This window comes from Gastrolobium bilobum, unplaced genomic scaffold, assembly GCF_033153095.1.
Source record: "Gastrolobium bilobum isolate Gb01-03AN ecotype WA unplaced genomic scaffold, APGP_CSIRO_Gbil_v1 utg6923, whole genome shotgun sequence".
Classification (NCBI taxonomy): Eukaryota; Viridiplantae; Streptophyta; class Magnoliopsida; order Fabales; family Fabaceae; genus Gastrolobium; species Gastrolobium bilobum.
Genome location: NW_026896956.1, coordinates 170,372 through 241,505, shown reverse-complemented (window position 1 = coordinate 241,505; position 71,134 = coordinate 170,372). Strand labels below are relative to the sequence as shown.

Here is a 71,134-nt window from a genome sequence, read left to right as displayed (position 1 = left end):
AAGCTCTGGGAGGAGGAGGAGACACTATAAGTGCTAAGCGAAAGTATCTAAAAGAAGTGTTGTCGATCCGAAATTGTCCTAAATTTAATAAGGACCCCAGGAAACCAGGTCCTCCTCTGGTCTATTTCACAAAAGAAGATATGCAAGGTGTTTTTCCAAGGAATGTAGACAGTTTGGTCATCACTGGAACCCTAGTGAATTACCGGGTTAAAAAGATCTTCATAGATGCAGGAAGCAGTGCTGACATTATACTTTGGGGTGCCTTCAAAAAGATGAATCTTGATGAGGAAGACCTCAAACCCTGCAAGACAACCTTGATAGCTTTTAACGGAGAAAATACACCTCCTAAAGGCTATATAGATCTCAGGTTAACCCTGGGAACAAAGGAAGCGTTTAAATCAGAACGAGTAAGATTCATAGTGGTTGATTTCTCGTCAGAATACAATATCATTCTGGGGAGACCAACTATACACAAATGGGATATGCTGGTCTCCATAAAGCATCAAAAGATAAAGATGGTAAGCAGCAAGAATGAGATTATTACTATCAGTGGCGATAAAAAAGAATCCAGGGAATGCTACTTTGAAACAGTCAAAGGGAATTAAGGTGGACACTTGAGTCCACCCCGGATATGTCCGGAGATAAAGCCGACAAGAAGGCAATCCCTCATCATTCAGGAAAACCTGTCAATGTGGTTGAGCTAGATATGAGAGAAGAAGTGATCCCCAGTCCAGAACCAGATGGGGAAATAGAAGACCTTGTGCTAGGAAAAGAACCAGGCCAATTTACCCGAATTGGTAAGACCATAGATCCCCACATCAAGGAAGAGTTAGCCGGGTTTCTCAAAAACAACACAGATGTCTTTGCATGGAAATCATCAGAGATTCCCGGCATAGATCCAACATTTTGCTATCACAAGTTGGCAGTTTACCCCGGATTAGTACCAGTTTTGCAGAAGAAAAGGAAGCTGGGGCTAGAAAGAAAATAAATTATGGAGGAACATGTTAAGGAATTGTTGGATGCCGGGTTCATTCGTGAAATACAATATATAACCTGGCTTGCAAATGTTGTTATGGTAAAAAAAACCTAATGGCAAATGGAGAGTCTGTACTGCTTACACAGATCTGAATAAGGTATGCCCAAAGGATTCTTATCTTATGCCTAACATAGACCAGCTGGTGGATAACTCGGCTAGATTCCAATTTCTATCCTTCATGGATGCTTATTCGGGTTATAAATAGATCTCAATGTATCCTAAAGATCAAGAAAAAATTGTCTTTATTGCTGAAAAGGCCAATTACTGCTACAACGTGATGCCGTTTGGGCTCAAAAACTCTGGGGCTACGTACCAGAGGATGATGAATAAAGTGTTCGAGGATCAATTGGGAAAGAATGTAGAAGTGTACATTGATGATATGATCGTTAAGTCATTCGATATGACGAATCATGTCCGAGATTTGGAGCAGACATTCCAAAAGCTTAGGAAATACCGCATTCGGCTGAACCCGGTAAAATGTGCATTTGGAGTTTTAGCAGATAAATTTGTGGGTTTCATGCTAACCCATAACAGAATTGAAGCAAACCCCGACAAGTGCAAAGCAGTGTTTGATATGAAAGCTCCTCAAAGCAAAAATGAGGTTCATCAATTGTCTGGTAGGCTGGCTGTGCTAACCCGGTTCTTACCCAAGTCAGCTGAGAATACCCTCCCATTCTTTAAGTTATTAAAGAAAGAAGCTGTGCAAGGCTGGAACCCGGAATGTCAATCCGTGTTTGACAAGGTTAAGAAATGCTTGGCAACCCCACCAGTACTGTCTAAGCAGGAACCAAGAGATACTCTAATCTTGTACCTGACTGTGGGGGAAGAGGCAATAAGTGTTGTTCTGATCAAGGAAACCAACAAAGGTCAGGAGCCAATTTATTTTGTCAATATGGCCTTACAAGGTCCTGAGTTGAGGTACCAGAAGGTGGAAAAAGTGACTTTTGTCTTGCTGATTACGGCGAGGAGGTTGCGACCATACTTTCAGGGACACCAAATAATAGTTCGCTCTAATCAACCCATACGGCAGGTGTTGCATAAGCCAGATCTGACAGGAAGAATGACTAACTGGGCAATTGAACTCTTTGAATACCACATAACATATGAAAGTCAAAAAACATCAAATCACAAGCTTTGGCCGACTTCATAATGGAGCTTACCCCGGTTAGACCAGAATTGGGAGAAGCTGAAGATATTTGGAAGGTATATGTAGATGGATTCTCCAATAATAAAGGAAGTGGAGCTGGGATTATACTTGAAAATCCAGAAGGGGTGGCACTAGAACACTCCTTGAATTTGGGCTTCCCAACTTCCAACAACCAAGAAGAATATAAAGCCCTAATAGCCGGGTTGATGCAAGCTAGGGAACATGGGGCTAAAAGCGTTAAAGACTTCAGTGACTCCCAATTAGTGACTTCTTAGATAGAATGGAAGTATCAGGACAAAGGCCCTTTGCTGATGAAATACCTAAACAAGGTTCGAGAAATGATGGCCGATTTTGAAGAGGTGAAAGTCGCTCACATCCCTCGAGGGGAAAACAGTCGAGCTAACATCTTGTCTAATTTGGAAAGCACGAAAAATTCAGGAAACCACAAAATCGTGGTATAACAGAGCAGAACAGAGTCAAGTTGTGTGATGATAATCACCTCGACAAATGACTAGAGGCTACCCATAGTGGCATACCTTGAGAAATGAATGTTGCCTGAGGACCCATTGGAGTCCAGGAAGTTGGTTCGAGATGCAACGTAATATGCAATAGGGAAAGATCAGCTATATAGAAAGGGGTTACACATCCCTATGCTGAAATGCTTAAAATCAGAAGAAGCAAAATATGTGCTGGCCGAGATACATGAAGGAATCAATGGCCACCACATGGGGGAAAAAACTTTGGCTAGAAAAGTCCTCCGAGCTAGCTATTACTGGCCAACTATGGAAGCAGATTCCAAAGAACATGTCAAAAGATGCGACAGTTGTCAGAAGCATGCCAGACTGATTCTTTCACCACCAGAAGAGTTCAAATGGGGGATGGATTTGCTGGGACCCTTCAAAGCTGCAGAAGGACAGTTGAAGTGGCTAATTGTGGTTGTAGACTACTTCATCAAGTGGATAGAAGCAGAATCGGTTACCACAATAACCTCGGCTAGAGTACAAAGGTTCTTTGAAAGGAACATTCTCTCTAGGTTTGGAATATCAGCCGAGGTAGTGACTGATAATGGAACACAGTTTGCTGATAAACGGTTCTAGGAGTTGATGAAAGACTTGAGGGTCAAACACCTCTTTGCATATGTGGAACACCCACAGTCAAATGGGCAAGCTAAAGCTGCAAACAAGGTAATTGTTGACGAGCTCAAGAAACGAATGATGAATGCCAAAGAAAGCTGGGTTCATCAATTATACTTTGTTTTGTGGGCATACTGAACGAGTACCCAGACAGTAACGGGGGAAACCCCTTTCAGATTGACATATGGATGTGAAGCCATGATCCCGGTGGAGATTGGAGAACCCTCTTGGAGAAGAATGAATGTTATTAAGCAGAATGAACAAGAAAACAATAAACTGCTCGCTGTTGAGTTAGAACTCATTGATGAAGCCAGGGTCACAGCTGATAAACCCTTGGTTTACTATAGTTTTAGGCTTAATTATACAAGAAATATATCATAGATTGCATGGAAATTAGGGTTTTACATCATAATATCACAAAGATTGAATCTCTAGCTAACATCTTGTAATACTTCTTATTTTCAAGGTATTTTGACATCAATCAAGGCTTTATGGAGCCAAAGGAATGCAACAAGATGATTGAATGCCGAAGGAAGCCTCAAAGAAAACAAGTTACAAGTATTTGCAAGCTGAAGGAGAGCGTTTTAGCGTGCTACAATGCGTTAAAACGCTCTAATGAAGGAAAATAGAAGAAATCCACTGGAGGAGCGCGTTTTAGCACCCAACAGTGCGCTAAAACGCGCTAACAAACTCAAAATAACCTTCGAAGAAGGCGTTTTAGCGCCCAACAGCGCGCTAAAACACCCTAAGGCAGACAAGAATAAGCTAAGAGCACGTTTTAACGTCCTAAAAGACTCTAAAACGTGCTGCTTCGATCAACTTTGGGCCCATGGAAGATTTTATATCTTAATGAAGATGTGGAATAGATTTGAGGAAGATTTAAAGAGAAATTAAAAATATATATTCTCTTATATAAATAAAAGGTCTTGGGACCAATTGAATCATCATTCAATCATTCATTCAACAACGGAGAGGCGTCTGAATAAGCACAAGGAGGAATCTTGTTGCAGAGCGTTGCAGCCCTGAGGAACCAAGTCAACATCACACCAATAGAGGCTTTGGGAACTATTTTATTTTCTATTGCTTTTGAATTCAGTATGCTAGGCTAAATTTCTATGTAGTTAGGGGTAGATGGAATCCAATTTAATCTTTATGTTTTATGAATTAAATTGTTACTGAATTTTTTCTTTTAATATTGTTAATGTTTTATATGAGTTTGCTCCTTATAGAATGATTTAGGGGAATTGTATGACAATAGAAATGTTGGTGCATGAACCCTGACTTGATAGATTTATCACGATCCTTATGATCTAGGGATAAACATAGGATAATTGTGCAATCCTTTAATTCTTGATCTTAATGCATGCTTTATTGGGGAATAATCAGGAAACTAGAGTTCTTGCAAGATTACATAGATTTAGGGTAACAAGGAATTGAGCCCTAATTAGCTTAGAAAGAATTGATTGGCAATATTTTAAGAACAGATTCCTAACAGTTTAATTTATAGTATAAAGAGGATATTGGGGGAAGTCGAAATCGTAACTACGCTTGTTTTAATCTTTAAATCAATCATTTTCTTTTAATTCTGAATTTTAAAGAAAAGCTTGGAAGATGAGCCTATGTCCTGGAAACAACAGAAGGCAAAGGAATCAAGATTTGAAGTTTTTCAATTTATTTGAAATTTTTCTAGGCAAATTATTTTCCTTTTTTAGGGACTTGACTAAAGCCGAATATGCTGGCATAATTATGTAATCGACAAGTTGGATATCAATAAATGAGCAATTTTTCTTTTTAAGATTTATTCTTATTTAGTTTTGATGCATCAATACACATTCTGAGGTGCAAGTGCAGTTTGTCATACTGACTCTGATCAAGTCGAAATGCTCCTCTCCTCGGTCAAAGGACATAAGGGGGGCAAGTGACAATACTGCCTTTACCTTGGGTAAAGTCGGGTTACAAAACCCAGGTTATGATGAAAGGGTTCAGTCAGCAAAGAATATTACCACCATCAATGCAGGCTTGACAAAATGGTTAAGTCAAAATAAACATGCGTCATAGAAAATGACAGAAAACAGAATTCGTGTAATGCTTTTTGACCTCGGCTAGGTCAATATACAGGCACTCGTAAAATGCATGAGTTGCAAAAATGAAAGTATATTCGAGTTTTTAAGAATAACCCATGTCAGATGGGGAGCAACACGACTAAGGTATAAGAAGACTTGGAAAATTTTCTAAGTTATAAATCTACATAATGGATATGCAAATCTGTTTATCAAATAAAGGAAATGCTAAAACCTGAGAAGTATTTAATAAATACTTCAGGCAACCCAGAATGAAGATGAACCTTAAATACTTAGGCAGACACGTCTAAGTTATTAAAGGGATATGCAATGCAAAGTATAAAATGCGAAGGAAGATTACGAAGGAAAGTAAAATACTTCAAAAAAGTCAAAAAGTTAAAACCGGGATATAACCGGCAATAATCAAAGCAAATTAAAAAGGGGCTCAAAGAGCCCCGACTGAAAAGGAAATTACAAGGTTAACCGGCATCCCAGACCTTCATTCAGCTGGATTGGCAAGAGTCTCCTTTGGCGCTGCTGGAACCTCAGTGGGCTGAGTGGTTGCCTCCTCACCTCTTCAACAACATTCACTTCCCCATCAGTTTGAGTAACTGAGTCACCCACTGGAGATGCGGACGGAGGAGGAATGATTTGGCTATTGCTGACGTATGCCCGATAATTCAAGCCGGCCATGTTCAACTGCACATCAGGGTTGAGGATTTGAAGTTGGCTTAAGGCATTGTTGAAGGAACCGGTGCTGGATTTTTCGAGTTCACCCTGGTAGAGCTGAGCACTATTCTCAGCTTCCTTCAACTTCTCCTCCAATTTCTCATACATTATCCTGAAGTCCTTCATCCTCAGGAAGTCGCCGGCACGCAGGCTTTGAAGCTGATTGTTGTCCCGCTGAAGGTTGATTAAATCCTCCTTCACCTTGGCCAGATCAACAACAATCTGGTCATGTTCCTCTTTGAGAGAGGAGAAATCCTCCTTCACCTTCAGCAGTTCGGCAACCATCTTCCCTTTCTCCTCTCGAGATGCAGCAGCCTCATTAAGGGTGCAAAGATATTTGTGCTCGAGAGAAAGTAAAGGTCTTGCCATTCCAGCCATTTTTACGCAGCAGAGTTCCATCTCTTCCAGTTCCTTAATTTGAGCTGTGGTAAAAAGAGATGAGCTGAAGAATGGTTCAGGAGGGCAAATCGCATCCTGGAGAACACCACTCATCCTGGACTTCCATACAACATGTTTGGCTAACACAGGGGATGAAGGAGGGGGAGGAGTCTTTATCACTTGTTGAGAGGAGGTAGGGGCACCAGATCAGCAGGGGCCTCCTTATTCTTATTGCTGACAGCAGCAGCATGACCTTTCTCAGCCGGGATCCCCTTGGCCCTATCAGTGGCAGGCTTCTTGACCTTAAGGTCTGAAGCTTTCCTTTTTCTGCTTGTCGACTCCACAACAGCATCTTTCTTTCCTTGGCTCAAAACGGCCAGCTAGCTGGGTGGTTCGGTTTGCTGGTTTTCCATGTCGGGAACTGCAGGTCAAAGGAAAGGAAGTGGGTTATAAGATGCAGTATAACTAATGTACATATAAGTGTAAAAATAAAACATACTTATTTCAGCATCGAGTTCTTCTTGGGACTTATAGATAAGGGATGCAACACTAGCATGCTTGTGCGACTTGAGGTATGTACCCATGGCGATCACAGTATCGACATCAGTGCGATTCAACTCGGACTCTTTGAAACGATAACTTGAAGAAGGAAATTGATAGTGGCCGGTCAGATGACCAGTATAAAGGAAATTTTCCCTCCACATCCTCGGAGGCACAATTACTGAGAAACCATACCTCCTTACCGCGATGCGTGAAGACTTTAAAGAACTTGTCTTTAAAGTTTTGAAAGAATCAGTGTAAACTTGGAAAAGTATACGACCAGGGACACCCCGGATGGTGACCCAACCCATTCGTTCTAGAGGTTCACTTCCCTCCTACCAAACATGGGAAATTTATTTCTCCCACCTCACTTTCCCAAGATTTCCAAAATAATCCATATATCAAACACCCCCTGAAAGTAATATTATATAGAAGATGCTCACCAAAAAAACATTCCCGGGAAAGTGAAATGTATCCATCCTGAAGTTCTGACGGATAAGATTTAGGAAATGTGTCAGATAGCTCGGGGCCTATTCTAAGTGTGTTCCTTAGTCATCACATTAAATTAATATTTAGGAGTTATTTGGTATGGAGATTTTTGTTGAAATCCTAGAAAAGTGGAGGGGGAATTTTTTTTTTCCTATGTTTGATATGAAGAAAAGTGAAAATATTATTAGAAATTTTTTTCCCATCATTTATTTTTTAACTACAGATTCCTAATTCAGAATAACATCTCACACATGATATTTTTTTTCTCCGATCGTGGAAAACGATTAATGACTTCCTCAGACAAAAATACCCTCGAACACAAGTGAAAAAATCTTGCTCTGGAAATATTAGACTGAAATGCCACTTCGTGTCCTCGAAAATTTTGATTTGTTCTTCGTCTGCTCCATCTCCGCATGTGGCTGGTATGAGATTAAAACTCTCATTTTTGACTAGCACTGCGTTGTGAACATGGAAATTGAAAGGAAGTAAAAAAGAAAATGACACATTAACGTTGGAGAACGTGGAGGTTGTTGACGAGAAATATTCAATTTCCTCGAAAACAGACCGAGGAAATTGGAACTAAGAATTGAGATTACGTTTTAAAAATTAAAACAACACAGTAACGTAATAATTCAATAATGATGAAATGTATACTAAGAATTGAGAAAATAGTTAGATTTATTATATGTCATTGTTTATATTAGTTTTCAAAATATACAATTATTACGTAATTTTTTTGAATATGAATTACGTGGGTCGAATTAATTTTAGTACTATTAATTTAAAAACTGATTGAAACGACAAAATACATACTTTAAAATTTCTAAAATATATATTTTTTTTAACACTGATATAATCCAAGTAATTTTGTAACGTTAAAAAAGATTCAATATTCAAACACATGGGAAATTTTATAATTTTGGTTCACATTCTCTGCAATATTTTATCATCAATCAAACACTGTATCAGAAAAGTTAACACAATATTCCCGAAAAAGTTTTATCTTACCAAATAACCTTTTTAGTAACATTACCCAAAAAAAAAAAATTCACCATGTTCCCGGTAATTATGATTCCCGAATAAAAAAATTTCTCCTTTGTCAAATGCTTCCTTAGTATCACCTTTCACGTTTTATTTTTGCCCTTTTAGGAGTAGTGACTTAAATTTAGAACTTATATCCATTTCCGCTATAATGTGGACAAACGCATTTAACAGATAATTAATTGGAGTTCTTATTTTATTGAAAGCTCACTTGCGGGGAGGCATATCTGTAAGTTTATTTTCTTTGAATTTGCATGCTACTAATGAAATCAACAACTATGAAAGGGCGAACAGTATTGCACCCATTGATTAGTGGATTTCAGTATCAAGAATAAGAGCATTATACAAAATTAAAGTCAAAAGCACCTTAACCTGCTGGATCTTGAAAAACAGACTTCGTTAACTTCAAAATGGTGGGTTCTTCTTCCTTTTTTAGAGAGATAATGAGTGGGAGTCTAATTAAGATTCCTCTTTTACTGAATGTTGGTTATTTATTACTTTTAAAAATGATTTCATTACTTTTCCACTTTTTACCTGTTATTGATATAAATCAATTTTTAAATACAATGGACTCATTTAAAGTTGGAAAATAAATAAATAAACAATCTGCGATATTTCCTTATTCTTCTTTTTGATCCTTACATAAATCAGATATTTTAATAATAGAGATATTAATTGAGTTGTTCGTGCTTGAAACTTTGGATTTAAATAGTAGAGAGATAATATAAAATCAAGTGAAGGTAGAACCAAGATATCAGAGATAAGGTGATTATAAAGTCACGAGTTTGATCATCATTGTCCTATATTTTTCTAGTGGAATTAAATCAATATAAAGTACAAAAAAATAAATCTGTACAATATCTACATTTCAAGCCGAAAGGACTCTTATATGATATATAAAAGATGTGTTAGAAAAATGAAAAAAGTGTTGTTTGTCATTTTAAATGACATAAAGTTATGTCATTTTAAATGACATAAATTTACGTCATTTTAAGAGAGAGATAGACACAAAATAATTTTTTATTTTTAAAATTTAAATTAAAAAAATCACCCACTTTCTCTCTCCTATGATTTTCATTTTTTTGTGTCTATTCTCTCATAAAATGACATAACTTATGTTATTTAAAATGACAAACACCAAACCTTATTAAAGACCTTTCATTTAACAATTTAAACTTTTGGGTGAGATAATTATTTATCAATAAGCTTTGATTTTAATACCAAGCAATTGCAATATGATTTGCCCATAAGTGGGGCTCCCGACATCTAATTGATTAAAGTTGTCTTGCTAATGCTATATGGATAAATTCTTACGTTTTTTGTTGTTGGTAATTTATTCTTACATCCTTTTAAAGAGGAATATTTTTTCTTTTCTTCCTCCAAACGAATGTAAGAATTTCTCTACCAAATGTTCAAGTTATGCTATGTAAAGTTACCAAACTATATATGTTTGCAAGTCTTTCATACTGGAGATAGATGGATGTACATATTTTTTTTCACGTACCTTTATGACTTTTTGATAAAATTTTTGAATTTGATTTCTTTAAAGTGAGAGATGCACTCTTAAAGATAAAAGTTTAGAGTTAAAATTATGGATTAAAAAATCAATGAAGTTGATTTTAACAATTTTATAGATTATTTTATGTGTGCATGTATTTTGTTATAATCTCAATTATTAATTTTTTTTTTGTTTGGAGATCCAATTATTAATATTTCTATCAATAATTATAACTACTTATTAAATTTGTCCTAGTTATCCTTGTATCAGTTGTATGAGATATGTTAAGAGAAGCTATATATGGAAAGTCAGATAATGACTTGTGGAGTTATCTCATAAATGTGAGAGTGGGTCTCCCCTTGTCCCTTGACCACTAAAGATGAAACTCGCAACTTGGAAGTTGGAAGTTGGAACTGAGGCTCTCCTTTCGTTTAAAGCTAGGGAAGGAGACAGAATCATTGCCAATTTGAAAGCTAAGAAAGGAGAAAACATCATTACCAATTCAGCCTTATGAGGATAGTTCTATGTAAGAAACTATGATATGATCATATTCACCTATTAGGCTATTAGTGATTAAAAGTTGAATTGACCCCATCTAGTCCCACAAACTTATCGCAAATATCACATATCAAACAAATTTCATACTATCCCCACAATGTGTGGCATTATTGATTATTGTTTGTCCGTTTGAGGACCTGTCTCCATTGTGGTATTATCTAATATCTAACCGCATTTACAAATTACTATAGATTAATTAAGGAAAAAATATTTGTCATTTTAAATGACATAAAATTATGTCATTTGTAGAGAGAGATAGACACAAAATAATAATTTTTTATTTAAAATTTAAAAAAAATAATCACCCACTTTCTCTCCCATGATTTTCTTTTCTTGTGTCTATCTCTATCCTAAAATGACATAACTTGTGTTATTTAAATTGACAAACATCAAACCCATTTATTAATGTCGAAATTGTCAATTTGCGTGGGACAGACTATGGAGTAAATTCACATCAATTAGAAGGAAAAAATATTAATGATATTGGTGAGTGAAATTTTAAGAAGGTTAAAGTTTATCATGTGCTATTTACCAAAAAGAAAAAAAAATCATCATGTGATTTTCTTTAAATTTTTTTATTATTTATCTTCTTTGTGATTTTTTTTCTTATAAATAGTAATATATTAAAAATATCCTGCAATAATAATATATTCAATCATTTAATCTATTTTCAACAATTTTAAGCTTTATCTTTACACAAATAAACAATTTTTATTTTTTTTAAATGAGGCGCAATCAAGAAGTGAAGTAGAATATGCAATTAACAATTTATTGAACCAAAAAAATATATAAGAAGTAAGAAAAAAAATCAAGAAATACATTAGCAAATAAAAGGGATGACAATGACAAAAAGTGAATTGGGGCAGAAATATTATGATTATTATGGAATGCTATTGTTACTGTTAGTATTATGATTTTAACTGTAACTTATTTTTTTTGGATATACACGGTTATTTTTTACAGGAGACAATTTTGTTTGAGACGGGTCCAGGAATAACGCTTTAAACCCCTTTCAAAAATGATATTGGAAGGATTGAGCATATGTTCTCACATTTACTGCTTAGCTTTCATGTGCCAACTGAGTTATCATTATTTGTTACTGTAAATTATTTTAAAAGAATTATAGAATAATATTATGTGATCATTCAAAACAAGGAATATTATGGTAGCAGATATATGCTATGGATGTTATATATGTTCACAATCAAGAAATATTCTAAGGGAAATGTACTTCTCCTTTTAAAGGAGAACATATTTTTTTGTAGCACTCAAAAATAACTATGTCTTATCAATATGATATAGTTATAATTTTAAAAACAATTTTTTTTCTCTCCTCAAAGAATGTTGGCTGAAGTGGTGGATAAAAAAAATAACTTTAATATTATAACTATATCTTACCACTAACACAATTATTTTTTATTGCTGCAAAAAATGTCTTTTATTTTGAAAGGAGCAGTCGGGGACCCATATTCTAATAGTAATGGCTACCCGCAACAGCCACCACCACCGGGAATAGGGCACAAACGCACAGTCACCAGGGGCGGACCTAGAGGGGGGCTAGGGTGGGCCCCTGCCTGCCTAAAATTTGATAGAAAAATTATATATATATATATAGGTATTTTAATAATATTAGAAAATATGTGTGAGTGGGTAAATTACTGACATTAGTGAGCGTGAAAAGGAAGCACAAGATCTCAACGGCTCAAATCAAACTTCTGAAAATTGTTCAGCTTGTAATTGCAAGAGAAGACAACTAAAGTGGAAGCACAAGCATTTTCATTGAGGGGGGCGTGAGACTCAATCTTGAAACACTCTTCAAGTACCTGTTCACTCTTCAATAGTAATCTTCTCCAACTATTTTACATAAAAAAGCAAATGATAGAAAAAAAAATTTCTAGCCATATTTTTACTTCATCTCCTATCAAACATAGACAAATAATTTCCCAACCCCATTTTCTTAGGAAATTATTTTTGCACCTCCTACCAAACACGTGATTAGATTAAAAAATTGTAGTGTGTTCTTCTAAATTATTCTTAATCTCTTTAAATTTTCAACAATTATAACTATAAAAAGAATGAAAGGACACATATAACTTTGTGGGGATCTAATTTATTGATAATGGATAACATGATTTATTTATGGGTTCGTCTCTTCTGCAGCAATAGAATATGAATTTTTTTATGGCAAACATATTTACACATGCGGATTCTGACATTTAAAAAGAAAGAAAACAGTTAGGATCCGCATGCGTAAAATAAAATCAAGAACAAGCTTCGAAATAAAATAGAAGAACAATTTCTTGATGAGTCTTTGATTACATACATTAAAAAAAGAAATTATTTTGAGTTTTAACACGGATTCAATTATATATGAGTTTAACAATAAGAAAATACGTAAAATAAGAGTCAAATGAAGTGATCTTAATCTTTGTAATAGATTTCTTTTAATTTTTTTTTTATATTAGGTCTATATTATATTTCAAATATTTTTGTTTATAATATAATATTTTTTATTTTCGCCCCCGGTCATTAAAATTCCTGCGTCCGCCACTGACAGTCACACTCACAGAGAGCAAGTCCGTCGTGGCACTCGCAAGTCACGTGCTTCCGCTTCCAATTCCCTTAGGGAGCGTTTGGTATGCGTCATTTTGTAGGATTCCTGAGAAATTGAATTTTTTTAAATTTTTAATTTTTGAATATTATCGTAAATTGAATATAAAAATTATATTTTTGAAAATCGAAATTTCGGACAAAAAAAAATTTCTCCTCTACCGAACGTCCCCTTAGGATTTTGTGATTTTGTGATAGTGACCAACACCAACACCATCTTCCAACTCCTTGCACTCACTTCGACATGGCCTATTTCCATTCCTACGCTCACCTTGGTTTCCACCAAAAGATGATCACGGTTCTTCTCTACCTTTTTCTTCCTCTCTTTATTTCAATCATTTTCTTTATTGTTACTTTCTTCCATTTTTTCTCAACTACAGTCTACAGCAACAAACATCGCCTGTGAAAGTTGAATTTCATAAACCCTAGTTTGCCGTGTTGTTATATTATTGATCGTGTTCAATTTCACACTGTTACTTATTCTTATATGGAGCTTTGTATTTCTTCGTACTTTATGTGGTAGACTAGAAAATCTGAATCGTGGAATGGTGTAAATAAAAACACGTTTTAAGTGAGCAGTTTGATTTCTAGGCAAAAAAATTAATTTATTACTTTTTAAATAAAAAATTACGAATAAGTTGTCGTTTTGCAAAAAATTACGAATCTATAGCACCCAAACACGCCCACATGGGGCGTGTTTTGATGGAGAAAGACACGCCCATGTGGGGCGTGAGCTTGTGAAGGAAACACGCCCAAGTTAGGGCGTGTGCGGCAGGAGAGAGACACGCCCATGTGGGGCGTGAGCTTCTGAACAAGACACGACCAAAGTAGGGCGTGTTCTAGGAGAGAGACACGCCCACGATAGGGCGTGTTCTCCGCGGTGTATATAAATCCGTTTTTTACTTTTTTACCTCATTTCCACCCTCCCATCCTCTCTCTAAACCTCCTCCTCCTCCTTCTCTCTAAATTTCTTTTGGAGAGTTTTGCGCGGCGAAGCTCTGTCTCTCTCTCATGTAAGTCCCTATTTATTGTTTATTTTTTTTATTAACAACAATTAATATATGATAGTTATTAGCGACTTAGATAGTTGTTAGGGGGTTAGAAAAATATTTGTGACTTTATTTAATTGTTAGGGGGTTAGAAAAATATTAGTGACCTATGTAAGAGAATTGTGATGTGACTTATATATTCTATGTACTTACAAATTAATTAGTTATTTCTAAATTGGTATATGTTGGTTTTATGACTTATTTACACACTTAGAAATTAGTTTGTCACAATTAATATTTTTTTATGAATGACACTTGCAAACATATTGACCTTTCAATTAACCACATTATAATTAGGGTTAAAGACGAATGAATAACGTATGCAATTTTAATTTAAATTGAATTTGAATTAATATTTGTATTGAAATATATTGATAGAATAATGTAATGTTAAATGAATTAATTGTCAATGATGTTAATTTAATTGAAATTAATATAACAATTGAAGTTAGTTAAATGCTATTTAATTAAGTGCAATTAAATTTTATATAGTGTAAATTAATATAATATCAATAGTAATTTGGGTACATCTTTTTCATCTGTAGTAGTATTCTATTATGGCCCATTCGTCTTCGTCAGAGTCCTCGCGCTCTGGATCCGATGGTGATCTTGAGCCATCCGATCCTTGTACGCATGCACTTCCTGGTCCATATAGGTGGGAGGTACTCCGTAAGAGGACACAACGCAGTCACGTTTCACAAGTTGTGTGGAACGAGGATACGGTTAGGGGGTTAAAGAAGAGGCGAGGGAAACTTCAGGGGGGACCCCATCACGATGATATACCAGACGTTGTCGCTGACTATTTGACACAGGCTGGGTTCATACACGTGGCACGTATGAGTCATGTTCAGGTATGTAATGTTTAAATAGCTTAATTAAATTACCGTATGTGGACTTTGTATAATTGTTGTTTTTCCTTCAGATCGATACCCCCTTGATCTCTGCTTTGGTTGAGCGTTGGAGATCGGAGACATATACATTTCACATGACGCAGGGAGAGATGACCGTTACATTACAGGACATGGCTGGTATACTTGGTTTGCCTACTGACGGGCAGGCAGTTACCGGATCTACAGCGTTGGATTGGATTGCTATGTGTCAGCAGGTTTTTGGGACTGCCCCAGTTGCGGGCACAGACATTCACGGAGGCGATCTACGTATTTCATACTTAGACAAGATATATGCTGATTGGTTTACAGTAGCACACAATCCAGAGGAGGTGAGGCGTTACACCAAGGCACACATTTTGCGGCTATTAGGCTCATGGTTAGTGTGTGACAGATCAGGTGGCAGCAAAATTGCTTGTCGTTACGTTCCACTGCTTGCAGGGGACTTTACGGACATTGGCAGATACAGTTGGGGGTCTGCGGTTCTCGCCCATCTCTTTAGACATTTATGTGTGGCAACAAACCCGCGGACTGTAAATCTGGGTGGTTGTCACGTATTACTGCAGATATGGGCTTGGATTAGATTCCCCCCATTGCACCACCTATCCAGCAGCCTACCCACCCGGAGTGGCATTTTGATCACAGGTATATTTTATTAACTCATATTGACTAATTTATTACATGTTCATTTGTCGAATGAGTATTATAATGGTTTACACATTCCATTACAGGTTTAATTCCCTACCTCCCTTTAAGCCACATGAGCAGTCTTGGTATCGGGCAAACCTTGACACGCTTTATAGAGACGAGGTTTGTGATATCTATTATTAATTGTTTTTTTACTTATTTACATATTATTGCCATATTCAGAGAGTCGGCACGAGTAGAGGAGCCAGGGCTAGAGGCTCCACCTACGCAGACTGTTGAGGAGCCGATGTTGACCATTGAGGTGCCCAGTGGCAGGCAGGAGGGGCGTGGACTAGGACGACAGCGGGAATCGGTTCGAGCGATACCCGATCCTATTATTGCTCCTAGACCGCACAATGATATGCAGGGTTGGTTTAGACCGCCAGTGCTGAGCCAAGCAGGCGGGCCAGAGCCTATGTACGATGGTCCTCCTCCGCCGCAGTATTATGATAGCCTGCCAGGTCCATCGTATGGCCAGGGGTTTACACAGAGTGAGCAGGTTTATCAGACTAGCCCCATGGCATGCGCATCTGGTGGGGTACCGGTCTCTCAGGATCCTTCCTATGGTACAGAGTATCAGGAGTGGAATATGGAAGACGTTACGGAGTGGTGCCAGACCTTGGACTTGACCACAGACGGAATAGGCGATTGGCCTACACATGTTAGTGCACATCATGATTTTATACCATCTGCGAGCGGTGGATATGTTGCTTCTACACCTGGCATGTCTTGCACGACTCCACCAGCTCATGTTCCAGAGGCGGTTGACGACGAGGAGCCATGTCTTGACGCATTTGCACAGGCTATAGAGGCTCAGTCTAGGCGTCGATTACCCCCACGTCAGGCACGTGATAGGCCATGGCCTCGTTGGTCGTAGTTTTATTTCATGTATTGACTGATGTATTGACTGTTTTTTGGTTTAGTTACATGGACTGATGTATTGACTATTTTTTTGTTTAGTTACATGGACTGATGTATTGACTGGTTTTTTGGGACTGTTGTAATTGTGTATTGTGCTATCGCTGACTATTGTGGACTGTTTTTTGAATTTTTCTATTAGCATGCAAGGAGTAAACAAATCAGTTTTATGTATGCGATGTTATACGTAATATGCAAGCAAACCACACAATCACCGTAAAAGCTAATTTTAAAAAAACAGAGCGATACATTGTAATTGGCAAATTAATTGTTCATAAGTGACAAACACCCACAATTCATATCATGCATTATTGCCACGGTTAGGACACGACCTACGATTGTGCCCGTGTTGCTTACAAAGACCACATAATTGTGCGTCCATGATTGTGCCTCACTCGGATAATCCCATTCAATATATGTGTAATGTGGAATTTCTGACCAAAAAGGATCAACAGGTGCATCGCCTACATGTACTACGTAATAATAATAATAGAATTGAATTATTTTCTTAATCAAAATTTGTAACAACCAAACTGTCAGTATATTAATTGATAGCATACCTTCAGGATGTTCTGGTACTTGACTCGATGTTGTGCCATGATGTACAACGATACGAGACTCCCCCAAATCATGCAATGGTTGAAGTTCAGTACCAGACCTGCCACATTCTTCGTCATTGTCCGATGCACTCGCATCCTCTAAAAGAAGACCATCCTCTATTGCAATATTTTCCTCATCATCTTCGTCATACTCCTCATCCATAACCCAAGTAGGGTCATGTTCATCTTCCTCAGACATGTTAACAGCAGGAACAACAGATGATGATGCATTAAGAGGAGAAGTAGACCTAACTGACCTCATTGGTATGACAACTTCCTCCGCGGTTGTAGTATCCACATACAACTCTAAGAAATCCTTTCTACACTGGTTCAAGAACTCTTCCATTACCATATCGATGTCTTCGTCATCGACCACTTGCAAGCTAATGTATTGTTCACATTGCCATAACCTTGCCGTGACAAGAGTGATCAATTGGTTGTCTTGAAGACATAATTTTTGACGTATTTTCTGATGCAGCTCAGCAACCGTTGAGTTTCGTTTAATACGTGATGGCCTTTTCTCCCCTACAAAAATAACACCACGACGACCTTCTTCTTTCCTACCGTTAAAATATAGAACAACACGAATAATATCAGAATTCGCACTCATTTTTAAAATCAAAATTTTAAAAGATAAAACAAAATATGAGTAAACAAGTGCAAACTATCAGAGAGTTTAGCATAACAATGACAGAATTGTGAAGAGTGTGTAGGGGGGTGGGTGTTTAAATAGCATTCAGTTTAGTCACTCACGCCCATATTTGGGCGTGTCTACCCACTGAACACGCCTTATCCTAGGCGTGACCACACACGCCCTACGTTGGGCGTGTTTCCTTCACAAGCTCACGCCCCACATGGGCGTGTCTCTCTCCATCAGAACACGCCCCATGTGGGCGTGTTTGGGTGCTATAGATTCGTAATTTTTTGCAAAACGACAACTTATTCGTAATTTTTTATTAAAAAAGTAATAAATTAATTTTTTTTGCCTTGACTTCTACTTGCTAATGTATGAACAATTCAGAGAAAAGATATTTGATTCTTGTATCGTATTGCAAAATCTGATACCGTATTACACCCCACCTTTCACGTTTCGGTTCTTAAACCTTTCATGCAGGGTATTTCCTCCTGTTATTTGGGAGTTAGTTTTAAGAAGGAAAAAAGAAGAAGATGAGAGTTTTATTAATTTTTTTCTTTATTTGTGAGTTTAAAAAAAAGTAAAGGGAAAGAATTGAAGATTTTCATAAAACCCTCCAAAATACTTGTTCTTGAAATTAAAGTTCTCCTACTTTGAGGAGTTTTAACTCTCAAACAAAGAGAGGGAATATCTTTCATTTCCTTCCCTTCCCTCCCAACCCTTTTCTTTGGATCCGCTCCCTTAACGTTCCCTCCAAACTTGCAAACAAAGTCCAAGGGAATTGGAAGCCTGCGAGTGCCACGACGGACCCACTCTCTCTGTGAGTGTGACTGTGCCTAAGTGTGTAAATAAGTTGGGTTGAATTAGACTTTTTCTTAAAGAGGGGAGGCCTGTATGAAATACTTTAAGTCTGACCTGCCCTGTTAGCCTTGTATAGATCCAAATTATAAGTCTGGCTTGACCTATATTTAAAAAATAAAAGCTTTGAGCTAGACCTCTTAACCTATTTAAACCTATTATGTATTCAATAATTAAATAATATTATTTTATTACTCAAATAATAATTGATTTATTTTATTTATTTTTCAAGCATCGTTGTATTTATTTTACCTTTATTTTGTAAGTATTCAATTTTTATAATTCAGTTTATTTATTACTCCTTTCGAATCATACATATTTAATTTGATTTATTGATTTTTTTTTCTTGAGAATATTATATGTTAATTATGTCATACAAATTCATACTTTTCTAAATTAATCTATTCCTCATTTTCTTTTATTCAATGTAATAACAGTAGGGTTCAAGCTCAAAGTAACATTCACCAAAAAAAAGAAAAAGAAGAGCCCAATTCGTTAAAACAAAAAAGCCCACTTTAGATCTGCAGATAGAGAGAGAGAGTAGAGCCCAAAACCAAAAGACACATATATCCTTCTGTTGTCTGTACAGAATCAGTGGCAAAACAGACATTTGAGTTTCAGTTTGAGCAAAAACCCTAATGCACATTATATATTAACTCCTCTTTAGTTTGGTTCTCCTTCGTTCGCCTCATTTTCCTCTGAAACCCTAATCCCTATTTGACTGTGCAACAATGCCGCCGAAGCTCGACCCCTCACAGGTCGTCGACGTTTACGTCAGAGTCACCGGCGGCGAGGTCGGTGCGGCGAGTTCGCTCGCGCCGAAGATCGGTCCGCTCGGTCTCTCACCAAAGAAGATCGGAGAAGACATTGCAAAGGAGACCGCTAAGGACTGGAAGGGGCTCAGGGTCACCGTCAAGCTCACCGTCCAGAACCGTCAGGCCAAGGTCTCGGTGGTTCCCTCTGCGGCGGCGCTGGTCATCAAAGCCCTGAAGGAGCCCGAGCGTGACCGAAAGAAGACTAAGAACATTAAGCACAGCGGGAACATCTCCCTCGATGACGTGATCGAGATCGCTAGGGTCATGAGGCCGAGGTCCATGGCCAAGGAACTCGCCGGCACCGTCAAGGAGATTCTCGGAACCTGCGTCTCCGTTGGCTGCACCGTCGATGGAAAGGATCCCAAGGACTTGCAGCAGGAAATCACCGACGGAGACGTCGAAATCCCTCAGGATTGAGGAAGAGGAGGTGTTTGATCCTCTCTTCTTCCTTTTTTTTCCTTCTGTTTGATCTGTGCTTTTCTATATAAATTTGAGGAACTATTGTATGTTTTTGTTTTGTTTTATTTACTGCTTTGGATAATTTAAATGATTCGGAGAGTTCTTATTAGCTTTGCTAGTTTATGATTACAATATCATATGTTATTTCGATATAATTTTGTCAATGGATTTTAGTCATTATGCGTATGTTCCCCTTTTTGCTTGTGTTGTTTTTGACTAAGTAGTCACCAACATGGTGATTATTAATTTTTCTGTTAATTGGAAACATTGCAAATGGCCTTTGGGACCAATGGCATGTCGTCTTTCATGTAGAGCATAATTAAGTAATTGATTAAAATTGACTAATGCTTTCCCGTCTATATTCAATTTCAAACAAAGAGTTTCTCTTAATGTCTTATTTGTTGATGTGGGCTGAGGGTTAAGCTTGTTGGATGATTCTTATTTCACCCAGAGTATTCTATGTTTGGGGTACCGTTATTGTTACACTTGTAAATATTTTTATCGCTCTGGTTTAAGTTTTTTTTACTGTATGGTTGAAGATGGCTGTATTTAATCTTTTCTTCTTTTGTTTTTGTAATAGTAGAAGAGTTGATTGGTGTACATTTGTGCATCTTCTGATGCATTTCCTAATGTTGGTTATGAACTAACGTGAGTAGAGAATGATTGAGGGATAATGAAATTCATTTAATATTCGTTTGACTGTCGTGATTATTTGCTAATTGTAATTTTCTTTCTGTATAGATTTGGTTGATTAATAAAATAGAAAGTAAGCAAATGAGAAAGGGTTTGAGAAAATGCTCAGTATTCTCTGTTTCTAGACTTTAGTTCATGTAGATATCCCTTACTTAGATCACGGGATTTTATTAAGTGCAGTCTCTTGGTTCGATTACGGTTGTAGTTTACATTCGGAATGTAATGTGACATTCTGTTTTCCGACGCCCTTTTTTTTTGTTTATCGTTATCTCTCTTTTAATTGATTTAGCCACCTGGATTATTTTTGGTAAAGAGCTTTTGTTTGTCTTTTCTATGTTATCTACTGCTACACGAATCCATGCTGAGGAATGTTTTCACTTCTTTCTTTGTGTTGTGGCCGCTTTATTGCATATGAATTATTGAGTTTTTGCTTAACTTCGTATCTCCACTGAGTGGAGACAGAATTATTCGTTTTTTTGTCCTGTTTTTGCTCAGTAGTGTAGGATATCTTCTCTTTTTCTCTTTGTTTTTGAAGATTTCATTTTATTGATTAAAAAGAAAATGTACCAAGCCTGTATTCTGAATTTAGAGGACTTTAGAATCAAGTTCCAACTCCACTGGTTAAAAGTGGTATTGTAAAAGGCTAAAAGCTGAACATAAAATAAAATTGACGAAACTTCTGATTATATATTGTGATTGAATTAGATAATGTTTTAGATTAATTGGTTGGCCTATCTGGGCCTCCTCCCTTGGGCTGCTTGATAGGTTGTGTCCACCATTGAAGAAGGATCCCTTTGAATTTAATTTTCTGTCACTTTCTCGTACATTTTAGTGGGGATCATAGGGCTGAAATCGCCTTATCATTTTTCGGGGATTTTTTTTTTTCACACTATAAATACCCCCACCTCCATGAGGGATCATTACTTCTCCATTACTTAACACTATTATTAATATGAAGAAATTACACCACACCCATAACTGTGCGCTTGCACATTCTTTGATTCTCAACTTGCCAAAGAGGCGGTAGAATATCTCGTTGAGCTCTAATTCATGCCAATACTTCTTGTAGTCATTATTTTGAGAGAAACATCCCCCTTCCTATAGTAGTTGAATTAAAAGTATAGTTGATTAAACTTCCGTTTAACCAATTAAAACTAGGATGGTCTACTTTTTATGATGAGTTTAAAGCAAATGTATTATGCAATTTGAAGGTTATGCCAACAATGCGATCCTATGATCCCTGCACTATCAAGATTTCTAGATAAACCCACTATTCATTTCTTGACAATCTCTTTGAGTACCTCAACACCCCGCATCCTTAGGTGAGTAATGCAAGCACCATCAGAATTGATTTTATCCCATTCTATCCAAGGCGGGTTCCAAACAACATTGAGTAAAGGTGTGAGAGGAGGCAGTGCCTTGTCCTCGCCGTCGAAAGAGTTTCTCCTTTGATTGAAGACTTTGTTAAGTTCAAATTCGTGTGTACGATGAATGTGGACAGACAGATAAGCCAATGCGGCTTCTTTATGAACTGGGTTTTTGTGCTGAATTTCCAAAAGAGCTATGTGCTAGTTGGGAGAGGAATGACCCAAATAACTTGGAGTGATTGAAATTGAAGGTTAGGAAGATCCGTTCAGGTGCTGTGCATTGTTTTGTTTTGGTTCCCAACTCTAATTCAACCACCATACCTGTGTGTATACGATGGAACCCAAAATTACAGCACTGATTTTATTATCAATGGAGGCATAGCCTCCTTTACAAACACCACCACCGATTGACACTAAAAAAATACTTTCCAAGCTCATCCTTAGAACCAACAACCTTAAGCTCCAAGAGATCCCCAAATCCCCAATATTCAGTCAATACATGTATACCTTACTCCACACATTTCCCTCCTTTTTATCTTATCCTCTAAGAATATTCTAGAAGAAATTCACTAACTAACTCTCACTTTTAGCCCCATCAATACTTCTCCTCCAAAACTCACGTTGTTCTCAAGGTGAAAAAAGATTATAGGTAATGTGAGAGAACTTCTACCGGGTCCCAATGTTTAAAGCACCTTAACTTCAAGGAATGACTCAAAGAGAGACCCACCATACTAAGGACGCTCAACTAAATATATTCGATGTCCTCCATTCCTTTACCGTCGCAGAGCTTCCCTTCCCTTTTTAGCTCAAGTTCGCAAGTATCTACCAACATGCACGGCTATGGCAGACCTGGTTCGGTGAAGAAGACACCTCACATTTGAAGTATAAATTTTCACGCTTCTTGTCAATAAGCTCCTCCTACAACAATCTTTGGAAGCACGCTCCCTCCCTTGCCCACTTTAGCGTTAGGGCTGGAATTTCCCTCTCCTTCATGGTTTGCAACCACAGACCTTTTTGTTTGAAGAGTTTCATTCACCCCAAGCCCGTAATTATGATCCATGATTCCTGCTTGGCCATTATTTCGTGGGTTGGTATTAGAAATTGAGCCATTGAGCAAGAGATCCACTGATTTTGGCTCATGGGTCTTTCTTTTCTCTTGGTCCATTATTATTTTCAGCACCCGTTTCTCAATTTTTATCATGAAAAGTTTTGGGCCTTGATACTTAATGCATTGTTTTTTTTCCTCGAACACCCATTTCCTTTGGGTTTTGGCCCATTAGGTCAGAAATAAGAGTGCAAATTCCTTTAACTTGCATATCTAATAAAGGTGTTATTCCTCATGTTGTACCGATTAACAATAATGAAGAACAACACATGAATGATACGACTAACCACAATGAAGTTGTAATGAATGAACCAGATGAACCCATGGTGGAAGAACCACAACAAATAGCATTAATGAGGTCTCAAAGAGAAAGGAGACCCCCTATTCCTTATGATTTTGTGGTTTATCGACAAGAACATGCATTTGACTTGGGAATAGATAACGATCTAGTTTCATTTTCATAAGCCATGAATTGTGATAATTTTGATAAATGGTTAAATACCATGAAAGATGAGTTGAAATCCATGGAACATAATGAAGTTTGGGACTGAATTAACTAAAGGTTATAAGAGAGTTGGTTGCAAGTGGGTCTTTAAGACCAAACATGACTCTCAAGGTAATTTCGAACGACACAAGGTTCGACTTGTTGCAAAAGGATTCACTCAAAAGGATGTAGTTGACTTTCAGGAGACCTTCTCACCGGTCTCTAAGAAAGAATGGGAACATAGAAGAAGATGTGTATATGAACCAACCAACGAGGTTCGTAGAAAAGGGAAACAAACACATGGTGTGTAAACTTAAGAAGTCTATATACGGACTTAAATAAGCTTCCAGGAAATGGTACCTTTAAGTTCAATTATATCGTTGTCTCCTTTGGATTTAAGGAAAACACCGTTGATCGGTGTATATATCTAAAGGTCAGTGGAAGTAAGTTTATATTTCTGATTTTGTATGTTGATGATATCTTGCTTGCAACTAATGATCTTGGGCTCTTGAATGAGACCAAAAAGTTTCTCTCTAGTAACTTTGAAATGAAAGATATAGGTGAGGCGACCTTTGTGATTGGGATAGAAATTTATAGTGATAGATCACAAGGATTGTTGGGTATGTCTCAGAAACCATATATCAATAAAGTTTTAGAGAGATTTAATATTTTGCCTGTTCCAATTCAGAAAGGAGACAAGTTTAGTCTCATGCAATGTCCTAAGAATGATTTGAATGAAAGGAAATGGAAAAAATTCCATATGCATCTCTTGTTGGGAGTTTAATGTATGCTCATACTTGTACAAGACCAGATATTAGCTTTGCAGTTGGAATGTTGGGAAGATATTAGAGTAATCCTGGTATGGATCATTGAAAAACTGCAAAGAAAGTTCTGAGGTACCTGCAAGGAACCAAAATCATATGTTCTGAGCACCATATGCATCTCTTTTTTTTTTTTTTTTTTTTAAAAATGGACCCCACCATGATGACATGAGGAAATTTCCCTCGAAGTACATTGCCCTTTATTTATTTTTAATTATCCTTTTGTTCTCCGTTTAAGAATTCATTAATGATAATTATGGGATGGACTAAATTTGGCCCCCCTTGTCATGAATAAACATCCTTTGAATACATGACAGACAGACTATAATTAAAATGAAATTATTCTACCATAGAGAAGCTCTTAGACTGTTGGAGTTCGTTCGAACTTGCCGTAGATTGTTCGAGCATTCTCCTTCCTTGGGAATATGATTGCTAATAAACTCAATGAAATATCACAATTTGTTTTTCCATTAAATAACTGTTTAGATTGAAAATTTTCATTGTTTTAGTCAAATTATTTTACAAGGGAGCGAAGTTATAAAGTATATATTTTTAATAAATTATGATTATCTATATAATAAAAAAATAAAGATTGTGTTCGTAATTAAAATTTCTATAAATTTGAGGGAGGTAGTTATTATTAATATGATAAAAAAAATCGAAAGTTATGTTCAAAACTAAATATTTATATAAATTCGAAGGGAGAGAATTGTTTACTCTATTTTTTTTTTCTTTACTCACGCACTATTTTTATTATTTTAATGAAATTATTGGTTGTGCATGTTTCAAACTCAAAAACGAAACATTGACATGATTAAGAGTCCGATACTTATATATCACAGACCAAAACAATGTTGTTAAAGCGCAAAGCTAAGCTCGTGAAGTTATATTTTTAATTTAAAACATTGAAGACAGCCACCGTCCAGTGAAAATAGTCATTCTTAATTTACACAAGCAAACAAATTAAAGAAAAAAAAAAAATTATTTGTTTACATCCATCATAAACTCAGTGTTCAACACGTGGTGCTCTCTCAGCCATAACACATACTTTATATTTGAAAATCCAAACTCTAATGACGATCACATTTCATTCAAAATTATCGAATTATGCATATGATACTTGAATATGAGAATAGGATTAAACTGAATCAGAGGTGGCGGCATTACATGTCAATTGTCATAGTCATCAAAATCCACCCCTCCTCTTTTTTATCCCATAAAATTCCCATCACTAACATAGCATGAATGTTACCATCTGCTGGACATTCATGTTAAGGCCATTACGTATTTATAATATCCCGTCTACTCTGTAAAGTGGACCAACTATTTTGTTCCCATACTAGTCACCCTGGCATCATTGCATACTATAATTAATCATGATTGATGCGGGTTTCGAATAATTATTTGTTAATCTAATTTATTAGAGCTTAAACCTTCCCACTTCGGTTAGCTAAATAATTTTTTTATGAGAAAAACATTTGTCCTTTTAAAGAAGGGTTTGTTTTTTCTAAAATTACTTTAGATAATTTTATCTAATGTTCATCGAAACGACGTCGTTTTGGGACGGAAATTATGGTGTTTTTGTAATTTTAATTTATTTCAGGGTTATAATAGTCTTTATCATTTTAATTTTTAATTTTTCAACCTCAAAACGACGTCGTTTCAATGAACATTAGATACAGTTGTCTAAAGTAATATCATAAACTTTTTCCCCTTTAAAGAATGATTGTTTTAGTAAAAACTAGTATTTTTTAATTAAAATTTAAATTAAAAAATCTCTCATTTTCTTTTTCATGACTTTTATTGTGTATACTTTTTTTCCTCAATTAAAATGACACAATTCTATATCCTTTAAAAGAATAAATATTAATTCTTTTTTTATATGCGGAGGCAAATTATAATATTTGCTTGATATACTAAAAATCCAATTTAAAACCTTTTTCTAGTCCCCACTCCATTTAAATAGTTGAACTAAAACTAAAGGTAGATGACAACAGATAGACATCTGAACATATATTATAAGAAATATAAAGTAATGTTAAAATAAGGTCACGGCCCTTTTCTTTTTGGGGCTTTTATGACAGCTTATCAAATAATTTGCATATTTTTTTCGTTTTAGCGTTTATGTTTAAATAATTTGCATATTGGAATAGGATTTTCATCAAATCCTCTTGAAACAGTGACATAAGATTTAATTAACTGCACAATTAATTATTAAATTTATAATTATAGTCAATCAAAGTAGGAATTGGGTTTTATAAGTTTTCCAAATTATAATTACACCAAATCCTGACAATTCAAATTTTATTTTTTTACTGCAACATATAATTTGTATTATTTTTTTAAAGAAAAATAGAACCCTAAGATTTATAATCTGCTTCTAGCTGCAGCTGAAAAGTGGCCTCAAACTTGCGGCGATGGAGAAAAACTTCAATATACGGGACACTGAAATCGGTATTTTTTTTTTTTTTTAAAGATTTTTTTTTTTTTTTTAACTCATATTGTTTCTTTTATATTTTATTTTAAGTCCTAAAAAATTATCATCACACTGGCGATGATAATGTGTTCATAACCCATTTAGGCGAAACCAGATAAGTTCTGGCACGCATTCGTCATCCAACAAAGATGACATGACAGCTATACCCCTCCTGCTATCGTCATAAAATTAATGCTGAAAATCACTATTGATAACTTTCTTTTGTTTTAGGGGATAATATATCTTAATCTGTTGCTATTTTATTATGCTAATATTTCTTAGCCACTAACTTTGATGCTTCAGTTCAAGCCGAAGTTTATTGTTAAAACTGTTAACTTCAGCTTATTCAAATGCAACTTCAGAGTCTAGAGAATTCCATTCTTTTTCAAGGTAAAGTTATAATTACATCTTTTAAGGGATGATCAATAATACACACACACACTCTCTCTCTCTCTAATTAACATATTATATTACAAAAATCTCCTCTACTGTAAAATGGTATTAATTAAGATGTCACCAATTTTGCTGTGCAATTTTTATATTGCAACATCCATCAATATATGGTAAAAAAGCAGAGTTTTTTTTTCTACTGTAATTTATAAAAATAGTTCACTATAAATATAATTTAAATTAAATTATAATAGGTCCTTAAAGTTTTAATTTTTTTTAATTAGTTTCAGGATTTTTGTTCTAAAGTTACTTTAGATAGTTTTATCTAATATTCGGCAAAACGGTGTTATTCTTGGACCGAAAATCATGGTATATTTGTAGTTTTGATTTATTTCAGGATTATAATAGTCTTTATCATTTTAATTTTTTAATTTTTCAAGACGTCGTTTCGATGAACATTAGATAAAATTATCTAAAGTAACATTAAATACTTTTTTCATATATATATATATATATATATAATAAGTATTTACATAAACAAGATTGGTTGCACTTAAAAATTTATATTTTTGATAAAACATAATATACTTATAACAATTTACAATAAACAATATTTTGATTTAAATGGCTTAACACTAAAATAATTATTATATCTATATATAAATGAGAGGGTTAATATTCAAATAAGTTGTTATGGATGGAGAGATATAATAAGACAGTAGTACAGTTAAATATTGTTATGGCTTCTTTTTAACTTTTTCCCATGTGCTGTGAACTTAAACAAGATAGAGTTAAGTGGGAGGAAAGTGCAGAAGGGAGAAAACTATTGGTGCAATTGATGAAGGTATATTTATATCAAAAGAAGAAAGCTTTGGGATTTAAAAAGAATTATATGAAAAAATATGGGTTAAAATAATTTTTTTTTCTTTTTTAATAAAATCTCGTAATACTAATGAAATTTCCGCAAGGAGGACCCATTAGTAAAACACAAGGGCCATAGCGACCAATTAGGCTTTGCCAAATTAGTGACAGAGTGGGCACAAAATGCAGTACACCCTGGAAATGTTGCTGTTCAATTCGTCATTCTAATTTATATCTCTACATGCAATGCCTTTTGCAATTTCCACACTTGCCCATAACACCATGTTGCCATTGATATACATACAAGAACCTTTTTATGTCATGGTGGGGGCCATATATATGTGTATTACATTACATATATGGGATATATTTTTCTTATGTTGTAGGAAAAGAATTACCTCATGTTGTAGAAATAAAAGTATAAGTGGGACCCACATGTAAGAGGAGAGAGAAAAAAAAAGTGATGGGACCCAACCCTTTTTGTGTGTGTAGGAGAGATGTTTATCTCATGTAAAATGAGATAAACATAACCCTACATATATATGTATAATCAAGAAAGAGCCGTTGGAATGGTAGCACAAGGGTGGGGCCATGCAAGCGAAATCAAGCTAACAGGGGCGGCAAAAAATTATGTTAATCATGTCATTGTCACTATACACAAACAAAAACCACCCCGTTTTAATTAATTAATTCATTTGCATAATCTCTCTCTTTCTTTTCTTTTCGTTACTTAAATACGACACCACACCACTCTTTACTCAATCCACAATCATCTACACACAGAGCACAAAACTAGTTACTATAGTAGAAGTAACCAAGAAAGAAAAAGAAGAAGAAGAAAAAAATGACTAAAGATGTTGAGGTTCAAGAACAAGGAGAATACTCTGCTAAAGACTACCAGGAACCCCCTCCAGCGGCTTTGTTCGACGCAGAGGAGCTGACAAAGTGGTCTTTATACAGAGCCGTCATCGCTGAGTTCATAGCTACCCTTCTCTTCCTCTATATCACCGTTTTGACCATTATTGGCTACAACAGCCAAACTGATACCAAAAAGGGTGGCACCGAATGTGATGGTGTTGGCGTTTTGGGTATCGCTTGGGCCTTTGGTGGCATGATTTTCATCCTTGTTTACAGCACCGCCGGTATTTCTGGTATGCTTCACCACTTCTCTCTCACACACAAAAAACGGAAAAAAAATTGATGTTAGGAGAGTTCTGTTGGAATTCTAAGTGAGTACTATTAAACTCTTATATTGGTTTAAAATGATCAAGTGACTTCAAGGATCATAATTTTAATATCTTTAAAATTTTGGGTTGGAATATAATACAAAAATTTTGGGCTTATCATTTCTCAAGCTGCTTGAGACAATGTTATCTTCGACTACTAAATCATAACCGTACAAAAATGGATCATGGTGATAAAGGAAAAGAGAGAAAAAAGCAATCATAACCATTCAAAGGTAAATAAATTAATATAAGGAAATAAATAAATAAAATGACGTAATTTTGGAGTAGCCAGAGATAACATTGTCTCAAATAACTTGAGAAATATTTTTCATATATATATATATATATATATGAGAAATGTTATATTTACAAATTTTTTGTTTATGAACTACACTAAGTATGACTAGTCATACTTAATATATGACTGGTCATACTTAGTGTAGTTTATAAAAAAATTTTATAAACAGATCATTCTCTCACACACACATATATATATATATATATATAAATAAAAGTATTTTTGTCTCTGCAGTAGAAATATTCTGTCATAGATATATATTTATCAGGATTTAACGTTAAATTTTTGTTTTTTTATTTTAAAAAAAGGTCAAATTCTGCTGAATATGTGTTTGTAGTATATAAATCTTTCTGTTATAGCTGTGAAAAAATGGAACCTAAGTTGTTGTGTTACTCAATAATTTTGGCTAATAGCATGATATTATATTTCTAAGAGAAGTTGTAATTGAACTTCTTTTATATGTGATCTTGGTTAATTTGATGGATGTTATATATGGAACATATATATGTAATTAGAAATTAAGAGTATGTGTGAACTTGGTATTGTAGGAGGACACATAAACCCGGCGGTGACATTCGGATTGTTCTTGGGACGCAAGGTTTCTTTGATCAGGGCTTTGTTGTACATGGTAGCACAGTGCGCTGGTGCAATCTGCGGGGCTGGACTAGCCAAAGCCTTCCAAAAAGCATATTATGACAGGTATGGAGGTGGGGCCAACTTTGTTCAACCTGGCTACAACAAAGGTACCGCTTTGGGTGCTGAGATTATTGGTACTTTTGTTCTTGTCTACACTGTTTTCTCTGCCACTGATCCTAAGAGGAACGCTAGAGATTCACATGTTCCTGTAAGTATATTAATCTTAACCATGTCCCTTTTAGTCAAAATTCATCATGCCCTTTTTGTCTAACTTTAATTTTCTTCACTAACTAATATTATCTTTGGTTTGTGAAATAATAAAAAGGTATTAGCACCACTACCCATTGGATTTGCTGTGTTCATGGTTCACTTGGCTACAATCCCAGTTACTGGTACTGGAATTAACCCAGCTAGGAGTTTCGGAGCAGCTGTAATCTATAACAAAGACAAAATCTGGGATGACCATGTAAGTATCCATACATAAACTAATATAATCTCTCTCTTTTATTTTTTACCAAAAGAAAAAATGATGTTGGAAGTTATTAGTGTTGAGAAAAAGTCTAATTTTGGTGATGTGTTTTCTATGATCAGTGGATTTTCTGGGTTGGACCAATTGTTGGAGCTGCAGCAGCTGCATTCTACCACGAATACATTCTTAGAGCAGCAGCCATCAAAGCTCTTGGATCTTTCAGGAGCAACGCTTAATTAAGCTTGTGAATAATGTGTTTCATGGAGGCTAAGGTGTTTTCTCAAAGAATAATAATTGAAACTCCTATGTTATTGATGAGTGCCAGTCTGTCTCTGCTGGTCCCTTTTTAGGCGTTTTCGTCTTTTCCTTTTCAGCTATTGGGGGGGGTTTGGTGAAAATGTCAAAACTAAGGAGCCATGAAATTGTAGATAAGCATGTTTGTGTCCGAGGGTGTATTTTGTAACCCTTTTTCTGTCTTGTTAATTTCCGTGTATGTATTCCTCATCATGTGTTTGCTTTTTTCTTTTCTATCTCGTGCATCCTTAGTCATTTTTCATTTTGTAAGTGGTATATTCATCATCTTCTGTTTCCAATTCAACATCAAACGTTGCGTGTTTCTCTAAGCTTTATCAATTATCATGTACGTAACCTTGACTTCAATACCATTATCTATATATATGCTTGTCCTTTTATACTCTTAATTTAATATAGTGATGAAATAATTAATAAGTGAAGCCTTCCTCTTCCTCTTTTAATTATTCTTTCAAGTGGTATGGCATTCTATTGCTTTTTTCTTTTTCCTTTTTATTAACCTAGTCATTCTATTATTGAATTACTTGAACATACATCTACAAATCGAAGAGTGTATACACTATAAACATCCCTTAATTTTTTTTTTTTAAAAGTATTCCAATTAATTTATTGCTTTGCAATTAATCCGATTCGGAGCGGGTCCAGGATTAAGGCTTTAAACTTTTCTCACAAGTGAGACCGGAGAGATTCGAACACATGCTTTCACCTCACCTGCTTAACTCTCATAATTTTGATTGTGATTATTGGGATGGAGAGATATAAGAGGAAAAAAAATGTAAGTTTATACAGTTTTAGGTCTAATTCTTGAACTTTCCTTTAAGATATTTCTCTAACTTTTCCTATCAATTTTTAATATAATTGTATATTTAGAATTTGAACTCAAAAATCACTAATTAAACTGGAATAATTTCATGCCGTTGATGAATATCGTTAGTACCAGTTTTATGCCTAATTCTTGAAGTGTCCTTTTGGTTTCTACTAGAGTTAGGTATGTCATCAACCATCTTAGGCTTGAAAAGGGAAAATGACAAACACAAGTTTCCTTTTGGAATTAGACAAAACTAGCTATGCTTTTACTCCTAATTAACTAAGGGAAATGAGTTCGTATTGTTACAGAATTTAAAGTAACATTCCTGTAGATACAAAACAGAAGAGAGAGAAAATCAGATGAGTGAAAAGAAAAAAAAACCTTGTGGACTCTGCATTAATATTGTGTGTGCAGGAATGAATAGTATTTTTCCTATTACGTAATACATATATAACCCATTAATTACATATATAACCCATTAACTAATTAACCCACTAGCTCATATGCGTAACTATAAGCTTCTTCAACCTTCAAATTCATCCATTGGCCAAAGAACCAAACATTATTACTGTTATATCTTTTTTTTTTTTTTGGGTAATTAATATTATTACTGTTATATCTTTACTTGCAATTATTGTCTTCAACTATAAGGAGTCTAATCTTGACAGCTGTTCCAACGTTGATGATAGATTTCTGTTGGGATGCTTATCCCAATGTATATTAAACTATAAGTACTAGTGGAAAAGCTTAGCATCATAATTAAATTACCATTGTACTCAAAAAGCTCCCACTTTTTAAGATTATCTTAGTTAGTTTTTGTGGTGGTGCTTATTGATGTGACACTAAACTTTGGATTTTTTTAGAATTCATCGCAGTTGCTGGGACGCTATAATATAAGAAATGAAAAAAAAAAAATAAGAAAGAAAAAGTATGCATGTTAGGTGAATGAATAGCTTCGGATTCCTTGCTTGTGTATCCCTCATTTCATATGAAAGATTGGTGAGCTAATATACCTTATCTTCACCATATCTTATGTATTTAATATTTTGTGGTCATTTTCTATGTAGCCGATTAGGTATGTGTGATTTATTTGATGATTCAATTTTCAGCACAAAGGCATTCGTTGTCGTAATACTATTGGTAAACTCATTTTTGAGCACATGTGAAACTTATCATATACTTAATTTAGAAAATTAACATTTCAAAATGATATAAATTAATAATCATTGCACAAATGAAAGTTTAAAAAATTTCTTCAAAATTTAAATAGAAGTAATGAAATCTTATATTGGTTAGAAATAAATTTAAGTGATAATTATATAAATGAAAGAACCATAAATTTAATGCCTTAAGATTTTAAATTAAAATATAATATCAAATTCATTAATTATGGTGGATTGTTGCTTACTTCATCTAATAATATTTCTCCTCTATTATAAACTCTCTGATTGATATCGGATTTGTAAAGTTTGTAATAAAGTTAAAAAATACTCAAAAGAACTAATGAAGAATTTAGAAAGAAAATTAAAGAAATTTTTTTAATAAAGTTGAGGTTTTGCGGCATATTCTTTTCCGAAGCGGATATCCATGGCTAGGGATCATGAAGGCGATGGAACATTCAAGAATTTTTGAGTAGAACAGTCGTAATCATATAATGGTGAATAAGTTAAGCATCTTAGAAAAAAGCAAGATACTGACGGATTAGTAATTGATGGAACTTTTAAATTTCAATAAAAGGGAAACGAAGTTCCATCAGTCCCATAATAATATTTCTTATGATTACCAAAAAAAAAAAAATTCTTATTATTAAGCAACTACGGAAGTCTCTCGAACCAACGAGAGATATCGGCTTAGACTTCTCGGGTTTTGGGCCCATAGAAGTTCCTTTTTTTTAAACCAAGTTGCTTTCTTTAGATTGAATTGAGATTGTTAGGGTAACTTGTATTGAGTTATATTTTTAATTTTTAGGTTTGATGTTTGTCATTTTAAATGATATAAGTTATGTCATTTTAAATATATGTTATTTTAGGAGAAAGATAGATACAAGGAACGAAAATCATGGGAAAGAAAAAATGGATGATTGTTTTCAATTTAAATTTAAAAAAAATAATTTATTTTGTGTCTATATCTTTCTTAAAATAACACAACTTTATGTCATTTAAAATTTAAATGACAATGATCATGGAAATTTTTTTTACAAAAAAGAGCAAAGTTGTAAAATTCCGAAGCGGCGGGTTCGACCCGAAATCCGTGAACCGATTATTTGACTGGTTCGATTATCATATTGGATCAGCCAAGTACTAGACCTGTTGTGTTCTGGCATGTTTTGGTGAAAATCGATTACCCGATCGGTTAACCGTGACCCGAGCCGGTTTATTTAAAAAAAATATTTTCAAAATATTTTCATAATTGACATATGTGAGTGATCTGTGGTTTATTGACTTACATATGTTTTGTACCGACAATACTAATATTATCTCAGTTATGCACTACGCAAGAAATTTTGATGTAATTTATAGTTAGAGATGTCGTTTACTGAACCTAAAACACCAATATCACAATCATTATATGTTTGTTTGATCATTTATTGGACAATAATATTTGTTTTTTATATTAAAATATTTAGAATTTACATTATTTTTTTCAGCTATTTTGAGTATGTTTATAATTTTTTTAATATGAGTTATAAATTTATATATAATCACCGGGTCGTGTGGTGCAACCAGTGGATCACTGGTTAAATCAGACCCGGTACCTCGACTGGGTCGATAACCGGACTGATTTTTAATAACATTGAAAAAATATTTAAATGATAGTATATTTAAAAAAAAAACATAAAATACTGCATAAATAAAAGAGCAAATAACTTTTTTTCAAGACCATTTCTTGTATTATTTAATTAAAATTATTGATCTATATCCAAGTATATCACCCCTTTTGCTGATGATATCTATATATTCTTTGTGGTTTTTTTATTTTTTATTTTTGTGTGTGTCTATATCTTCAATTCGATATCTGTTCATTTGCCATACATACTATGAGCTACTGGGCTCAACTAGTGGATCTAAGCTTTTGGGTCAACGGACTTAAAATTAAAGCCAAAATGCTAAACCTACACACCTTTTAGGACCAAGCCAGTCCCAAAAGGCCCAATGGGTCAATTAGCTACCTAAAATTCTATATTGCATTTGGTATATTTGTCCCTCGTTAATTATTTTGTCTAACTTTGTTCCCTTTTTAAATTTTCTTTCTAAATTAATTTTCTATAAAATCAAAATGATAAAATCTAAAATTTATCTTCATGCGCTATAAATAGAGAAAATTTTTACATTATTATTCACAATCAAATTAATTAAATAATTTGACAATATACTAATATAAAGCTTTTTATATTAACTGTGTATGAAAATTAAATTCTAAAATTTAACTATTTAAAAATGTTCTACTAAATTTAAAGTATGTGAGCAGCTACATCAGGCATAAGGACATAACTCATGATCGCCGATACAAGTTGTGGACTAGTTTAACACATAATTTAACGGATTAATTATGGATTATTCGGTTGAAAACACTATAGAGCAATAAAAAATTTTTAAGGTTTGAAAAGTAAATGAATAACTAATAAAGTGAAACAATTTCCTTTTTAATTTTCCTCTCTTTATAAGTCATTTCACACAAACACATTCTTATTATTGAACATTTTTCTTTATTTCTATAGGGAAGAGTTTCAAAGATGCTAGAATTTTTTTAGTCTTAGGAATTGTTTTATCATCTTTGTATGTACTTGATGGCTCAGAATGCCTCTGGACGAGAAGTTCACATAGAAAAAAATAGATGGTACTTAATATATATATATATATATAGAGGGACAACATGAGGTGTTAAAGAATTTAATACTAAATCCTAAACCTTAAAAAATTTAATACTTCATCTGAGAGTCGTTAATCTTGTCTTGATCAAATGAAAGAGGAAAAAAAAAAAATACAAGCACCATAAAAATCTTACTCCATGTAAATCAAAGGATCAAGTTCATTATGTGTAAGACTTAAGCGTGATTTTATTAAACATATTTTGACTTATATGCTAATATTGGCGCTTCAATGGGGAAGGATTAAAGAGAATCACAATAACCATCCAGTTTTCCTGCACAAAGGCATGCGATGGTAGTGAACCGAGCAATACATAAAAAGAGAAAGCATGAAGGTTGGCATGATTTTAATTAACGTCATATCATATTCACACATATGGAGTGGCATTTGCTATTCAGCTCTTGCATGCGCTCTGTGCCTTACCAATAATATGGCGGGCCAGGGCCTTTGCTGCCCCTCTAAGCTAAGGCAACCCTATGCTTTAATTACTTCAAGTTTTCCCACGTAGCGAGAAAGCAAAGCACAAACCTTTTCACTAATAACATAATAAGCATACACATTAATTAAGCCTCCTCCTAAGCAATTGATGAATTTTTTTTTTTTTGAAAAAATTAAAAAATAGCATTTGATTACTAACACAATAACACGTGTGGATGAGACCATGGGAGAGTGAGTTTATAGCTTAGTAGTAAGATACTAATATGGTGATTAAATACCTACATGCACTGAATAGTGAATACTATGCACAAATACATTTTTTTTTTCTTCCGTTTCTTTATTCTTTTTCAAATGGATGAATATGTTTTATCGTAAAGGATGTCAATTAAAGATCCAATGATGTTATCCACTAGTCCTTGCTTACACACATTGTATGCATTAGAGTATGGTACTCAAGAACATAAACCATGAGAAAATAAGCACTCAAGTTATTGCTCATGAATACGCATCATTCTTACTTAGAGCCGTCCCAAGACGCCTCAAATGGAAAAATAATCAATAAACTCTTGTCCATTACAAGAAGTTTTATGACAGTAATGCCACTGCTGCTCCAATCAAGCCATTCATTTATTGAATACCAGATCAAAGACCTTCATGCGTGGCTCCAAAAAAAAAAAAAAAAAAAAAAAAAAACCTCATTTTATTCTTTTACAGACCTTAAAAACTTTCTCCAAATCATCTACACATAATTAACATATGACCATGGGCAGTTTGGGAATTACAAAGGCTTCCATGTTGGGATTGGGGGTCCTCTAAAGCAAAACCCATTATTCTGCTTCACTCTTCATTAACCTCCTTTTCCCACACATAAATTCTGGTCCAAGGAACAACCACTTACTCAGGAACTCAAGGCATTTATAAAAGCCAGTGCAACCCACCCACAACTTTTCATCCAAAGGCTACCTCCTTATCAAAGAGACAAACATGAGTCCCATTGGCTTCTCCTTCCTCTTCCTTCTTTCTATAGGACTTCTCTCTATTGCTTCAGGACAAGAAAGAGCCCCTCATGGGCTTGTTTATGAGAATCCTGTAGCTTTTCCACCATCAGCATATGACTTCTTTCATCCCAATGCACGAAAGCCTGAGACCAAAGACCCATGTATTGCATCCAAGTGTTCACCACTGCCTCTAGCGGCTCAAGTAGAAGCCACTCAAATATATGAAAACAAAGCATCGGCATCACAAAATGGTTGGAAACATAAGAGAGTTGGTGGTGTAGCTGCTGGCATTATCTTTGCCATTGCTTTTAATGTGCTTTTAGCTAACTGAGTCTACTATATAAGGGTCTCTCGCCAAGCCAACATGAGTCGAGCCAATAGTAGTGTTCAATGTCAAGCTTGATGTGTCTCCTATAAGTACATCAACCTTAACTTAGAACAAGGCATAAAGATTCCACCTCTCCCCCCAAATTCCTCAAAAATCCTTTCTCTAACCATATAACTGCCTTTGTAATGTAGTTTTTTTTTTTTTTTTTGGGACAACCTTGTCTCACTTTCTTGTTGCTCAGCACTAGTTCCATTTTCTGCTGTTTATGTTTAGCCAACGTATCTGTGGTTATGATAGTGATTAATTTCGAATTATAATATGTTCTTATAATTATCAGTGTCATGTGTTTCCATTTTTCTTATTAACAACTAACACTATTAAGATAAATTCAATTGAAAGCAACAGATACAAAATAGCAGGTACCAAGGAACCTCGAACACATTAAACATAAGTTATGAACATGAATATAAGACAATTTTCCTCCTCACCTCATTTCCTCCTAAACAGAGGAATTTGAAATGTTTCTCTCGTCCATGATATTAAACCTAAAACTTAATCTTATCTCCCTTATCACATCAATATCATCAATATCAGATAGTCCAGTAAACTATATATCAAGCACAAATGAATTCTTCTGCACAAATTCCCGCCACTATACCTTTTCTACGGATTAAGAAGAGCTAAATTAAAGATTTTAATAAGAAAGAAAAGAAGAAAAAAGCAGATTCATGTTATTTGTTCGGATTTGGATATTTGACTTTTGACTTCCAAAAGCAAACCATTTCTATTTGAAAGAACCAAATTAAAACTATGGTAAAGTGACTTATTCTTCAGAATCTATTCCATCCATTTCCCCAAAGAACTGATCAATTTCTAAACTAATGCTTCATTCATAATATAACTTTGATTTCTTAGAACTTGAATCTAAGAACTGTCCAAACTCCAAAGCGAAAAAATCACATTAAGACAATGCCAACAAGTGTGTGAATCATTAAGTGCATTTTATTGACAGCAGGCACCTGCAACCTGCCAAGAGACCGCCATTCCAGACATAGAGGAGCCTAAGCAAATTGTAGGTATCTAGAATTCTAGATCCATATGCGGAAGCAACATATGATTACGGAAAAATAAAATAAAAATTACATTTGCATTCAAAAGCGGACATTCGTCAGCATTGCTCGTGTGCACAACCGTTTAACATACAATTAAGAGCGTCAAGGTAAAAAATAAGGCCAAGTCTTCATGTTTTAATATCACATTTAGAAAAGATAGAATTAAAAATAGAATCACATATAACATTTCTACCACCCACGTGAGCTTAGAAACTTAATCAAAGATCCAAACATCTGATCCAAAGTTTTGTTCCATAAATGTACCAATTCAGAATGTGACTTCTCCCCAAATATGGGTTCTCTACTTAGGCAGAGCATGAAAGCTGAAAGGTTAGATTTAAAAGTGGCAAATCAAACTTGAAAATTGTTATTTCAAGGTTGACACTCCATGATAGATTGAATGCTCTCAGTATTTCAAATATAAAGTTACTCAGACCAGTGGACTTTGAATTAGATGGCAACCTTCCAAGTAACACTATTAAGATTAATTCAATGTGAAGCAACAGAATATACAAAATAGCAGGTCTACCAGAGAATTCAACCATATCAAACATAAGTTATGAACATGAATGGACAATTGTCCTACTCACCCAATTGCCCAGTAGAAAAACGAAACATAGAGGAATCCACAAAACAGTTTTTGCGTTTAGAGAAGCTTATCGTCCATGATATTAAACCCAAGACTTAATCTTATCTCTCGTATCACATCAATCAAATCAGATTTTCCAGTAAACAATACAGCAACCACAAACGAATTAATCTGCACAAATCCTGGTCACTGCATCTTTTCTACAGATTAAGAAAAGATAAATTGAAGCTTTTAAAAAAAAAACATATAGAATAAAAGCAGAATCATTTTATTCTTTCGGATTTAGATATTTTCCTTGGAAGAGGAAAGGGTTTCTATTTGAAAGTACCTGGATCAAAATAAAGCAATAGTGAACTGGCTTATTCTTCAGGGTCTATTCTATCTATTCCCCCAACCCCAAAGAATTGATCAATTTCTATACAATATCTAAACTAATGCTCCATTCAAAATATAGATTTCTCCTCAAAGAACTTGAACCTAAGAACTGTACAAACTCCCAAGCAAAAGAATCTGTTACGACTAGATTATACAAGGCGTAGGAAAGAAGTAGAAAGCTGGTAAACTGAATTCTGTTAGAGGTTTAAAGGTGGAGGGAAGTTTGTTGCTTAAATAGAGGAATAGGAATGGATTCTGATCATCTTTGAAAATTAGATTGGGCATTGGGCTGGGAGAGCTCTGAGTCTCTCAAATACTCAGCAACTATCTTTTCGTTTTCTCTTGTCTTTTTTCCTTCATTATTTCAGTTTGTCACACATATAGTAGGGTCAATTCATGCACTGTAATGGGCTGAGTTATTATTGATTCAGCTTCAATCAACATAATTTCTGTTTCATTTTCATTGAAACCTTTATCCATTGTGTTTGGGTTGTATCAGAATCACATTACAACAATGCCAACCAGTGTACGACTCAGTTAGTGAATTTTAATACAACAGGCACCTGCAACATGCTGAGAGAACACCATTCCAAACAGAGACAGTATGAGTAAATTCTAATATTCAGAAATTAATAGTTCAAGGGGGAACAAATCAGGTATCTAGATCCATATAAAGAAGCAAAATATGATAATTGCAAAAAGTTATTACATTGGTCTTCAAACATCATCATTCATCAGCACTGCCCATGCGCACAACCGTTTAACATACAATTCAGACTGCGAAGGTAAAAGTAAGGCCATGTATTGCATGTTTTGATATCACAAATTCACAATTACAAAAGATAGTATAAAAAATAGAGCCACACATAAACATCTCTACCATCCACGTGAGCTCAGAGACTTTATCAAAGGTTCAAATGTCTGATCCACAGTTTTGTTCCATAAATGTGCAAATTCAGAACGTGATTTCTTCCCAAATATGGGTTCTCTAACCTGGCAGAGCATGAAAGCTGAAAGTTTAGAATTTAAAAGTAGCAAATCATACATGAAATTTGAAAGTCAAGGGTGACACTCCATAATAGATTGAATGCTTAGTATTTCATATATAAAGTTACTCAGGCCTGTGGAGTGTGGACTTTGAACTAGATGGCAAACTTTCCAAGTATCAGAATGATAAAACACATGGAAGTACAAAGTTATGGAGCAAAGGAGTGTAAAAAGTAAAATTGAGCTAGGTTTTATCAACTTCCAGTATACTTGTAAGTTTGGCAACCTAGAACAACACATGATGTGTAGTATAATATAGTGTAATATAATTACACGGGTTCATTTAAAACCAATCTCAGTTAACTGCACCTTATAACTCATTATAATTCTTATGTAGAAACTTCATATCATGCACAAAGACAAACATGAACATCTAATTTTCCGTCTCTCACTTTGAATCACTGGACAAGTCAGAATCAACACAAAAGCGTGGGTATATAGGCAACTCCATAAACAAGCTAGCAGCAAGGTGAGTTATTCAGCGACTAAGACACTGTGAAGATATGGAAAAAGATCCTTTCATGTGTTATTTAATATGACCATGTTATGTGGAAAAATCCTAACCATACAAGGGTAAATCAATGGTGATAATTTTGTAACTACCTATCCCAGTATTTTTTTTCTCTTCCCTTATTACCATTGATTCACCTTTGTATCGTCATGATTCTTTCATATGACATGGTCATATTAAATAACACACGAGAGAATTCACTCCCATGGACATATTAGTGCTCTATCAACACAACAATTCAATTGTTATTTGTTATTTTTTCATTTTTATTTCTTAGAAAAGTATGCACTACATAGCCAAGAAAAAATTGACAGAATTCAGCCAAAGTTTGTCAAAATTCAAAGGTGGTTATTGGATAAATCAAAGTAGTGGAAACCATTCATTCATTCAAGATTCAATAATAATGTAAACTAATTTTGGCAAATTTTTTTTGGCTACATAGTATTTTCCTTTAAAAAAATGAGAGAAATACCTCCTCAAACAAACAGTATGTACGAGACAATAACATAATTAGAATAGAGAGGAACGAATGAAAGGATGAATATGAAGAATGGGAAAGCGTTTAACCTGAGAGTGAGATTGGGAATTGGAAATAGAAGAGTAGATGTATCTGCGTTGCTCCAACACAACCACCCCCGTCAATACAACTCCCAGTGAAGCTCCAAGAAGCCGTTCCTATGTCATGCATTTCCCCCAAACATTTCAACAAATTCAGAACCCATCACCAATTTCTTATTATTTATTTATTTATTATTTTTGGGTTGAAAAAAAAAAAAAAGACACAGACACAGACACAGACACAGACACCAACATAGAATCCTAAATTGAAATTCCAAAAAGAGTTGATTATGTTAGAGCAATACCTGGGTGAGAATGCTAATCATCATTTCGTTTCGTTTTCCTGCAACAGTTTTTGTTTTGTCGGAACAATATTCCCTCAAATCTTTCAAATTACACACCCGCAACCTAACAATCACTACACATTTTACATTTTTGCTATGTGAAGAGGCTTCGCTTTTCGACGACGTCGTATTGGAGGAAAGCTTGTTGGACTCTGTTGAAACAACCCTTGGCCCAAACATTATGCAATTGAATAAATAGTTTTCTAGCCCATCTTTTTTTCTTAATGAAAATTCATACTAAGCCTTTTAAAATTCAAATCTAGTGGTTTACTAAAATCCATCTTCACTAGTTCAAATCTAATGGTTTACTAAACTTTCAGTCAAGCTACGTGTGTAACAAGTGAAACCAAGATTTATAAAAAATTAAATTCATGTGACTTTATTTTAGAAAATTAATAAATTCATATATACTTTAAAAGGAATTGATGTTAACATAGTGAGTGAGAGTTACTTTTAACAAATTAAATGAGTTACACTCAAGAGTGAGTGTCTTCAACTTGAGCTTCCATTCGTCGGTGAAGAAGCCATACACGATCTTGTTATCAGAATTCCCGTTGGTTTCGCAAGTCACAATGCTAAGTCGTAGACGACTCGTCGTTTCGCTCTTTCTCACCGCTCTTCTCATCATCTCAACCTTCTCTCTCAGTCTCTGCGACAAAACCCCCCAAAACGAAAACGACGACGACGACGACGAGGATCTCAGCTTTCTCGACGAACCCGCTGACACCTCAACTTCACACCACAACTACCCAGATCTTGACCACTTCGACGAAGACGAAGATGACGACGACGGCGACGGGGATGACTTGGAAGACTTCTCCGGCTTCTACCCCTCGGAGGAATCGTACAAGGAACCCGTGGTGGATGACAAGGACGTCGTCGTTTTGAAGGAGCGGAACTTCACCACCGTCGTCGAAGACAACCGCTTCGTGATGGTGGAATTCTACGCCCCCTGGTGCGGCCACTGCCAGTCCCTGGCGCCGGAGTACGCCGCCGCCGCAACCGAGTTGAAGGGTGACGGTGTCGTTTTGGCAAAGGTGGATGCCACCGAAGAGAACGAATTGGCTCACGAGTACGATGTTCAGGGTTTCCCCACTGTCTACTTTTTCGTCGATGGGGTTCACAAGCCTTACACTGGCCACAGAACCAAGTAACTTTCGTTCGTTCACTAACTCCCAAGTTTGGATCTTGTGTGTTTCTATATTGCAATTGCAAAGGAAAGTTAGATTTTCTAAATTTTGCTTGCAATGGGTGTGTCATTGTTTTATTCTTCACGTTAGAACTGACTTTTTTTGTTGCAATGCAGAGATGCTATAGTGACATGGATTAGGAAGAAGATAGGACCTGGTGTATACAACATAACTACGTTGGATGATGCTGAACGCATATTGACCTCTGAAAGTAAAGTTGTTTTGGGCTTCCTTGACTCTTTAGTTGTAAGTTTTGGGGTTTGCATTTTTGCTACACGTTTAGCAATGTGTGTGTGTGTGTGACAAGTTATCAAATGCAATGCAAGCAGAATTTATTTAATTTTTTTGTGATTTAAATTTGTATTTCAAGATGGTTTGATGAGTTCATGGTTTTATATTTATCATGATCATACTAAGGTACTTTTGTCGTAGTAAGAATAAGTTACGCTGCTTCTTTTAATCAGTCTAATATAAGGGTCATTTGCCATTGTTGATTCTCTATATTAGACTAATGGATTTGATTTGAGCTGTGTTAATTCAATCTATGAAACTGCCTGTTGTTGGGCCTGATGCGTCATTTTTTCCCTGTCATAATGTGCAGGGTGCTGAGAGTGACGAGCTAGCTGCAGCTTCAAAACTTGAGGATAATGTCAATTTTTATCAAACTGTGATTCCTGATGTGGCTAAGCTTTTTCATATTGACCCAAATGTCAAACGCCCTGCTTTGGTCTTGCTCAAGAAAGAGGAGGAGAAACTGAACCATTTTGGTTCGTAATCTTGTTCTTCTCTTCCCCACCCCCATACCAGAATGGAAACTTGATATATTTCACCTGTCTCTGCAGATGGCCAATTTGTGAAAGCTGCAATAGTCGACTTTGTATCCTCCAACAAGCTTCCTTTGGTTACAACTTTTACAAGAGAAAGTGCCCCATTGATCTTTGAAAGTCAAATCAAGAAACAGGTATTTGATTATATATATATATATGTATCTCTTTGTTAATCTAGGAAGAAATATTCCTTGTAAATGGGATCATAACAAACTTCTAACTTTGTTATGTGTTTAAAACTTCAATTTTAGTTGTTGCTGTTTGTGACTTCAAATGATACAGAGAAATTCATTCCAGTATTTCAAGAAGCAGCAAAAATTTTCAAGGGGAAGGTATATTTCCTCACAGGCCACTCTCTGTTATGGAGTTCTTTATCTAGAATCTAGACAAATTTGTATGTGTTCTATTTCAGAAAAAAAGTGCAAATAAAATAGAATGCTTTGCTGTTTATAATAATTCTGGTGCAGTGCACTGCTGAGTGGATCATGAAAGTAGATAGGGAGAAAGTAAAGGTTGACAAATTTTAGTTTAGAAAGCATGCAGTTGACTTAAAGGAATGTTGTATGTAGTTTTCTAGGGAACTCAAAAGTCCAGATAACTAGGTTCATTGGAGTAATTTTTAAAATCTTATGTTTGTAATCACGGAGATTTATGAAAGCTAGTTCTTATTTGATTAGTTTTCAAGTCCCAAAGAGTTCAGAAGAAAGTACAGAAGAGAAATGGTTTTTAAACTAGCCACTTTTTATTTTAATTACAAGCTTCCTGTTTCCCTATTTCTCTGTCTTTGTGTCTCTTTCTACTTTATTCCATATTTAAAAAAGGATACAACATTTGGTACAAAGTTGGTCCAAAACTGATTTTTTAACAAACCAAGCATAATTTAAAACCAGCTCAAATTTGCTTAGATTTGTGAAATTGGTTGGAACCTGAACGGTTATGAAATGGTTTTAAATTTTACAAATACTACCTGGGTGTATGGCTCACTATAATTGATGACCCTGCCTATATTTGTATATCATCAGAATTTAACATTAGATATTGCTAATGTTGATTGCTGAATCTTCAGATATCTCAAATTTTATCTTTCTTTCTGTTGTTCGTATATTTTGTTCATAATAGTCCCATTTGTCATTTATACTGGAAGAAATAAAAATTAGTTTCTGACTTTCCACACTTTTAGTTATAATTCATTAAGCTACCCTTCCCCCCAAAAGAATCTTATTTTTTGGACAATAATTTATTTGTACTGTACAATGATATGTTGCAGCTGGTCTTTGTTCATGTGGAAATGGATAATGAAGATGTTGGAAAGCCTGTTGCAGATTATTTTGGGATCACTGGGAATGCTCCCAAAGTAATTATTTCCCCCCTTTTCTGAATTCCGTTTTAGTGGATGAGTCATAAGATTCTTGACATATTACATCATTTAAATTCAATTGGAAGTAAATTAAATAACGGATGAAATTTCCAACGTAGGTACTTGGATTCACAGGAAATGATGATGGAAGAAAATTTTTGTTTGATGGAGAGGTGACTGTTGACAAAATCAAGGTACTCTTCTCTCTCTTGCTGCCAAGGTCTCTGTTCATTTCGTTACTATGTTGTGGGATGTGCATGAATGCTTTCTTCTATGTTTTAGTAAGGCTTAGAAGAAATGTGGCTAAAAATTTAAGTCTTTATTTTTTCCTAGGCATTTGGGAAAGATTTCCTTGAAGACAAGCTAAAACCTTTCCTCAAGTCAGATCCAGTTCCTGAAAGTGTAAGTTATTTTGTTTTCCAGACATGTTCTGTTGGCCAGGTTTTTCATGTCTTACATTTTTCCGAAGTTGATGGCAGAATGATGGTGATGTGAAAATAGTTGTTGGGAATAACTTCGATGAAATAGTCTTGGACGAGTCAAAGGATGTTCTGCTTGAGGTACAATTCTAAACCCCTGTTTCCAATTCATATTTGCCTGTGCACCTTGTTCATGTTAATTTAATGGATGTTGTAATATTAGATTTATGCTCCCTGGTGTGGCCACTGCCAAGCACTGGAACCAACATTCAACAAGCTTGCAAAACATCTGCGCAGCATTGAGTCTATTGTGATAGCCAAGATGGACGGTACAACAAATGAGCATCCCAGGGCAAAGGTAAACAAAAATTTAAACTAGATGTTGACAGCATATGGTATGTACTAGTACTACTACTTTATCAACTTATCATTAAATTGGCATTTGGTCCAACTCATGTTTAAGTTTTGAATTTTCGATTAAGCATTAGATTAGAAGCTATAATGCCTTTTCATCAATGCATGTGTACTGACCGAGTTATGTTCGTTTTATAGGCTGATGGATTCCCCACTCTTCTCTTCTTCCCAGCAGGACACAATAGTTCTGACCCTGTACGTGAATATTAAACGACAGCGCATATTCTCTCTATTTAGCTATCCTGGATATGCATATGCTACATCATTGGATGATATGATATGTGTCCGTGTCATTGTGTTTGCAGATTGCTGTTGATTCGGATCGTACGGTGTTAGCCTTTTATAAGTTCCTTAAGAAACATGCATCAATCCCGTTCCAGCTCCAGAAACCAACCACAACTTCTAAAACTGAGAACGAGAGTTCTGATGTCAAGGAAAGTCAGAGTAGCAGCACTGACGTGAAGGATGAATTGTGAGAGTTGAATGACACTTCTATTTATAAAGAGGTATGATGCTGACAGATGATAACACAGTCACTATTCGGTGAGAAAAAAACCGTCTTTTTTCCCTCACCCTGGCCAAAAGAAGTGGAGAAATGAGAGGTAAAATATGTAGTAGCTTCTTCGACTTTTACATGTTTGTGTGTATTAGAGTTATGGTTGAGACTTTAATGAGAAAAACAATGACAAGAAATTTTAATATATTCATCCTTGCTTACAAAGTTATTTATTGGAAAATTACAAATTGAAGCGTTTAATTTGATTAACTATTGATATAAACTTCTTATGCTATTAGAAAATAATACATAATTAAATTATTGTTGTAACTAAGATTTTTGCATACAGGGTAAGATTTTATTAAAATCTTAAATATTCAAAGCAATGATTCTCTAAAATGTTAAATTCTTAGACTAAAAGAAACTTTCAAATATATTGTGTTATACCTGAATTTTTTGTAATATAATAAAGGGTTTATCGTTTCTCTCATCTCTGGTAGAGATAATCTCAAAATTATATTGTTTCGAGAATTGAGAAATTAATGGTAGTTTGGTAAAATTCATATAACAACAAAAATAAAAAAATGGTTAAAATATTTTTTTATTAATTCTCTCAATTTTTTAAAACGATGTAGTTTTGATATTATATAGGAGCTAATTTTATCTCGAGAAATATTTTTTCTTTGAATAAATAACTTTTTTTTTTTCATTAAGTTTTGTCCGTAAACTTTCAAATTAAATGTAAATTTATGTTCTTAGGAGGGACAGTGATTGTAATACCACGTTTTCAGAAATTATATTTTTGATTACCACGCGTTCAAAATATTTTCAAACTGTGACGCGGCTAAATTTGCTAGAGCGCATAGCAATTAGCAAGTTTGGTGGCCACCAATCTTGCTGTAAATTTACATGAGTCGTGTTACTGGTACAGAAAAAGTGATTATAGACATTTCGCAAACTCATCTGTTACCATTCCCAAATTCCCAAGTGACACCCTAACTCAACGATAGCACCATCCTATGAGTAAGTTGTGTCTGTTACATTGCATCTGTGCAAACAACGTTAGCGTATATGACTGCAACCGGAATTTTTTGATATGATGGAGGACCATGGTGGTCTTTTGTGAATGATATTGGAGAAATATTTTGTTTCCTTCTCTTCAATCTCTCTTTCTTTTTCATTCCACCGAATCCAAAATGCTCCGAGAGCCCTAAGTATAATCTTGTCTACCAGTTGCGACTAAGATGATGTGTAATAGGTTTGGTCAATATTAATTAATTTCATATATTTTATTAAAATTAGTTTTTTAATTTTTTATTTAGAGAAAACATATAATCCGCAATAAATGAAACATAAGGTGAGAAAAATTTATTATGTTCCAGATCTACCACTTATTTAATGGTTTCTTTTCCATAAATGAAATTTTTTATTTCATTTTTAATTTTTTCTCTTTGTCATTCTTTTTATTTTTTATTTTGGGAAGAGACCACCATGCTTCAAGCCCACCAAAAAAATCTCCAAAGATGCGAGATCCAAAGTATAATATATTTCTTTCAAAAAAAAATCTTATTTCGGATCATCGTTTTGAATAAAAAAAAATACAATAAAAATAAGAAGAATAGACAATATAAACGGCCCAATAAGAGATAGGTAAAAAAAAAAAAAAAATTAAGAATAGATCTGTTTATGTTAAAATTTTGCCTGATTTTTATCCATTTATTTTCACATGTTTTAAATAGCTAAATGTTAATTATCATTGATGAAAAAAAAATAGACACAAGAAGTTAGTGAAAATTTCAAAACAATTTCAATTGAAATATCATAAGATCATACAAAAGAAGATTATTAATTTCATATACATTTCAAGATAATGATTTACTTTCTAGTGCATCGCGAATTTTTGCACTCTGCAGTCTGCACGCGTTATAAACTGCGAATCTCGAGGTTTAACCCCCCTTATAAACTGCGCATTCTTTTGTCACCACACTACTTCTTCAGATCTACTTGATTTCCGTTCCGTTCAAACAGTTTCTCACTATCTCTCTCTTCCTCTTCTTCCTTGGTCACCGCCATTTCAATTCAATTCAATTCCCGATCCAACATTATTCAATCGAAACTCAGCTTCTTCAATTCAATCGATGGCAAATCCTGCAATCGCAATATTCTCCGTTCTTCTTATCTTCCTCCTTTCATCGCTAGTCAACATAACTGCCACCTCCGACTCGCCGGCTCCGGATCCGGCGCCACGTTCACCCTCCGAATCGCCTTCTCCGTCTCCTTCTCCTTCTCATGTCGCTCCTGCTCCGAACACTTCCCCGGCCAGTTCACCTCAAGCTCCAACTCCGGCGCCTCATCATCCCGATTCGCCTCCAGCTCCTTCGCCTGGGGCATCTCCATCTCCGGCGGAAGCAGATAATAGCGGAGTTAGCCGCCACACCGGTGTGGGCGTTGCAGACGGTAAATCATCCGGCGGAGGAATGAGTTCCGGGAAGAAGGCAGGGATAGCGGTGGGAGTGATAGTGAGTGTTGGTGCGGTTGGATTGGGAGTGTTGGTGTACAGAAAGCGCCGGCAGAACATGGAACGATCTCAGTACGGATACGCAGCGAGGAGAGAACTTCTGTAGAAGCCTTTGATAGAGTGTTACATGTTTTGATTTGTCATCTCTTAGCTTCCGCCACAGGTTATACTATTCACTATTCAGTGTTCACTATACAATTTTAGGTTTTTTTTCTTTTTTTCCTTCAGTTTGATTATTGATTCTTTGTGATGTACGAATGATTGCAACAGGTTTTTTAAACTTGACGCTCCGATCGTTTTGCAAATTACAATTTTCTCTTCGTCCTTAGTTCTAATATAGATTCTGAAAATTTATCCGTAATTGTGTATACTTAAGTTTTGAAAATAAACAAGTATTAGGTACAATAATGATAGGGGAACTGATATTTTCAAACTAAACACTGATTAATAATAATTTCAAATTATTTACTTTTATGTTGTTTTGGTTGATTTGTTTTTGTTTTTGGTACAAAGTTGAAATTAATTATTTGATGAATGAATAAAAAAAATAAGTATATATTAATGTTTAACTAAAAAAGCTGCCGATTTATTAAGTGTGCTTCAGGTGATTTGAATTGTGAGTAATTAGATGGAAATATGAAATTTTGAATATACAACTGAGAGTGATAACCATTAGCCTATTACGATTGGGCTAAAAATTTAGTTTAAGAACTTGATTAAGAATTTAGTTATGCATCGTTGCAGTAAAACATAATGATATTTTTATTAAAATTTTGCGAAAAGTACAAATACTCCTATGATTTGCCTTTTTATTAAAAATTTGGGAAAAGTTCAAATACTCCTATATATATATATTTATGGGTTTGGTGTTTGTCATTTTAAATGACATAAGTTATGTCATGTTAGGAGAGAGATAGACACAGAAAAACAGAAATCATGGGAGAGAGAAAGTGGATGGTTTTTTTTAATCTAAAATTCATATTTTCTATGTCTGTTTCTCTCTTAAAATGACATAACTTTCTGTCATTTAAAATGACAAACACTTTTCCCTATATTATATATAGGGATAGGATATTGTGACACACAAATAATGTTACGCACAATGTTACGACCACATCTTAACCGTTGATTTCCGCCAATCAACGGTTATCATTTATTGCAAATTAATAATTAATTAATGAGTTTGATTTGAAAAATGATAACCGTTGATTGGCGGAAATCAACGGTTAAGATGTGGTCGTAACATTGTGCGTAACATTATATATATATATATATTTTTTTTTTTCAAGTTTATTTTTTTCCATTCTAAAATTACGTTATTTTATTTGTTTATTTTCTTATATTTATTGATTTACCTTTGAATGATTATGATTCCTTTTTTCTAAATTTTTTCTTTTATTAGTAGTCATAGTTAAAATTATCTTAAGCAGCTTGAGAAATGATAAGTTATCTGCAGTAAGCCTAATACGACGTCGTTTTGGAACGAAAATACTGATTTTGATCAGGATGAAGATCCATTAAAAGAATGGTTTATAAAGTAATGAATTTTTGATAAGGAATGAATTATTAAAATAAAGGAAGAATTGTTTATCAAAAAAAAGAAAAAAAGTAATGGAAGAATTGATAATCAGCGTGCAATTCATTATAGGAATTTGCATTTATCATGTCACATGACACAAAAAAATTTCTACACACAACATTTTGTGAGGCCCGCACTTTTTTAAACAAAAAAAAAAAAAAAAACTAAGGCACGCAAAACGAATCTCTATAACATTACACAATCACTTTTCCTACAACATAACTCTTATAAAACCCTTCATTATATGATGAAAACGTACATATGGTTTAGAAAAGCATTGTGATCAGCCTGATTCATAATAAATTGTTTAAAAAGAATTGCAATCAGTGAACATGGAAAAAGACGATGGAAAAAATTAATTCAGTGTCCAATTATTTGCTTTGGTGAGATATTTTTTTTTGGAATTAAAGATCAAATCGCTGTAACGATGAAAAGATGTAACAAATAACAATGAAGGGAGGATGAGAGATGTGATTCTCAAACCTAGAGAGATGTGTGTATCTCAAATCTAGAGAGAGACAAAAAGGGGATGAGACAGTAAAAATTAAGATTATAAGAGATAATTATAAATCGGTGAATTTAATTCTAATCTAACGGATGAGATTGGTTGTAAAGATGATAAATTTACCTGGTGATAAATATAAGTGTCCCTTAAATTTATTGTCATTATTTTTTCAATAAAAGAATGAAAAATCCACTAGGATTAGCCTAGTGGTGTGGATGTTAAGTGTATGTAGTGTAGTGGTGTGTGTTCAATTTCCATGTAATGTAAAAAAATAAATAAAAGAATGAAAATATTAACCTGTATATTGGAGAGAAGCGGTTAAGCAGTTACCATATAGCTACGTGAATCGTGAACTAGCGTGCAGTTGGCAGTTGCTTAATTATTCCTAGTATTAAATTGATTTTTTTAAAATGTATTAGATACAATCTAAATTTATATTTTGTGAGGGTGGAAAAGTCCAACTTTCAGAACAATAATATTTGCGGAGCATAATTTGTTCATATTTTACACAGATTAACAATATATATATATATATATATATATATATATATATATATAGGGTTTTATAAGAGTTATGTTGTAGGAAAAGTGATTGTGTAATGTTATAGAGATTCGTTTTGCGTGCCTTAATTTTTTATTTATTTTTTTGTTTTAAAAAGTGTGGGCCCCACAAAATGTTGTGAGGGTAGGAAAGTTTGTTGTGTTATGTTAAATGATAAAACAAAAACCCATATATATATATATAGGGAATAACATCTGCCATTTTAAAGGATGTAAGTTTATATTCTTTTAGATCCTAACCGTTGATTTCCGTCCATCAACGGTTATAATTTATTGGATCAAAATTATTAATTAATTAATAATAATTTTGGCCCATTAAGTTTGACCCAATAGATTATACCCGTGGATGGACGGAAATCAACGGTTAGGATCTAAAAGGATATAAGCTTATATCCTTTAAAAGGATAGATGATTTTCCCATATATATATATATATATATATATATATATATATATATATATATATATATATATATATATATACACGTGGGTTTGATGTTTGTTATTTTAAATGATATAAATTATGTCATTTCAGAAGAGAAATAAACACAAGAAATGAAAATCATAGGAGAGAGAAAGTGGGTAATTTTTTTTAATTTAAATTTTAAATATAAAAATTTATTTTGTGTCTATCTCTTTTCTAAAATGACATAACTTTATATCATTTAAAATGACGAACAATTTTTCATTATAGTTTAATTATTGGGTATGCATGGCATTATTTTTTAAAATTATAGACTAACTTATAAAAGTATAATTTTTATTACTTATTTTATAACATTTAACATAAAATATGTAATTTTTTATATATATAATGAGTTTGGTGTTTGTCATTTTAAATGATATAAGTTATGTCATTTTAGGAGAGAGATAGACACAGGAAAATGGAAATCATGAGAGAGAGAAAGTGAATGGTTTTTTTTTAATTTAAAATTCAAATTTTCTGTGTCTGTATCTCTCTCAAAATGACATAACTTTCTGTCATTTAAAATGACAAACACTTTTTCCATATAATATAATATAGTAGCAAACTCGAGTTGTTGATTATCACGATACGGACCTCCGAAAAAAATGTACCAACAAAGCTTAGATGATGAATTGTGGGTTATGAAGATGGAAGAGTAATGCTAGCTACCAAATTTTTGGCAAGAAACGTTCAGGATGGTCTAAATCTCTATTTCTCCTTTTCTCTCGCTTCTTTTATCTGTTTTCTATCCTGCTGTTTCTTTGAGGGGATAGATTATTCTATCTACCTCCTTTTCTGCCTACCACTTTTCAACATTATTATATATATAATGATGTTGGAAAATGATAAGCATATGTAGGTTAAAAAAGAGAGTAGATAGAATAACCTACTTAGCAAGTTTTGACAATATAAATAGAATTTCATATTTTTCATATTACAGAAAATAAAATTATCTACTGCACATACATAAAAATGTATAAAATTCATGTGAAGATAAAAGAGCGAAAAAGAAAATATTTACTTCACACTTTTATGTATGTATAAGAAATAATTTTAATCCCATAAAAATAATAAGACCTTGTTAAAATGTTGAGATCCTATTTATGATTTTTGTGTCTATTTAGGCTAACATCTTTTTTCACCAGAGTCACACAAGTAAGTATATGCAAGTGTTCCTGCCTTGATGGTGACATGATGCTTAGTGCCATAACATCTAACATTTGCATTCACTGAGGTCATCGAATTGGCATTGTTCCATATTACTATAATTGTCGTTAGTGGGGACACAGCAAATACACTCTGGTTGATATGTCTCCATAATGCAGTTGCAGAGTCCCCCCGACCCCATCTTTAATTGGGAGCTGTGATCTATATTCTTCTTCTGAAACTGTGTCAAAAGGAAAACTTTCAGTGCCTGCAGTAGATATACAACAGGAGATGTTGGCCAATCAAATGTCAAAACTACAGTAGAACTTGAGTGCCTCATTACATGCACAAAAAGAGAGACTTTTCTAGTCATACTCAGATGAATTACAATACAAAAGCAACACTTTGACTAACACTAAAACATGTTATGCACATGATAACAAGTGGTTGCTTCATGTTTCTAATATGTTACAAATACAGAAGCAGTCCTTCAATTCATAATCCACCATGGTCATAATGTATCAGCTGTTAGAATAATTGCATAAGTGAACTAGTGAGAAAGTTGTCCAGTTTCCTGGTTCTATCATTTTCATTAACTAAATGTTAATTTTGATAATCTTCATTGTTACCTTTTAACATATCAGGTTCTTGAAACCTGACATTATTATTGCAAAACATAATAAGATTTTGAATCATGTGATACAAAAAGCCTAGTACAACTAAAAACATAGTATGTTTGATTCCAATAATGTCGAATGTATGTTCATACGTCCAAGAGATCCTGCGGGAGTAAAGTATAAAAAGTTTAAGGAAATAAGGAGGCTCGGTGACAGCTTCTCACATGTCCAAGCGAAAGAATAGTTTTTTACAAGTGAAACATTAGGCCTAGAACGTGGCACTGCACATGAATCACAGCTCATTCAAGTGTTCACTTCCTCAATGAAAGAATGCTTCTCTAAGATGGCAACTGTCTCTTCCTTTGCACTGCAAATAGCAGAGGAACAAGAACACAATCAATGTAAACTGTAATGCAACATAAAATTCATATTTATAAAATATCAAATGTACATAATACTTGAAGACTGAGAATTGGTTTATTCAAAACAAATAACCCGAGTTGATAGACATTCTAGCATACGGCTTACAAAACCTGTAGTTTTGAGCCATTTTTTTGTTAATAAAAGGCTTCAAACAGAAATGATGATTGTGTTTCAGACGCATTTTGCACAGAGGACCACACATTGACCAGAGGACATGAAAAGTAAGTTCTCCTAACTGGAGATGAATCTAGCATCATTCATTTTTAGATATCCATGGTGAAATATTAGAACATAAAATTCCCACCATTTCTATCCTATATTAGATAAAAGGATTATATAAAAGAAATAGTTTTTGGCATCTGCATCTGGCATAGCACAGTTCACATTTTAAACAATGCAGCATAAAAGAGTTTAGCTTGGGCTACCTTCCAGGTCTAAGTATCTTGTATTTGTGTGGTGAAGTGAGGTCCACAACTGTTGAGCCTGCAGGACCTGATGGAAGCAAACCACCATCATAAACAAAAGCACAATGTTCCCAGAGGTTCTCAAAATCTTTGATGCAAACACTACTTGGCTGTCCACTTAGGTTTGCACTGGTAAGGGCTAGAGCAGTTCCTGAACCACGGGCAATGATCCTGATGAAATTGCAATCGGGCACTCTAACTCCTATACTATCAAATCCCGGGTTCAACGATCGTTCAAGAACACTTGACTCTCCTGTAAAATATCCAAGTATACCATCAGACAGTATATAGGATCTTTACAAAAAAAAAATAAAAAAATCAGAGGTTCACAGAAGATATGTTGAACAAAGGGGTTGAAGAAACAAGACTAAATTGTTGCTTCAAACAAATTTTGTAAACTGATTGATTTGAATGCATGTTATATGTACGACTTATATACCTCGTCTTAGTACAATAGTAACAGGCCCTGGTAAGAGGGAATCAAGCAGACCGTGAGGCAAATGGTCAGTCACAGCAAACCGTTTTATGTCCGATACGTCACCAACACAAATAGCCAGAGGGCTTGTATGTCTACGGCCTTTAATCTCATAAATCCTGTTAACTGCTTCCAATGAGCTGCCAACATGCCCCAAGACAAGGTAACAGGTAATTATCAATCACTCAGAATGCAATTGAATACAGAGAAATAGGGTTGGTCTAAATATGTGGAAACTGTGGAGTGCCAATGAGATTTTAAGCATATTGTTTAAACACATAAAACATATTGCAGGCATTCAGAAGGATGGGCATCATGTGGAGCCAACTTTTCTCACATCTGATGTCTATGTAGAAAATTGATATTTTATCAAAACGTGTATGAAATGGATATAGCATGACGCAATAATTCATCTGCTTCCTTTCATGGAGGACTGCAATAAACACATCTTTAAAGATTAAACTTTATTGAAGGTTTTTTTAAAAAATCTTTTTACACAAAACTTTATCAGATATATTGTCAGAAAACTGAATATTAGGCTCACAAATTAAAACAACAGAAATGTTATAGGCTTATAATAGTTTTATAGTCCCCTTTGAACCCAGTAAGACCAACAGCAAAGCGTCCACATGATGCTCTTTACAAGAGAAGCTAGCCACTCTCTAAATTCATATTCAATTACTAAATTTCATTGAAAATACACTAATCTAGTGGTGCAAACTTCATTCTTACTCAATGCTATAGCGTTTTCATTTTTCCCTACGGAAGTTACAACAACAAGAAAGATTATCTTCATCAGTCACTTTTTATTTTCTTCCCCATTTATCTCTTTAGCTTGAATTTTAAACCTAGTACAACTGAAACCAATGTAGTAAAAGCAAAGCACGCACTGTTTCTAACATTAAACTAAGAAAAATGAAAAATATAAGATGTAACATATATGAAAGAAACTAGAGGTCAGAAATAAAAATGAAGCTTGAGGGATTTTGAGCATAAGATTCAAGTAGCATACCAAGCATCACAAGCAAATCCATAAAGTGTATCAGTGGGCACTGCAATGACCTTCCCAGCTTTCAAAGCTTCAACTGCCTCTGCAGCATAAGAATCTGTTGCTGGATGAACCACCCCATTCTTGTTTTCATGTCCCAAGTCACAATTATCCAAACTCAAAGCCATGTTTTTGGTCAAACCCCTTCTCAGCCCTTGACTCTGTTGCAAACGTGGAACAAGCGTCAACCTTGGGACCCCTAAAGCACAAGTGCCATTCGTTCAGTCAGACCTATCAACATTCAATAACAACCCCAACAATAACAAGAAATAACCATGACCCAGCTCAAACTTCAACATACAGAACTGAATTTGGTTTAGATTAGACCACCAAAGGTACAATACCGCGTAAAGTTAACATTTTTGTTGCTAAATGCCATCAAAGGAATTATTTTTAGCCATGAAAATCAAGAATTTGAAAAAAGGCGTTTAAGGGTCACAAATTTGGTTAATTTATTGATTGACACACCAACTGTTTGATGGAAGTTCAAAACAAGACACAGAGGAAGAGACTGACAGTGTTTGTGACTAAAGGGCACCTCGGAAGGACAAATTGGGAAAGCAGCGAGCGTTGAGAAGAAGCAGTCCTCGTGTTGAAATATTCATTCTATGCTAAATGTGTTCACCAATGCTATGCTTCATAATATCACGTTGGTAAAAGACACACATCGTTTTGTTTCCCTTTTGTTCTCTCACTTTACCTACCAAGTTTGGAGTTCAAAGAAATAGCGGGGATATTCTAACTACCAAAAATTCTTACCATTAACTTACTACTCATCACATCACTATTGGATCAAAGAGAGAGAATGTTAAAAAGTTTTTGAAGAGAGAGAAAATGTTAATCTAATGGTGATTAGATAAGTAGTAAGTTGGTAGTAGAAAATTTTGGTAGTTAGAATATCTCTCCTCTCAAAGAAATACTATTAAATTGATCTGTTATTTTTTTGCAAATTTTAATTTAAAAATCATAAATAAGATTTTAAATTCTTTTAAACCTTTTTAATTAATCCATAAAATATCATGGATATTTATAAATTCAACTATGTTCCAGAAAGTACAAACACTCAATCATATAGTTAAATTTGTAAATAAAAAATTATAAATATAACCTGGTATAAATATCAATGCTTTTGGGAAACTTACCCAATTTTGTGCCATCTTGATCTTTTGTGTTAGCTCATGTAAAGTATTCAGCATCACCTGTGTCACTACCATCAATCACAATTGTATGGATGTCAATATATAAATTCAAAGGGAGATCAATTGTATTCTGATAAAGAATACAGAGACTTAGGTGGCTGTGGCATTTTTTTATTTTTACAAAAATTATAGTAATGATAAATTATGTTAATATTATTAGTTAAGTTGTCAGTGATATTATCACTCAAAAAAAAATAAAAATTCCAGGTAGAAATTACTCTCAACTTGTAACACATGGTCTTGGGTTTACGAACTCAAGTTTGTATCTTAAAGAGCAAGTGGGAGATTGTTGGATATATGCTCTTTTGGTCACTAAAGTCCTATTGGCTTCAGTGAAACTTGAGCCCATGAGGCTTAGGGTTGAGTTATGTCTAAGACCTAAGCGTATATATTTATAGTTTTCTCCTCTTGTGCCTTCAAGGTGAACAGATCATCAGAAACAAACCCCAAGAGGCAGACGTTCATCATCTGAACGGTTGCCCACACAACCATCTCATCCTCCTCGAGAGATAGTCTGGAAGATCTGCCACAGTCCAGCTTCAAGGAGGTTGTTCGTGTTGCGGCGCTGAGGTGAGCTGTTCGTGAGGAGGAATCCTACAAGGGAAGATTCTACACGAGACCTGCGCACCGAGAGGTAATTGTGAAACAAGAATGATTCGGTAAGCATACCAATGTACTAGGTCCTAAACCGCTTCCGCATAAATCTAAGATTTCCTACAATTATTTCCTTTTCCTACATGTGTATAAATTGGGAAAGTGACCAAATTGTCACGTTTCTTAAAAAAATTTGCCCAAATAAATACCATTTGAATAGTATTTTTTTACCAAAGTATCACATGTTCAAATTTGCTATCGGTAGCAAGTTTGGTTAGGCCACATGACACATTCTCATTAACGTACCAAACTTGCTATCAATAGTAATAAATTTATTGGTCAAAACAGTCAGCCTTTTTCTTATAAAAGTATCCACATGTTATGAAATTATAGACTACTAAATTTGTTATTATTGGTAGCGAGTTTGGTACACTAATAAGAACGTGTCACATGGTCTGACCAAACTTGCTAACAGTCGTAGCGAGTTTGAACGTGTGGCAGTTTAGTAAAAAGAACTATTTGGGTTGCATTTGAAATTTATTTATTTTTTTGAGAAAATATTACATTTAGTCAATATTCCTATAAATTGGGACTTTGTAAATGTTAGAATGCGACTCACAATTTTCGTAAGTTTTTATGATGAATTTTTCTGTTTTCAATTTTAAAATTTATGTTAAGGTTCATGTATAATAAATTAACAGCCATTAATATAGTAAACTAACGCAATATCCAAACATATCATCAACTTTTTTTTAAAAAAAAAATTGAGCTAAATGATGTCTCTTTTTTTTTGGTCTTGCGGTATGTAAGAACACAGCTTCACTAAGAGTGTTTGGTATACAAGAAAAAAAAATTATCAGAAATTTTTTTTGTCAGAATATGGTGAGAAATATTATTTTCTCTGATAAGTTATAAAAATGTGTTTAGTTGACCCAAATTTGTCTCGAAAATATTTAATTAAATTTACTGAGTTGATATTTGACTGATTATAAAATAGTAGTAGGAATGTGGAGTTATTTAAATAACCCCACCTTTACTTTTTCATACAAAAATGTAATGAACCTTATTCAAGACAGTAGGATAATTTGGTCCATACCAATTTAGTTACTTTTTTCTTCGCCGGACAAAAAAATATATCACCTAATCTATGGAATTTTTAACATGGTTCCTGTACAAGAGTTTTGCACATGATAATAAAAAAGGGGCAAATTTCTTATCCTTAAAAGTTCTCTATTTATTGCTACCAAACATGGCATACTAATTCTCCCCACTATACTTTCCAAGGAATTCAAAATAAATATTTGTAACAAACACTCCCTAATTACACATGTACTAAAGGTTTTCTAAACTAAACGATCTTGTCCAATGGGCCAAGTCTAGTTTAAGTTTTTGACATTGTGAATGAAAGGAGCCCCCGCCTATCATAATTAGGGATTCAATTCTTCAAGCGTGAGAAAAATTTAGTGTAGCCAAGAAAAAATTTGGGCTAAACATGCAAACTTGTAGCTTTGGCTATTTTGGGGAGAACGACCAAAATGTCATACTATTCACAAAAAAGTACTTGAATGTCATGGACTCAAATTTTTTTTTCAAAATGCCACGTCACCTAACTCACTATAACACCTGGCGAGTTAGGCGTGGACACATGGTAGCAGGTTCATAGCCACGTTAGCAGTTGCATAGTGCATCGAGATTATGTGGCAAATAGTTTCTGCCACAGCCTGTCACATGGCATAAAGCGCTAGGCAGCTTTGTGTGTTACGTGTCTGGCACGTGTCAAACTCGCTTGCTGCATAACATGTTACGTGTCAGCTTTTGTGACACGTGGCGATACATGTTATCCTGCATACATATTATGTGTAAGTAGTCCAACAGTCCAGCATTTTTGGTCTAATAAATTCACCACTTCCCTTCCCATTTCTTGCATCATTGTGGTCTAATAAATTATAAGTTGGTTTTAATTATTGAATTTTGTATTTTGAAATAAAATCATTTAAGGAAAATTAATATTGGTTTGACTATTTTAGTTTTAAATAACTTATGTTAAAATAATTTAATTTAGGACTGTTAATTTAATTTAATTTATGTGTGTTAATTAATTTAATGTAGGAGTGTTAATTATGTTTATTAATTGATTTAGTTTAATTTTGTCTATATTAATTTAAATTATTTTATAACTGTTAATTAATTATTTTTAGAAGTGTTAACTAATTTCATTTATTTTAGTTTATGTTAAGTTAAAATTGTTTTGAACTGTCAACTAATTTAATTTAATTTAGGAGTGTAAATGAATTAAATTTAATTATTGTCTGTTAATTAATTTAGTTTAATTTAATTTTATTAATTTAAATTATTTTAGAACTGTTGATTAATTATTTTTAGGAGTGGTGAATTTATTAGACAAAAAATATTGGGGTGTTGGGCTACTTGCACATAATATGCTATGCAACACCGCGTGTATTAACATGCTATGCAGCATCGCGTGTATTAACAAGCTATGCAGCATAGCGAGTTTGACACGTGTCAGACACGCAACACGCCAAGCTACCTAACGTTTTATGCCGTGTGGCAGAAGCTGTCCGTCACCTAATCTCGCTGCACTATGCAGCGGCTTACGTGGCCATGAACCTGCTGCCACGTGTCCACACCTAACTCGCCAGGTGTTGTAGCGAGTTAGGTGACGTGGCATTTTGGAAAAAAAATTCCGGTACGTGGCATTCAGGTAATTTTTTGTGAATAATGTGATATTTTGATCGTTGTCCCGCTATTTTGACACTTCCAAATATATAATGCACTCAAAGTATCACAAGGTTATCTTTTTATAATATTCAATTTTCATAATTAATTACTCATACACGAACTTCTCTTTTTATGATAATCATAATTAATTGTGTCAAACATTATTATCACATAAAAATTTTCTGAAAAAATGCAATGGTAGCTTTAGTCAAACTAACAAAGAAGAGATTTCCTGGGTGGAGATAATTTACGTGTAACATGTTATGATTCAAGTGTTTCTTTCATAAGCAGCATGGGACATGGAGCAATGATGATGCAATGTAGATATGGAAAACAATAACGGAGAGAGAAAATTTTGTGACACACTTAGGCAGAGTAATGTAATAATAAATCAATACGTAATCAGATTTTAAAAACTCTTTTAGATGGCGTTTGGTTGGCGTCTTTATCCAACTTTCCAAGGCAAGTGACAAAAGGATTCCACTAACACGTGTTTGGTGAAGCTCTTTCAGACAAAAAACCAGCCATCCAAGTTGCATAGGTTTTTGATTTGGATCCGAAAAAGACGGCTTTTGGCACTGTTTGGAAATCATTTTTGTATGTGGATTTTTGTAAAACCATGTAAAACCATGGCAAAGTCACTGTTTGCTTAATTTTTTTGTAACCAATATACCCTTTGAATACAAAATGAGATGTGATACAAATGGCATACGGCTGTTTGTTTGTTTAAGATAAGGGTATGGGGATTAAATCGTAATTTTATATCATTTACCTATCTATATTTTTTCCAAAACCAAACATAGGATTTCAAAATTTTCATATACTTTTCTGGTAAAATTTTATCCAACCAAACTACTTTTTTTACATTTTCCTATCTATCTTACTTTATCTCACTTTCTTACCATTTCCCTATCAATTCAATTTATCTAGTATTCTAAAATTTCTCCTCAACCAAACGCCACCTTAGGAGTTTACTTCATATGTAAGGAATAACACAGAGGAAAACTTGAAAACTGAACTTGAAGGGAGGCAAATTTATATTACATTACCTTTTTCTTAAGTCCAAATGACTTTAAGACAAAGGTTTGCATAATCTTGAGGAGGGTTATCCCCCTTTCCAGGATAATGCTCCATTTAGTTTCCTCCATCATTCATTACACATGGCATTGGCCCATGAATGATCAAAACTTCTAAAGACAAACTCACAAACTGATGATCTCAAATTTTGTCCCTCTCACTTTGACCAAAAAAACAAAATCACTGTTTCCCTCACCCAAGACTACAAAAAAGAAGGTCACAAGCCTTCTGGTTTTAATGTGCTGAACTGCTCAGTACAAACAACGAATCAGAAATTCCATAGCAAGAGAAGCTATATATTCTAAGTCATTCTGGTGCTACACATAAGCTGTACAATGAAGTCTCTTGTCGATGTAAAGTAATATTCCCTATGAACATTAAGTTCTTCCAAACCCTGAATGAAAAACAACCATCTGCTGCCCCTAGCTTGTTAAAAGAAGCCACAAAAAACATCCATTCAGCTCTGATTTGAGTTCTGTTGATTTTGCAACACTGGCTGACTAGGATTTGGAGGGCCAGAACGCAGCGTGTCTACAGTTTGAGGGTATTGTCCTGCTTGTGTCATCTGTTGAGGGCCATGTTGCAGCTCTGATAAAGCCAGCCATCTTCTTCTCCATCTAAAAAACTCCACAAGAATAGAACTTCCACTCATTACCACACCAAAACCAGCAAATGTTGCAAGAAGAATTGACAGAACTGCTTGCACATGAACCTGCAGGTGACAAAAGAAATAAAAAGAACTTAGCTAGAAGCCTAGACTGCTAGTGCTTCTTTGGCAATTAGGCATGGGTGACTAGCTTGTGGTATCAGGATATGCATAAACCAGAACTTAGCTAGAATCTAGTTGGAAATATATTGTTCCATTACATCTCCCAAGAAATTGTTGTGTTACAATAAAAATTCTCAGAGGACAGAATTTCATCTGTGCCCAATCTCATACACACATTTTTCTATTAGTGATGAAAACCTAGCACTTGATTCATTCGACCATTTATTTCTCATATAATTTTATCAATCTTGGTTTCAAGTGAAGTGAAAAATACAGATAACAAGAATATAGTTCCCTCAAAAATCCATTACCACGGAGTAAAATATATGTGCGAAGAGAACCACAAGAGCAAACTGAACAGATGCATAAATCCAGATGAACCTGCTCTTCACTGGACACAAAAGTTTTAAAAACAATGTTAGGTTTGGCATATATCAGTGAAACCCAATCTAGCATCATGAAATATTGAAATTAGAAAAAAAAAGAAAAATAAGTGCCATCATGAATAAAAAATCTATAATTTTACTTGTTAAGAAAATAGGAATCATTCAGCGTCATAAATCTATCAGAAATTGCCACATCATTTTAGACGATTTAAACCTCTATATATAATGTTAATCAATGATAAACAAATCTGCCAAAGGTGCAGTCTGTTGCTAGCATGATCAAATGACTTCGACTAATTCACCATTGTAAATTTTAAAGGATGATCAGTTCTCTGGAAAAGTATATTGACAGTATTTACCAATGCTTTGCAAACCTACCCATGGTTGATGATGTCATGGAGGAGAGTAGACCCAGTACACAGGAAAATGGAAGAGATATGGCAATTGCACCGGTTCCCATTTTTTCAACCTGCAGAGAGCTGAATAACTGAGCCTATACAAAATTGCAACTTGACAGTTCAGAAACGAGAGGATTGTTGCTCTTACCAATAGCTGCTCAAGAAAACAGAAATAGGCAAGCATGCTGACAATGACAAGCACTGGGACTTCCTGCCAAATCCTATTAAATTGAGCAGAAAAAAATGAAAGCGTGAATCTGTAGTAGTAACCCACAGTACAAGAATCTGTCAACAAAGATATAACGTGAACACTTTATTCCACTTGAAAGAAAAAGACAATACACTTGTAGTGGCTGAAGAATTCCAAGGAAAAATGTTGACTTCATAAGTATCATACATGATTTGTATCACAAACTAAAAACTCTTGAGGTAGCATGCGAGTTCATTGCTTAAATTTCAAGGCATGACAGAAAACTAAGTTGGTCCCATTAGATAATGTCATAACCATTATTGCATACATGAAAGCAGTGGCAACCAGGGAAAATAATGCAAATTTTAGTTAAATAATGAATGTGTCAGGATGTTGGTTCGTGATTATTGAAGTATGGATCTTGTAAGATTCTATGATATTTACTTAGCTCCTAATTGAAGCATATAGTCATAACTCATTCATCAGAAATGATCTTTATCAAACCAAAGTAAATACACATGCCTGAACCCATTTCCATCTTCCTGCTGAAACCTATTTGCTCCAGTAATCCGACTGCGAATGCTTTGGATCCGTAATAGTGTCACAGGTAGGTTCCGAACATCCTCCTTACACACATCACAGGTCTTGTTACCCTTGATACTAAACCATTTAATAGCACATTCTTGGTGAGCCAGAGCAAGTTCACCTTTGCAGCTGCATTCCAACTTGAAGGTCTCACCTCCTTCACATAGATCAACCAGACAGATTCTACATACTGCCTCTTCTTCAGGTATGTCTTCACCATTAGAACCGTCATTTTCTGAACCAAGAAATTATTTAAGGCTAGTTACTAACAGCTCGTAGGATAAGAAACAGTAATTGTTTTAAAATTGGACATTAAACAAAATTGCCTTGAAAGAAGGTCAGGAAAGAGTTAAAAATAAAGAAAGCATTCTGATACTCCAAAAGAATTGTGTTTTGATATGACTTAGGAAGCACTCTTACAAATATTATGTTGACATTTTGTCTTAAGTTTTAATAATACTAATGCTTGGCATCATAACTGGGTCAATCCCGTTAGAAATTTGACATATAAAATTCCCTCATTTTTCGTGAGTGCAAATGCAAGTGCTTATAATGGAATACCAGTATCCTTTGTTGGAGAAGTGGTCAACAATTCATTTCCTTCCTTTACTCGAGGAGTAGAAGGAACAACACGGAAAAATGAATCCATCCTCCTTATGCTTTTTTCTTTGCTGTTGACAGGCACTGAAAGAGAGCGAGCTATCTTCTTCTGGGCCTCTCTTTTCTGTAAAAGGAACTAATAGGTTAAAACAAAGGGTAACGTTATTTCTATGGTGCAAGATTCTACATTACTTTCTACTCAAATGTAATGTAGAAAGTAATTTTTCAATGTAAATAAATTCCATGCTAGTAAATCTTTATGAAACAATAACTTCAGTGGAACAAGTCCAGGAAAGATATAAGACACTATGCTATAATTATTTCTTAATGAAAATCCAAGACACCTACTAATTATAGATATAACAGAGACATTTTAAAATTTTATCATCACACTGCTTTAAGTCTTACATTTGGAGGACCACCAACACTTCCGGCATGAGCAGATTCTGGGTTTGAATGTCCAATTTCTTCTTCTGGTAATGATGACATTCTCTTAATCCTAGGAGTAAATATCTTACTAAGGGACAATGATCTTGAGATTGAAGGCTTTTCTCGATGGCCTGAAGAGGAAATTTCTGGAGCTCCACTAGTAGACTTTTCAATATCTAATGGTGTTCGATACCTGAAACTCAATTTTGGTAGGAGGTTTCTTATAGATGATTTGCCTTTTGATGTTGAAGGCCCCGGAGAATTATTTGTTGGAGCATCTACAGAGCGAGAACTCACAAGAAAATTCACTCTCTTGGGTGTGGGAGTGGGACTTGGTGTCAGTGGCATTTTAACTGCAACAAAATCTTTGGAACACTCGTCTGGTGTTCTTGACGGTATTTCTAGGAGAAGATTCTGTCGCTTCCGAGGAGGAACATGTGTGGTTTCTTCAGTTATCCCCATTGGATCATCAACCTATAAACACAATATGGAATTGACAAAATAAGTGATGCAGGCACTGAAATACAACTGAACTACATTACAACTAATAAAACTATCAAAGTAGTCACCCACTCTTTTTTCCTAGAGTAAGCTTGAAACCCACCAAACTACAATAGAATTAGACTAATTAAAACTGGGCTACTGAATTTATCTGCCTTCTTAATAAGCAAATTCTTCCACCCTCCAGTGAAAAAACTGCTATAGTTTTGGAACATGGAATCTCGTAATAAATAAAAATCACATTATCATAGATTAAAGATTTGCATGATGGCACATTTACCAAATGAATTAGAAATAAAAGAACCAAATAAACTGTCAGAGGACCAAACCACCAATATTAATAAAAGATATCAGCCACAGATCCTTTATTTAAGATTAATATCGGTTTAGCATACTGCATATAACAGATATTGCAAATTATATAAATATTTGAATAAATGGATTCATCCCTTTGAATCTTTTATTACAGGGAAGAAAAATATAAACAAGCATTCAAACTGCTGCTGTTTAGCAGCAGAAAGTAGGGAAGAGTATAATGCATTGGATGTGTATTTGAATGATAAACATTTATGCAATCATTGAATTTTGAAATCCTTTCAAGTACAATTGCTTTCAATTAAATCAACAAATCAGAATTCTAAAAGAATGATTTCACAGAATCAGTAATTCATATCCCCAATTTTATTATGAGTGTAACATTACATTCCACCAATGGTGAAATTCAACTACAAGCTCAGTTTTCATGCACACACATAAGCTCAGTCTTGTTAGTTAGACAGCAATTTAGTTATTTAGTCAGTTAGCAAGTGGTTGTTAACAGGTGGCTTTCCGGAGAAGCCCTATCACTTGTATAAAATGGGATCATCTCCTATTTCAAAATCACTTTTAGAGATTTGTTGTAAGATTGAGAGTGCTCAGTGAGATAAGATGATTTCCTTTTTGTTTTCATTCATTGCTCTTTCATCAATAATACCAATCATTTCTCTCTTTTATCTTCTCTTCCTTATTCCCAAACACAACTACCACAATTCTAACCTTCCAAAAATCCAGACTCGTAACAAAATCAGTACAAACATGCTAGCAATAAAAAATGATTAAAATTCACACAAAGAAAGATATTATCTTACAAAAATATATCCCACGGATACAGTTGGTGTGTGTGTGTGTGTATATATATATATATATAAGCCAAAAGTCCCCTAGGCCCTAGTTATTGAAAACAATTTTTTTAAAAAAAGAAAAACTTTACTGTCATAACGATTGGTTCAAGTGTTGGGCACATGGCAAAAGAAAAAATGAGAAGATCTCAGTCTAAAGAATCATCACAAAACTAAGAGAAGATGAAATCAAAGTACAAACAGATGAGATGACTAAGAAAGAGAAGAGATTCAAATAAAGAATAGTCCTTGAAACAAGGCTGAAGGTAAAGATGAAGAAGCAGCAGCAACAAGTGAATAGCAAAAAGTACCTTGTGAACTGGAAGAGAAACTGTTCTTCTACAAGAAGCCGCATCATGTTCCTCACTCACAGGCATTTCCTCAGTACTCATTTCGGTGTTGCAAAAAGAATACAAACCCAGAAATAGGAATTCCAAGAACAAGCAAAATAGTCAATAAATTTCAGAACTTGAAAACAGCAATCATACCCATGCCACTTACTTATTGCTTAGTGCATAAGAGAGATAAGTGATGACAGAGACAGAGACAGGTAGTGGGAGAAGGAAAGACCTTAAATATTTTGTGTTACAGAGATAAGAGTAAGTGAATGTGATTAAGCACAAAGACCTAAATTCTCACATTTATGACACCATTTTGGTGACTGGTGGTGGGGAAGCTTGGCCTACTTGGTTAGCCAGCCACTCTTACTCTCACATTTAGTCTCCACTGCTTGATGACTTTGTGCATTATTCTCACGATTAATAAAATATTCAGATAATGTTATGTCAAACAAATATTATCATATAATATTATGAAAAAGTTATATCTATAGACTTTTTATTTACGAACTATATTACGTGGAAAGAATATTGTAACAACTAAGTTGTGTTACTATCATGTTATTATAGGAAATTATAACCATACAACGATGAAAATAAATATAACCGTTGGATCAATATAATCAATCTAACAATGAAATTGATTGGTAGTAACTTGGTAATAACATAACTTGGTTGTTACAATATCCTTCTCCTATGTCTTATTGATAATAAATTTTTTATTTACAAACTATATTATATCTTACTGATAAAACACTTTTGATTGAAGTCTTATAAGTAAAACATAATGTAATTTGGAAGTTTATAAAAAAAAAAAAAAAAAAATTATCAATATAACCATTCTCGTAGTATTATTCAAAAGTTTAATGTAATATAATGATATTTATGTAGCATTATTCAAATTAATAAAGGAATGGAGAATAGAGAAAGTTAAAGGGATAAAGATAGAGGGTAGAAAAGATGCAGCTTCCAGTCACATTCACGGATTCACTCCTAATCCCAACTTTGATGGAAAGGAAACGACTATACACCTTTCAAGTAGGTTATATAATCTTAAATTATTATAATGTAAGAATAAACATATTTCCATTTATAAAAGTTTTTTTATTTAAATTTAGTTTATACAAAATATAAATTAAACTAATTACATATTAAAATATTATTTTTGTATTAAATAGAATATAAACATTTGTGCCTGTTTTGGACCAATAAATTGAGTTTATTACACGGTTTATAACTAATATTTCCCACAAGAAAGGAAATACACAACTAATTACATACAAGTACTCTTGTAGAACATATCACCATCTTTTTTTCTCCGTTTTTAGGGCAGAAATAATAACATTGCATCTTAGACCGACCACTATAGAGATTTGATTTTTTCCATATTAGTTGTTATAGCTCGATTTACATATTAACCCATGAGACTACCTTATCGGGCTGAATAGTGTCAAATTACAACGGGGATAAGTTATGTTTATCATTTACTTTTTTTTTTCTTATAATCTTTTATACCCATTTTATCATAGTTGAATTAAAATCAAATTTATAATTCTCACTTGATATTATTTTATAACTGTTGATTTGATTTTGATTCAATTAAAATAGATTAAGTTATAAAATATGGTGAGGCAAAAAAAAATTATAAATATAACTTTCACGTGTCAATTTACAGTTTTTTTTAGTGCATGCAACTTCTAAACTATATATAAGATAGTTGCTTATCTCATGGTAGCATGGTAGCTAGCTCAATTGACATCAGAGAATTAAATTGGTGGGAATAAGAGTTGTATGTGAGTATCCTATTTTGGGAGGAGTTTAAAATTTTAATTCTAGAATCCGTTTTGAATTGAACTAGTCGTGAAGCAATGAACCGATTGAAATATCTAAAAAAAAAAATTGCTTATCGACTTTTAAGAAAAACATGATTTTTAAAGGAATTTTTACCGAATAGATTAGTGGTGTTGCAGAAGGCAGGTAAATGAAGCAACTTGCTCCCGAAATGCTGTTGTATTCACGCAATTATTGTAACGCAGTTTCTCCGGACAAATATATAACAGAAAAAATTGTCTCTGTTCCTTCGTGACGTGCAAAGGGAAAATATTTTTTATGCTCTAGGACCACTCAATAATTTCATGTTTCTTCTCACAACATCAATTTTTTCTTTCTCTTTTTAACCCCTTGTTAGTTTTTCTCTTTTCTACTTTTATCTTTGCATTTACACTAAAGGATAACTTAAAAAATGATGGTCCCGGACCACAATAAATAATCTCGTGCAAAAGACAGGACTAGCCTACTAGGTAGTTTTTATTTTGTTAAAAATAACACTATTAAGGAAATTTCATTAGACTCGATCATCACAAAATTAACATAGAAGGGAACACGAATAGCATAATTCACAAACTCTGTCTCTGGTACAGATTGAATGCACGGAAAATTATTATTCATTTTGAAAAATTTGAAAACTGTGAAGTGTGAAAGGGTTGAACGAAATTTATGTTCAGCCACATGGGATACATAATTATAATTAATGTGGCCTGTGTTCCATCCACCAGAGATAAACGTAACGGTAGGGTTAGGTTCCTTGTTCACTTCAACTTCAAGAGACCCCGCTTCTTTGCTTTGAGTTTGTCCTTTCATTGCATTATCAAAAGAATCAAGTGCCAACTCAGCCAGCTGAAGGAACAGTGAAAAAGTGGAGGAAAAGAAGAAAAGAAATAAAACAATTTCAGATCTTTTAGAAAAAGAAAAGGAAAAGCAGTGTCCAACCCCACATATAGAATTAGTGCTTATGTTTGAAAATGTCTTAATGCATAATAAACTGTTTACTAGGAACCATATGATTAAGCATCATTTAATTGCACCACTACATGTCAATAAAGGTGATTCTACTTTGCATCCATTTTTTATTTGTATGTATAAATATGGATTGTAAGAAATAATTTTATCTGCTACACATACATAAAAGTATGTTGAACCTATGTTATTTTTTTCTCTCTTCTCTTTATATGATTCCACGTGGACCCCACACACTTTTATATTTTATATATATGTAAAAAATAAAATTATCTCTTACAACGTAACAAACGTTATCATAAAATATATTCTCATATCAACTTCAGGTAGATATATATTATAGACTATAGAGAGTCAATTCTTCTACGCTAGCAGTAACAATGATACTATATTGACACTGATAGATACCTAACTGAATCATCCAAAACTCGAGTTCTTTGCATAATAATATATTCATTCACATGTGAGTGCTATTCAATCACCTTCATTTTTTCAACTAGAAAAGAAACGAGAATATATAATATATGTGTGTACAGGGTGAAAATAGATAAGATTTTCTTCTTCTTTTTTGTTTTCTCCATGCATTATTGTAAAGATAGATTACCCTTTTTAACTTTCTCCTTTCCTTGCTT

The 71,134-nt window shown here is 34.2% G+C and overlaps 8 protein-coding genes across 11 annotated transcripts; 5 read left to right on the top strand and 3 right to left on the bottom strand.

Moving 5' to 3' along the window:
- Window positions 1–19,516: 19,516 nt before the first annotated feature.
- Window positions 19,517–20,234, top strand: LOC133302968 (large ribosomal subunit protein uL11). Its single transcript, XM_061502792.1, has one exon. It carries the CDS (start codon window positions 19,583–19,585, stop codon window positions 20,081–20,083), a length of 501 nt encoding a protein of 166 aa, XP_061358776.1. The 5' UTR covers window positions 19,517–19,582; the 3' UTR covers window positions 20,084–20,234.
- Window positions 20,235–29,068: 8,834 nt separating this feature from the next.
- On the top strand, window positions 29,069–31,544 carry LOC133302967 (aquaporin PIP2-7-like). Its single transcript, XM_061502790.1, has 4 exons — window positions 29,069–29,473; window positions 30,395–30,690; window positions 30,808–30,948; window positions 31,074–31,544. The coding sequence occupies exons 1-4, from the start codon at window positions 29,167–29,169 to the stop codon at window positions 31,185–31,187; spliced, it is 858 nt and encodes a 285-aa protein (XP_061358774.1). The 5' UTR covers window positions 29,069–29,166; the 3' UTR covers window positions 31,188–31,544.
- Window positions 31,545–37,362: 5,818 nt separating this feature from the next.
- On the top strand, window positions 37,363–37,707 carry LOC133302959 (uncharacterized). Its single transcript, XM_061502778.1, has one exon. It carries the CDS (start codon window positions 37,363–37,365, stop codon window positions 37,705–37,707), a length of 345 nt encoding a protein of 114 aa, XP_061358762.1.
- A 2,736-nt stretch (window positions 37,708–40,443) lies between these two features.
- Window positions 40,444–42,321, bottom strand: LOC133302978 (uncharacterized). Its single transcript, XM_061502803.1, has 3 exons — window positions 42,202–42,321; window positions 41,906–42,013; window positions 40,444–40,773 (listed from the first exon to the last, which is right to left on the bottom strand). The coding sequence occupies exons 1-3, from the start codon at window positions 42,223–42,225 to the stop codon at window positions 40,657–40,659; spliced, it is 249 nt and encodes an 82-aa protein (XP_061358787.1). The 5' UTR covers window positions 42,226–42,321; the 3' UTR covers window positions 40,444–40,656.
- Window positions 42,322–42,740: 419 nt separating this feature from the next.
- LOC133302973 (protein disulfide isomerase-like 1-4) lies at window positions 42,741–47,155 on the top strand. The gene is made up of 12 exons (XM_061502798.1): window positions 42,741–43,390; window positions 43,547–43,676; window positions 44,032–44,197; window positions 44,273–44,391; window positions 44,509–44,589; window positions 45,525–45,611; window positions 45,734–45,808; window positions 45,948–46,016; window positions 46,094–46,174; window positions 46,257–46,391; window positions 46,586–46,642; window positions 46,753–47,155. Exons 1-12 carry the CDS (start codon window positions 42,813–42,815, stop codon window positions 46,921–46,923), a joined length of 1,749 nt encoding a protein of 582 aa, XP_061358782.1. The 5' UTR covers window positions 42,741–42,812; the 3' UTR covers window positions 46,924–47,155.
- A 1,623-nt stretch (window positions 47,156–48,778) lies between these two features.
- Window positions 48,779–49,676, top strand: LOC133302977 (uncharacterized). The gene has a single exon (XM_061502802.1). It carries the CDS (start codon window positions 49,082–49,084, stop codon window positions 49,565–49,567), a length of 486 nt encoding a protein of 161 aa, XP_061358786.1. The 5' UTR covers window positions 48,779–49,081; the 3' UTR covers window positions 49,568–49,676.
- A 4,026-nt stretch (window positions 49,677–53,702) lies between these two features.
- On the bottom strand, window positions 53,703–57,374 carry LOC133302975 (uncharacterized). Of its 4 annotated transcripts, none has more exons than XR_009750412.1 (6): window positions 57,089–57,138; window positions 56,709–56,933; window positions 55,661–55,836; window positions 55,183–55,474; window positions 54,559–54,701; window positions 53,703–53,952 (listed from the first exon to the last, which is right to left on the bottom strand). XR_009750412.1 is itself a non-coding variant. In XM_061502800.1 (5 exons), exons 2-5 carry the CDS (start codon window positions 56,870–56,872, stop codon window positions 54,638–54,640), a joined length of 696 nt encoding a protein of 231 aa, XP_061358784.1. In that variant the 5' UTR covers window positions 56,873–56,943; window positions 57,261–57,374; the 3' UTR covers window positions 54,211–54,637. The 4 variants fall into 4 exon arrangements, 2 of the variants coding, with proteins under 2 accessions (XP_061358784.1, XP_061358783.1); XR_009750411.1 differs by having other exon boundaries at window positions 53,704–53,958; XM_061502800.1 differs by lacking the exons at window positions 53,703–53,952; window positions 57,089–57,138 and adding an exon at window positions 57,261–57,374 and having other exon boundaries at window positions 54,211–54,701; window positions 56,709–56,943.
- A 4,905-nt stretch (window positions 57,375–62,279) lies between these two features.
- LOC133302966 (uncharacterized) lies at window positions 62,280–67,956 on the bottom strand. The gene is made up of 8 exons (XM_061502789.1): window positions 67,680–67,956; window positions 65,690–66,184; window positions 65,243–65,405; window positions 64,619–64,916; window positions 64,055–64,127; window positions 63,887–63,977; window positions 63,434–63,513; window positions 62,280–63,065 (listed from the first exon to the last, which is right to left on the bottom strand). Exons 1-8 carry the CDS (start codon window positions 67,758–67,760, stop codon window positions 62,811–62,813), a joined length of 1,536 nt encoding a protein of 511 aa, XP_061358773.1. The 5' UTR covers window positions 67,761–67,956; the 3' UTR covers window positions 62,280–62,810.
- Window positions 67,957–71,134: the final 3,178 nt, after the last annotated feature.

Excerpts from the sequence above, each read along its gene's own strand:
- LOC133302968 (XM_061502792.1), top strand. The coding sequence starts at position 19,583 with ATGCCGCCGAAGCTCGACCCCTCACAGGTCGTCGACGTTTACGTCAGA.
- LOC133302967 (XM_061502790.1), top strand. The coding sequence starts at position 29,167 with ATGACTAAAGATGTTGAGGTTCAAGAACAAGGAGAATACTCTGCTAAA. Across the intron at positions 29,474-30,394 it reads CAGCACCGCCGGTATTTCTG|GAGGACACATAAACCCGGCG; the intron begins GTATGCTTCACC and ends TTGGTATTGTAG. Across the intron at positions 30,949-31,073 it reads ACAAAATCTGGGATGACCAT|TGGATTTTCTGGGTTGGACC; the intron begins GTAAGTATCCAT and ends TTCTATGATCAG.
- LOC133302959 (XM_061502778.1), top strand. The coding sequence starts at position 37,363 with ATGAGTCCCATTGGCTTCTCCTTCCTCTTCCTTCTTTCTATAGGACTT.
- LOC133302978 (XM_061502803.1), bottom strand. The coding sequence starts at position 42,225 with ATGATGATTAGCATTCTCACCCAG. Across the intron at positions 42,014-42,201 it reads TGATTAGCATTCTCACCCAG|GAACGGCTTCTTGGAGCTTC; the intron begins GTATTGCTCTAA and ends TGCATGACATAG. Across the intron at positions 40,774-41,905 it reads ATTCCCAATCTCACTCTCAG|GTTAGAGAACCCATATTTGG; the intron begins GTTAAACGCTTT and ends ATGCTCTGCCAG.
- LOC133302973 (XM_061502798.1), top strand. The coding sequence starts at position 42,813 with ATGCTAAGTCGTAGACGACTCGTCGTTTCGCTCTTTCTCACCGCTCTT. Across the intron at positions 45,809-45,947 it reads TGACTGTTGACAAAATCAAG|GCATTTGGGAAAGATTTCCT; the intron begins GTACTCTTCTCT and ends ATTTTTTCCTAG. Across the intron at positions 46,175-46,256 it reads CAAAGGATGTTCTGCTTGAG|ATTTATGCTCCCTGGTGTGG; the intron begins GTACAATTCTAA and ends TTGTAATATTAG.
- LOC133302977 (XM_061502802.1), top strand. The coding sequence starts at position 49,082 with ATGGCAAATCCTGCAATCGCAATATTCTCCGTTCTTCTTATCTTCCTC.
- LOC133302975 (XM_061502799.1), bottom strand. The coding sequence starts at position 57,123 with ATGGCATTTAGCAACAAAAATGTTAACTTTACGCG. Across the intron at positions 56,934-57,088 it reads AAAAATGTTAACTTTACGCG|GTTGACGCTTGTTCCACGTT; the intron begins GTATTGTACCTT and ends AGGGGTCCCAAG. Across the intron at positions 55,475-55,660 it reads TACTATTGTACTAAGACGAG|GAGAGTCAAGTGTTCTTGAA; the intron begins GTATATAAGTCG and ends GATATTTTACAG.
- LOC133302966 (XM_061502789.1), bottom strand. The coding sequence starts at position 67,760 with ATGAGTACTGAGGAAATGCCTGTGAGTGAGGAACATGATGCGGCTTCT. Across the intron at positions 64,917-65,242 it reads TTCTCCAACAAAGGATACTG|AAAATGACGGTTCTAATGGT; the intron begins GTATTCCATTAT and ends TTCTTGGTTCAG. Across the intron at positions 63,978-64,054 it reads GTTTTCTTGAGCAGCTATTG|GTTGAAAAAATGGGAACCGG; the intron begins GTAAGAGCAACA and ends AGCTCTCTGCAG.